This window comes from Mytilus edulis, chromosome 3 (genome assembly GCF_963676685.1).
Source record: "Mytilus edulis chromosome 3, xbMytEdul2.2, whole genome shotgun sequence".
NCBI lineage: Eukaryota > Metazoa > Mollusca > Bivalvia > Mytilida > Mytilidae > Mytilus > Mytilus edulis.
In genome coordinates this window covers 86,260,357-86,332,445 of record NC_092346.1, presented here as the reverse complement: position 1 = coordinate 86,332,445, position 72,089 = coordinate 86,260,357, and the positions used below count along the sequence as shown (strand labels likewise).

Here is a 72,089-nt window from a genome sequence, read left to right as displayed (position 1 = left end):
TCACATGATTTTACTTCCGAAAACAATGTTACCAATTTATAGATAGTACTTTACAAGTAATATTTATACATCTGAAAAATGTCGACGGTAATTTGAAGCGATAACGTCGAAATTGTCTGCCAGCGACGTCGTGCACTTTAGCGCTAACGTTGAGGTTACAAAGGGGTGACGTAATTTTTTAGGATAAATCGTGATTATCATGGAATCCAGCACGGTGGCCTATATTTTTTATTTGAGATTTAGAGAAAGCACGACAAAATGCAGTTTATGCAGAAAAATGATAAAAATGACATTTTCAGAAACAGTTTTTTTCCATTTTTTTAGGTTTAGAAAAATACCACTTTGAGCATCTGGTCCGTAATGTCAAGCAAGACTTGAATAATTTTATAGTTATTCGTATAGTGATTTATTTTTTTCCTTATTGCCACTTATCACAGCTTCAGATTGAACCCGATCTTAATAATTTACGACGAAGAATATCTGCTCCAAAAATTTTATAACATTGCCTAATTTTTTTTACAAAATTGCACAAATCCCCAATTTTCAGCCTCAATTTTCTCGAAAACAAGCACGGTGACCTATGTTTTATTTTGTGTTTTATTTTATAACTCGCCAAGGCCTACAACATATTTCAAAATCTTAAAAATGACATTATATCGAGAAACTGTATCGGATGCCCTTAACAAGCACATACATACTCAACCCTCCAATTATTTAGACTGTTCTGACGTCATCCAATACGTTTAATTTCCGTCCATTTTATTTACCTGTACATATATGATATTTATTTAATTATGGTATGAAGTATAAGTTTACAATGTGATGTAAATATTCTTCCGTCTCAGTAAATGTCTAGCTAAATTATTCGTGATTGTGACGTTGTTTTTTTCATTTAATGTTTGAGTTCAGTGTGTTCATATCTGTTAATTCCTTTTTTTTTAATTATCGGTTTTGTTCATTAACATAAGGTTTCTATTTCAAAGCCAAATCACAAGAGAAAAACATAAGGCAATATTTAATTATCATTGGATGAAAACTTAAACATTCATTTGTACGAGGCATGAAGTAAATTTAATCCAATAACTGTATTCAAATGGATGGAACATCAACATCAAAATTTGATACATCTATACTATTAAACGAGAAGACCTCATTTTTGGTGTTGCTTCTCTTCTTTCCACAATAAATTAATCAACACGCCTCTGTGTCCTATAGGTACAGTGCATAGTAGCATTTGTCATCCATTCATATGATTATTCAGATTGAGTTATTTTAGGAGAAAAACGAGAAAAAAGGCATCCGGGTATTGTCCCGTCATTGTACGAAATTTTAAGTCAGATTAGACTTCCGGTTTGCGTTTTTCTGTATACTTTGAACATACATATACTACGAATAAAGTGTATTTTCAAAATTTTATCTGCTATCATTTTCAAGTTTACTATCCATGGCAGTCACAGAGTTGATTAAATAGAGAGGGTCTGTATACTATATCAATGATCACCATGGATCGATTAGTAAACTTAGAATTGAAAGTAAATACGCTTTATATATATAGACGTAATGAATGTTCATAATATACAGATAAGCGCTAAAATTATTCATGTGCACTTTTGATACTTTTTCTGAAATTCTCCAGTCATTAAATCTTTTACAAAATTCATTGATTACAAAAAAAAAGAAGATGTGGTATGATTGCCATGTTGAGACAACTCTCCACAAGAGACCAAAATGACACAGAAAATAACAATTATAGGTTACCGTACGGCCTTTAACAAAGAGCAAAGCCCATACCGCATACTCAGCTTCAAAAGGCCCCGAAATGACAATGTAAAACAATGCAAACGAGAAAACTAGCGGCCTTATTTATGTACAAAAAATGAACGAAAAACAAATATGTAACACATAAACAAACGAAAACCACTGAATTACAGGCTCCTTACTTAAATAAATGTTCATAACATACTAAATGTATGTTCATATTGAAATTGATAGAAAACCAAAAATTGGGAACTTACGAAATAAAGGTGGAGGGTAAAAAAAAACATTTTCCTGTCCCCAATAACCTATGACTTAAGATACTTTTGCTGAAATTCTCCAGTCATTCTGTATTTAACAAAATTCTTCCAACAACACTTTACATACTGATACTTTAAACTACGCTCGGAATGCCCGCGATTTCGCGGGTGTGTTCTAGTAGTATTTATAAGTTATATTTATCAAATAAAGGACCATAGTACTACAAAAATTCGGTAGAAAATAGCTTAATTAAATGAACAATAGACGTTAACACCGTCTGACCAATATGCATTGGAATCTGCTTGTTGTCTCTCTTCCAGACCTGTCTTGCAAGCCTAGTTGCCTGACGTAAAACCCTTCGGGATCTTTACTTGGAACATATTCATGCACCTGTGACGGAGTTCATATCCGTTTAACACTGAAGAACGTGCAATACACCTAAAGTACAAGAAAATATACGCTATTAGTTCAAGAAACCTTTTACTCTATAATTCCGATATAAATAGCATTAATAATGTAGTGTTATTAAATACAATAATAAATATCAATAGCTTAATGTGTGGTTTTTGACCGGACTATGTGGTAATCATTATTATGGTCCTTCGTTTCAACTTTTGTGGGTGTAGTACATGTAGTTCCTTATTTCAATACAAAAAGAAAGGATGTATTGTTTAGTCATGTTTGTTAAACTAATCATGAACGAATATATATTTATTACAAAAATACCTGCCGAAATCATTTTAAAACATAAATGTAGGCATAATTAAAAAAAAAGTGTATTGAATTTGAAAAAAATGATGAAAAATAACCCTAAATGATTTTACTATAAATAAATTCTTTAAGCGGAATCATTGAAGCTGATTTCGAATGAAACAAGGAAAATGAAACTCTTTATTTTAGAAGGTATAAGTTGGTATATTGGAAATGTCTGTTTCTATGGCCTTTAAAAGTTGTTGATGCCTAATATAGGATTCGTTTGCATCTTATATACGTGGTTACACTCCAATTTTAGAATGGAACTTGGCAAATTTTGTAAACTTTTAAACTAAAGACAAATTAAAAAAAAATAGTAGATTATGGTAAATACATTTGCAGTTTTTTAAACAGCGGTATAAATTCCAATCAATGATTAAAGATTCACTTATGGTTTAATTTGAATCTGCCGCTAGCCATAGTTTTTTTTTTATTTTAGGAGAAAATCCTTAAAAAGGCATCAATCCTATCGAAAAGAGGAAGTTGGGTACATCATACGTTCAAGCCTGTTTGAATTTCCTCGAATAAGACTTATATGTTTTTTTGGTTTTTTATATATTATAAAACCTGTCACTGATGAGCACAATTTCGTACCTTTTGGAAGATATATATCTATACCTTTTCGTACCTCGTGGAAGATGTATATTTGTTTCATTTCTTGTTCATCAACAGTATCATTGTCTTTTTACTGAGCTGTAATCGTCACAAGAAATGACTAAATCCCAAAAAGCACCTTAAATAAATATTGTATAAGAATAAAGTCTATGACAATTTGTTTTAAATCTGTATATCTTTGTATTGAGGATATCTATTACAAATATTTGCTAACGCTTTAGAAAAAAATAAAGTAGAAAAAACACGAACTAATATGAAAACCTCACATTTGTATAACAGTCGCATAAATTTCCATTATATTGTTACAGTTCACAATCTTCACAAGAGTCATCAAGGTTAGAAGTTTAGCTAGCTATAAAACCAGGTTTTATTTACCATTTTTTACATAAAAAAAGCCTGTACCAAGTCAGGAATATGACAGTTGTTATCAATCGTTTCATGTGTTTGAGCTTTTGATATGCCATTTGATTACGGACTTTCCATTTTGAATTTTCCTTGGCGTTCAGAATTATTGTTATTTTACTTTTTTCGATAATATTCTGATCTATTTACTTAGTATAAACATGTAACTAAAGAGACTCGGCTTACTTGCGTGTTGTTTAAATAAGGTAGACTAGTGCTCTATATAATAGAACATAAGTGTTAATTGAATTCATTTATTCATGGCTTCCTTCTTTGGTCAATCATCAGCTTGTGTCCCTTTTTAATGCATTTTCTGATAAAAACAACTGTTTATAAGTATAAAAACCGTTGCAGATAATTATTCCGTTTAATTCGTTGGTTAATTAACCTTATTTTGTGTGAACTACAATACAAAAGTACACCTGTATTTAGTTCATGAGGTGCAAATCGGTAGATGTATTTGGCCCATAGTGTACGAAATGGCTTTTATCGTGGGTACGAAATGATAAATGTTTGGTACGAAATGGTCAAGGTATGAAATGAATTGCTATCACTGTAATACATCTAGCATTCAAAATTCATTATGTTTATACATATGGAATGGTTTTACATAAAGCATGAAAAATCATTATGGTTATATATTTGGCATTTCCAATTTATCATTTGCCATTGTTATCATAACGCGGGTTATTCAGTGTGCACAACATTTTTGATGTTATTTCTTCATCAACAAAAAAAAATATTTCAGTCATTCCTTAAATAAAGATAAATAAACATTAGAAAATAGCTCTAAGACTTTCCGTTTGTCATGCATTTTGGAAAGCACTATAGCATATGAAAAGTTTAACCTACAATGTGAAATGATTTGCAATTTCAATATCAATATTGTATAGTCTTTTTTATACCGAACTACTGTTTCATATTTAAAATAGTTTACATTTATCCCCATTAATCAAATCAATAGAGAAATTTTAGCATTTTGAATTTCAGCTATTTTTGACTTATGATTTAGTGGAGACAGAACTAACGATGTCAGATGCAAATAGAAATAACTTTTAATTGAGATATATTGCTTTAATAGTTGATAGGACGTATTTTTACTGTACCAGCAACTTTAATTCATTTACCAATACAGACATTAAACTGATTGCCATCAAGAAGTTTAATATTCGCTTTCGTTTTTGGCCTGAGAAACTTTATTTTGAAAGTATGCATACATTCAACAAAATCTGGCATGTCTAGCAAAATAAAAAAAAATTACAATACTCCGAAATCGTCAAAATCTCATAAAATCGGTAGTTTTATTTAAAATTATACTTGTATCAAAGTGATATTAAAAGGAAAATTTCAAGTCTGCAAATGATCTTTTTGCGTTTTCTATAAAACATGTTAATATACATATGTCATAATTTTCAACCTTTTTTATTCTTCAATATAATAATAAGATTACATGTAATAGCTGGCTGCTTGAGTTTTGGGAATATTTATTATATGTAATCAAACAATGTAAGCAGTTGCTTGAGATATATACATAATACATAACAAATTAAAAATAAATCAAAATGTCTGACGTCAATCTTAGCTTTTAAGTAGTTTTCTAGTTCCACAGACTTTTTACTCCATCAGTGGAAGTAGATTTATGTGGAGATTGATAACTTGTTTTCCTCAAATTATTAGGTAATTTGTCTGTCATTCTCAGTTCGATTCCATTTGCCGAATATGAACTATAAAACCGTTTGAATATTAAGGAAGGATCCATGTATCATGAACTTTTCAATAAAGTGATAGGTTAATCACTTATATGGGACCTTCCGTGAAATTTTCTGCTGTGCTTGTGTCAACAGCCTGGAAGTTATTTCATTCATAACAAGTAGATATGTAGAAACCAATGCCCATAAATCCGAATACGTGTTTATTATAAATGATTATTATGGAAATAACTGAAAATGTACTGAAGTATTTAGTTTGGAGCGTTATGATATTTACAGTTTATTTACTTCATAGCTTCTCTGAATGCCGTGCAATTTGCTGCTGTGTCAACAACCTGCGAATTACTTGATTCATGACAACTACAGATGTAGAGAATAAAACCTTAATAGGGTCTCAACATATACATATTATTTTTTTCTATTAAATGTTGAACAATGAATCGTTGAAGTCAACTACCTGTCATGTTCTTGATGCTTCATTTTTCGTTAAAGAACTGCTAGTCAATATCAAAATAAAAAAAAGTAATAGAGTCGGCTTTTTTTCTTTGTCTCGCCTGCGACAAACGTCATGGTGAGCGAAACATAGCAATTATTATCTGGCGTCACCGGCTTAGTAAACTTAAGCTTTATATTTTAGAAGGTAGAAGAACTGGATGCTTCACACTTTGTCTGCTGATACCTTATATTCCGAGGTTTCCGTATTGTATATGTCAAGTGTCCTTGACCTAATTTTCATGGATCAGCAACTGCTTACAAAAATATAGTTTTTGTCCTGAGAATTTCTCACTTGATTTTATTTAGTATACGGACCCTTGCAACGTCTACATATACGTCAGACTGGTTTCACCTGATCTTGATCTTATTTCATGGATCAGTCATCAACGTTAACGCTACGTGATTAAGTATTTTCTATGAATAACAGGTCTACTGTATTTGGTGTATGGAATGATTGTATGAGGTACATGTCAGTCTGTCAGGTTTTATCTTGTATTTTCCTCGATTTAATAGTTCATTTGTCGGTTTATCAACATTCTTATTTCCCAGCATCCATAACATTGTGGAACACTTTAGATATTATTATTAGACAGAGTCCTACATTTTCATCATTTAAAAGCAAATTGCACATGTTATACTATAAGAATAAAAAACCTCCGAGGCATTTTTGCTCTGGAGACCGCTTACTATCTGTATTACATGCAAGGTTGCGAAACCATTGCAGCACTCTTTAATCTGATTTGTTTAATGCAAACTTATACAAGATGCCAATTGTGTATGTGGCTTCATCAATGAAGATGCTAAACATTATTTATTATATTGTAACACTTTTTTTATCACAAAGGCTTTTAATGATAAATGAAATCAATGTTTTTGCTGTCAATATTACAATTGAGTTATTGCTCTCTGGTGATGAGTCTTTGAGTTCTGAAGAAAATGATATTGTTTTTCTATCTGTACAAAAGTATATAAAAAGTACCAAGCGTTTTTCTCACATTTGACAACCTTATTCTGTAACAGATCTTACAAGAACATGATCAATGTATGTATGCTCTTTTGGGTACGATAATCAAATTATCTTTATGATTGACTTTTGTATTCTGAAACGTTTCAAAGGATTTAAGTAAAAAACAAAATTGATACTTACAATTACGTGTATATTTATTCCGTTTTTCTGTTTAACTATAAACTATGAGTGTGTAATTTACATTTAAACAAATTCATACACACATGACTTAAGTCACTTGTCATGTACACTAACATATTTAATTTACACAGTTCGGTGTGTTTGCATTTATTTGTTCTGAAAATAGGCGCATTCGATTGGTTATATTAAGTGGTAAATATCCATTGATTCGATTCTTAAACTTAATATGTAATTTATTTTTATATCTTCATGCTTAAATAATAATTGGTTAAAGTCATATTTATGTAATGTTCGTTCATGTGTATATTTATGTATATATTGGAAAAGACGTTACTAAGTTGAAAAACTTGTGTCTAATCCATTTGTCTCTTTTTGGAACAATAAAATATGTTTAAACTAAAAAAAAAACTATTTGTCAATCGCTTTATTGTTTTTTTGTTTTTAAGTATTTTTAAAATACAATAAGCAAAAAGGTCAACAATTTTGATGCATTGAATGACCTTTTTGTGATGTGTCCATATCTGTCTGATAGGTATCAGGTGATCTTGACCTTATTGTCATGGTTTTTGTATTTTGGTCTGTTTTTCGGTTACCATAAGCAATAGGTCAGCTATATTTAATGTATAGAATATTTGGAAGGTGGACATGTTTGTATGACTGCATTTATCTGACCTTGACCTCATTGTCATGGATCTTTAAAATGTTGAGTTGGCTTTAAATCTTTTTCTGTGAGACTTTAAATATAAAATCAATGGCCTGGGAAAATGTGAGACATTTCTCTCTGTTAGTAGTTGGCATTATAAATCAATATTGTTTTATTAAACCATTATAATTATGTGCACCCATCTGTCCCTCTGGTGACAATAGGAATTTTTCTCCTACAAAATACCTCGCATAATTCATCATAAAGATCGTAAATTGCGTATTAATATATATAAAAAAAAAAGGCAAATGTTGTAAAAAAAAAAAAAACCCACTAAAGATGCGAGTGTTCAAAAATCTTTTTCTAAAGAGTAACTTAACATATCCAAGGGTTTGTAAAGTGTTTTTTTTTTTGTGAAGTAGCAAATGAAATCGAATATACATGTTGCAAGCATATTTTACAATCATGTCAGATAGCTTCCTTCGTCATGTTCGTGCATTATTAATCTTTTTACAATGCAACATTAATCAATGTATAATGTCGTACTGTTTGGATGAAATCAATTAACGATATCTTGAACGATGTTATCGTCCTTATAATTACATTCCTGCGTGAAAACATTCTTCATTTCGAAATAATATGGAGCTCTGACATAAAATGTAATGTTAAAATTTCCAGTTTGCTTGTATTTCGAAATAGTTAAACAATTTAAACAGCCTAATTGAATCATAAGATGTTGAGAATGTTAACATAACATTGAAGCGATGAAACACATTGCCAAGGTTAAAACAATGTCACTTAGTTCTGTAAAACCTGTACAACAGTGTCAATGTTCAAACATGCAGCTTTTATATGGATAACTGTTAAAATCATTTCATAACAATTCATATGAAAGATGAAGACAAGTAAGGTGTACTAATGGTACGGCCACTGCTAGCTAGTAATTAGTATTTTAATTTTTTTTTTTAAAAGGGGGGGAAGTGTTGTATAACTTACAATGAGACAACTGAACATGTAGACCAAACGACAACTATGCGAATGAAATACCTAAAGCATAGATGTTTACCCAGAATACAATTGTCAAAGATAGAGTAAACTGATTGATCAAACAAACATCAAATCGCATGTCTTAGTACTAAAATAACGCAATTTATTATCAAATCGAATAAAAAAAACCTCATAAATTTAAATTTGCCTTACTGAAACACCCGTTTAATGCAATTTTTTTTTTTGACATCACTTGCTATTAACATAATGCTTGCCGTGCAATATTCATCTAAAAATTGTTGTGTCATTTATGTTTTCCATCCATTTGTCGATTTTTATTACCTAAGAGAGGTTTTATTGTTAATTTTAGGCGTGTTTGACTGAAACCTAGAATATAACATGTTATTCACCATTACACATTTTGGACGACTATCGACTAACTGAACTGGTTGGTGAACAAACTTAAAGTCCAAAACATGTTATTCTCACAAAAAGTTGAATAAACAATATTAAGTCTTTTCTATTTTTGAATAAACGAAGAAATTATTCTTTCAAAACGTCTGCAAAATAAAAACGGCTAAATCATTGCCACTATGATGTGGATAAACAGTTGGATATCGATGATATCGAGTTGAACAAAAACCAGTTAGATTACATAAAAACGGTTTTTGATAGAATGTAGATGTTTTGAATCTGTATAAAAAGAGACAGTATGGTAATTTCATTCACTATAAGATATGGTATAGAGCAATAATCTCATCATCAATGTGTCAAAAAACTGGTTACCAATAATTAAAGTGTCAAAATCTTGTTCTTTTAATCAGATAAAAATGGCAAATTTGATGGCAGTAATCAAAAAACCTGTTTAAAATTACCATATAATTACTAACTAAATAATCCAATGTACAGGCTATATATCTGACTTACAATTTTCAATTAACTCAGGTTTCTTTATGTTTTAATGAAAATATATAAGACAAGCATGCCAAAAAACATGGTTTATCTTGATTTATTTTCAAGTATATTTTTTCGCAGAAACCTATTCCAATCAATCTGGATAATTTTTTGTTTCAAATTATTATCATGACAACATCTGGTAGTATACTGCCGTATTTCTTGTGGTTTTTTTTTATAATCATAGTTTCAATAACTTCATAACTCATTTGCTTTACATTAGAAATAATATTTATGAATTACAATTTTGTCCATCAACACCCTTCGTTAACTTATCTAATGTGTCTTATCTTCTTTCTCTTCCTCCTTCATCTAAATGCCCATCTAACAAGAATGATTTTCAAAAGTTCCTGTGCAATGGATGCCATTATGTTATATTTGCTTTTAATTAGGCAAAAAAGGTTTGATTAACATTCTGACCCAATAAATATCTATCTACACCACACCATGTTTTTTTTAATTTGGACAAAAACTGATTGACAAAAAAATAATTTAAGTAAGAGGAAATTAAATGCTTTCAAGCTGTCAAGAATAGCATGTTTAAATATTTGAAATCAATTACCGAGTGATTTTTCTAAATTTAGTGCTTGTCAAAACTATTTGAAGTCAATTTTTTTTTCTGTGCTATTTCTTGCTACCAAATTACGAAATTTCTTAGCAAATGATTTTATTTCGCAAAAGCTGACTAAATTCAAGCATCATTTAGAAAATTATAATAGCAAAGATTAGTCTCATCTTAAGGAAAGTATGTCAATAAAAGCTGGTTTGACATCGAAACAAATACAGTCCAGCCGTGAGCGTCAATCACAATAAAAGGAGAAAGTACATATCCGGGCTTATATTGCGAACCATTTGTCTTGTGGGGGTCTTATTTTAGTACGCATATTGTCGAAGGTATAGCTCTATTGTAGATGTCGTATTTATGAGCTACACATGTAGTACAAATAAAGCGTGTTGAGGCTTCGCAGACGTCATTAGGCTAATTCAATGATCCTACTGGTTGAAACATATTAACTCAACATGACATGACATACCTTCGAGTTTGCATGATGAGCGATGACATTTTTACAGTAAATATAATTTTTCAGGCATCAAAATAACATATGAAGATATTTATAATGTTCTCCTGATTGTAATATCATAAATAGAACTTCATTACAAAACATGCATTATTATCGATAAATTTATTTCCGACATCTTTCAATATTAATGTAATGGCCTTATCTTAAAACTTCAAATTGAAGAAAACCAACGACAATTCCAGGTCCCTTGGGCTGATTGTGGACACATAGTGGTATTGTTTCGTGTCGACAACACATATACAAAACAGATGTGGTAAGATTGCCAATGAGACAACCACAAGAGACCAAATGACACAGAAATTAAATACTATAGGTCACCGTAAGGCTTTTAACAATGAACAAATCCCATACCGCATAGTCAGCTTTAAAAGTCCCCGAAATGACAAATGAAAACAGTTCAAACTCGAAAACTAATGGCCTTATTTGTGTACAAAAATGAACGAAAAATAAAAATTTAACACGTCAACAAACAACAAACACTGAATTACAGGCTCCTGGCTTGAGACAGGCACATGTTTTAAAAAAATGTTCATCAGAGATCATAAGCCTCTCACAACAGGTGCTGACATTTAAACAGAAAGTTACGTATACAGTGTGATAAAGTGCATATATGCATTATGCCGTATTAGAGACGTTTATTGGGATTACGGAAACGGACATTTGTGACTGTGCACCGCTTAGCAATAACTTATTTAACTTATTTGTTCTGCAATTTACGTGTCTTTCATTCCAATGAAGTTTAAAGATTCAATCAATGAATTCTTAATGTGCTTTCATTTTAAAAATGAATCTGAAAATAAAATTATAACTACAATTACAACACAATTCAAGTTGACTATGTATGGAGTAGTTAACAATAAATACGCCAATTTATTGTCATGTGATTGCATAACTCTTTTGAAAACCCTACTTAAGACTTTAACAACTAATAGAAGAGCACGTGTATTATATTCTAATGTCAATTTGACCTGAATAAACAAATGAAACTGAGTGCCGAAATGTGGAACACAAAGAAATACACTAGAAAACGCAGTTAAGTATTTCTTTGTTTTTATCTAAACATATCATCTGAAAAGTCTGAACTAGAAATTATAAAGTCATGCTTAGTCGTTCGAGAATTTTAAGCCTGTCGTAAACTCAGTTATGTTCAAACAATTAGCGTGCAGTCAATTCAGTTTAATGTTGAAGAAAAAACAACTACTGAACAGTCGGACCATAGTCTGAACAGATCCTTCTTAACTGCAAGCGAACTATCTGAACATAAATGGATTTATCGCAGTTGGTAAGTCTGAACATAACACGAAAAAAATAAGTGAACTTATGATTTATTGTTCAGTCTTTTAATAGATGATCAATATAACATGACGGTTTCAGATCCAAATTAGTTTACTTGTGATATTTATAATACTATTACAATGTTTTGGAATAAATACAATGACCATTAAAAATATTTTTATTTCAAATTATTAATTAATTACAGCATTAGTTTTATGACTTCATCATTATCATCAGTTTCAATGTTCTTCCCATTCAAAGGAAAAATGTCATCGTCCATTGGTTTTCTGGAATTAAAACAATTTGGCACATGCCTCGGCGACAAACAATTGTTGATTGATTGTTGTTTGGTGCAACTTTCAGCACGATTGTGTTATTTCGTGGCGGTCAGATTTTTTTAGGTGGAGATAGCAACATTGTCCGGAGTGATCCTTCGACCTTTGGCTGGCAAATTAATTAATCCTATATATCAAAAACGATTGACGTCGAGTGCATCTCTAACTGGAAGAGGTCGAACTCACGACCTCATGTAATTCAACTTCTTGGACGACTCGACCACCAACACGCAGGTCAACAAACACAAATGTGGTAACATTATGTTATAACAAATAATATAAAAGCATGCTCACACATTTAAACAGTTTCTACATTTTGGAAATGCCTGAACCCAGTCAGTAATATGACAGTTGTTGTCCATTCGTTGATATGCTTTGTCATTATTTGATTATGTGGACTTTCCGTTTTGAATTTTCCTCGTAGTTCAGTTTTTTGTAATTCTACTTTATAAACAAAATAAACAATCCGATCAAGAAATTAGTATACTGTATAAATGTTTTTATAGCGCTAAACCTCTCAATACAGTGGAGGCAATAATTAACCATTAATAAAAACATGAACTCTAACTATTGAGCACATAAAACCAACCAGAAATCTGATCTCGGATGCTCAGCTTAACTATTAACACCCGTCGAAGTGTTTCTCCTGTTGCAACCTGCAATGTATCCCCCAGTGAGTGATAAGGTACCGGTATGTAACAATAGCGAAAAGGTGAATGTCTCTCCTGTGATCCTCAGATATTTACAATGTATAAGCCATTGACAAATAAATGTATTACTCTAAATAGAAAAATAACAAAACGGGACAAAGCTTTACATAGTAAATATAAGAATCATTTTATCGTTGATATTTTCCCATCAAATAAACTATTTAAGGCATCATTTGACTGCTTGAAAGTGCATTTGCATTTCCATGCACATTAAACGTATCAATTAAAAGTTTAAATCAAGCACGCTTATCAATTACATGTAATTTGTACTTGCTTATTAAAACATTACAAGCATCACAGCATTGACGTCATCTTTAAATTAAGAACTTAACTTTCACTCTCAATTTAAGTAAATTTTGAGATATTTTCGTTGCAATAGATTCAAGTTTAATATTCTGTTACTTTTGTTTGCAGACTAATATTATTATTGTCTTTGTTGCTAAGAATAAGAAAAGTAATTTCATTCCCACGACTCATTTCAAAGACATGATAGAAATGCCAAATAAACACATAAGGCTATTATAACATTGTACTTTAATGCAAGACATGTTTACGTGTGGGTTCAAGAACCTTTCAAATCATCTTCCCCAGAATATGTACACCATGAATAAATGAAATATAAAAAAGCACATACGTTTAAAACTAAGCATCTACTGTTATTCATATTTGCATACAATTATGATCATTTATAGAGAAAATTTGCAAAGTGTGCAATACAAATGATTTGATTTAAGGAGCTGTGATTCTATCATATATTTCTAAAACAGTCAAAGCATAATCGTTATGACAGTTGTGATGAGATTCAAATAAGTTTTTTAATATGAATTATTTAAGATTAAAAGTTATTTTTAAATAATTTGCAATCTTGTACATCTTTTGATTTTCATAAAGATTCACAGGAAACAAAATCAATAGTGTTTTTTTTTTTTTATAGTACCAGTAGTTTGTGGGATACATAAAAAATCTTTGGTATGTCATATTCAGTTTTTTTGCTTTAGAGGAAATAAAGTCGTTTAAATTTCAGCTGTGATATCAGTATTTTTCATGTTATTGCAATGTGTCTATACAATATTACAAGCACGGAAGCGCGCAAAGTCCCGAGACTTTTCAAAAATAATTCAGCAGAGACGATCAAAGATCTGCCAATACTTAGTCTGATAGTTTATAAAAAAAAAATCATTACGAGAACAGCGAGTTATAAAATAAGCGAACATTTACAAGGTTTCGGAATTATGACAAAAGCACATTAACATGAAGCGGTGTTAACTATTTTGGGATCCCTACTAATTACTCCGAGCCTTTCCCTTTACTTAACTAAATTGAAGAAAGGAGAAAGATAATCTCACTGTTAATTATCTTTACAAATGGCTATGTCAGTTACCTATGAAAAAGTATTTTTAGACCGAGAAAACACATAGCGCAAAATCGACAGTGACTAGTTGACATCAAAAGAAGAAAGCAAAATTGATTTAACTGTTTCAGGGAAGAATGTAAAGTATTTGTATGGAACTGATATTTGCATTATTACGTTACCATATTCCATGATATCATCAGTGGGCTAGTAACTGTTTGTAAACTTGTAAAACAGATGATGACGGATATGTTCGAACTATTGTAACTACAATCCAGTCGTCTTTTCCTCGAATGTGACCTATCGAATAAGACTTGAAATATTGTTCGTACTTACAGCTTTACGACGGGTGTCACATGTGGATCTGGATCTGCGTACCATTATGGTTTCTTTGTGGGGTTCGTTGTTCCCATCCATTGTTTTTAATGCTGTATTGTTTGTACTGTAGTTTGACCTTTCGTCGGTTTTTTGTTTTTGGTCAGTTTGTTTTCGACTTATGCATTTGAATATCCCTTCGGTATCTTGTGAATGAACGCAAGAAGGTTTTAAATCAACTAGTGAATCAGTTATTGTAAATTGCATACATAAAATTAGTCAAGATATTTGTAGATAACTAAAGTAAAGAAACGTTTGAATCCGAACATACTGGATGCGAAATGAAACTACAGTTGTCCGATTCAGATGCATTTACTGTTCATTCAATTTGCTTGCAGTCAAATACAATTTAGTCCAGTCTATGTTCAGACAGCTATTTAATCTTGTCTGTAAAACCATTGAAGAGTACTGAATTGACTACAGAACAAATGTCGGAATAGTTATAAACTATTTGGGGAAAAACTCAACAAGACACTCAGTTTTCATGCTTAGATTCACACATTCACATCAGTCCTTTTATAAATGATCAACATAAACAATAATCATAAAGGCTGTAAATTGCAGGTGAATCTCACAGAATATAAAGCAATCGGGGTTTCATGTTTCATAATTGTTTTACTAAATATCCACGTGTTACAAAAAGTATCATTTGACATTGAATTGTCTAAGAATTGCTTAACACAACTAGTTGCTTCATTGTTATTAATTAGTCAAAGGAAAAGAAAACGACCTTTTAATTGACTATAGAGTTATTGCTGTCGATAAGTGTATCAATGGTTTAGTGTTTCAATGATTTTTTTTAATATCAACTTCCGAATGGCCTATGAAATTAATTTACAAAAAAACATTTAACAAAATATCTAAATGATTTTTATTGACATCACGATTGAATTTTACATCATAGATAAACAAAGACAATAAAAGAACATAAAATGTATTATACCGCAGTTCAAAAGTAATAAATCGATTGAGAGAAAACTAATCTGGGTCACAAACTAAAACCGAGGGAATCCATTAACTATAGAAGAAAACAACAAAAACAGTGCTGTGCAACATCAACAAGCATCAACATATATAGAAACTATCTATTTGATAACAACTGCTATAGAACAGTACAGAATATGTTAAGAAAACGTTGTTGGTTGGATAGACCAAATGAAACACGCTAATACAATACAGCTTGTTTAAATTTGGAGCTAATGAAGTGACTTTTTAAGTTTGAAGTAACATGACGAAAACGACGAAAAGGAAAATGAAAATCTTATAGAATGGAAAAAAGTTGACTCGATATAGGTCTTCACTTCTTTCGGTTTTCATACATCAATGCCTTTCAATCATTCGGCGTTGAGCGTTCTTGGTGAAGGTAAATCAAAAATCAGTTGACCAAACGTTAGTGCAAATAAATGAATTAAACGAAACACTGACGGATTTTAATTAAAATTATAAAAGCAGTACAACTAAAATATAAGTCTGTAAACAAAAATAAAGGAGGAACAAAAGGAGAACGTTAACAATATTTCCTTCAAACTAAGAGGAATATACTTAGTATGCAAACGTGTTGGTATATTGCTCTATATAAAAGGCAGTTTCACAATTGGAAAGCCTGGCATATCCCTATTGTCGTTACCTTTTGTTTTAAACCGACCTTCATTACCAATTTCAGATGTTAGTTAAAATGTAAGGCATACTAAAAATTGAATCACAAAAATATTGAACTCCTGAGGAAAATTCAAAACGAAAGGTCCATAATACAATGGTAAAATTAAAGCCCAAACACATCAAACGAATGGATAACTATTGTATCTGTGGTGTTCTTTACTTCAAGTTGGATGGGATAGATTGATCAGAAATCTCCAAACTTGAAATCATTTAGTAACAGAACATTATCTGTATAGCTGAACGTGAAGTTAAATGACAGTGCTAGCTTCTTTTCACCTTCCAGTGACGCTCCTGTATAATTTGTGCCTGATCATATGAATAATAAAGATAAGGTTTCATTCGTCTCATCGGATGATTAAGTCGAGCGTTTGGTTTTGTTAAGGTTCATTGACTTTTCCTTTTTGAATTTACCTTGGTATTTCTTTTTATACTGTGTGTACATGTAGCTTCCTAAAGGAGCAGCTTGTTTGTTGAGAAACATGTCTTTAAAATGTAACAAATGTGTTGTCAATAAAAAGTCAATCCCTAGATGTTGATGATGACAATCCTTTTCAGACTATATCATTTCTGTTATTATTATTATTATTTCCTGTTTGCAATCTTCTTAATAACATAAACGGTAACAGTTTCAATGATCGAGGCAAACGTAGTTGAAAATCAAAACCTAGTACAAACGTTTAGGGGTCGATCAAACCAAACAAGACAAAAGGTGAAGCCAAACCTGGACAATGAATCAAAGATATGCATGGTGGAAATGCATTCCTTTATTTGAAATCAATTTAAAAATTTGCAAATGAAATTGCTGAGTAGTGCGGCCTAATATGACAAGTCATAGATAGTTATCAAACGTACCAAGATTATAATTTAGTACGCCAGACGCTCGTTTCGTCTACATAAGACTCATCAGTGACGATCATGACAAAATATTTATAAAACCAAACAAGTACAAAGTGGAAGAGCATTGAGGATCCACAATTCCAAAAACTTGTGCCAAATACGGCATAGGTAATCTATTCCTGGGATAAGAAAATCCTTAGTTTTTCGAAAAATTCAAAGTTTTGTAAACAGGAAATTTATAAAAATGACCACATATTAATTGATATTCATGTCTCAACACCGAAATGCTGACTACTGGGCTGGTGATAGGTGCTTATTGTAGTAATACGTTTTAATCAAATTATGATTTACCATGCTATATAAAAAAAAAAAAGATGTGGTATGATTGCCAAAAAGACAACTTTCCACAAGAGACCAAAACGACACAGAAATTAACAACAATAAAGAGATATAGTCTGCTCTATGGTCGGGTTGTTGTCGCTTTGGCTCATTCCCAATTTCATTTCCAAATTTTATATAGAGACTATATGTTTTATTGTTGTATTGGAAGAACTCAACACAGATAAATAAGTATTACGAGGCTTACAGCTGAAGACATATTCCCCATGGGCCCTAATCTAAACAGAAAACACCAAAATGACATGGATTTGTGATGATAAAAAATCATTTAGAACTCTTTCTGTTGGTTAAGGGTTTTTTAAATGTTTTTAAAATAAATTTAGATACCTTTTCCAAACTAAATGTTTCAACGAAATTCTTGATAATTTTTAGGTTCATTACATTATCTATCTCTTGCATAACTATTTATGATATTGGTTAATATGTTAGTGAAATAGGCCAGCACTTGTTTAAGTTGAAAATATTGAATTGAAACGAACTTCTACATCAGAACGACTTTTTGTGTTTATTTGATACATATGATGTGGCTCTGTACTTGAACATCCTGCCATTGTGTTAATGCTCTTTTATAATTTTTCATTTTCATGTCTTTCATATTTGCTAATGCTTTGACTATATGCTCTGTTGTGTTTCTTTAATACGCTATGACGTAGCTGTAATTTTTTTTTTTAAAATACACAATAACCATATAGACAGCGGCAATAGGACAAGGTAAACTTCTCATTTACATTCCGCAGATGACAGACTTAAGAGGACTATTGACTATATTATTTTCATACTTTGAACGACAAAATTATTTTATATGTCTACCCGTGGGACGTTTACATTCTGACTTCAAACGCGGGCTTTTACGTCAGAGTTTATGTTTATCTAACCATTCGTTCCCAGTACTTAAAATCATTCAATACCTTTGAGGGTGGATTTAACATACATGAATAAAATTAAAAAAAATAACAAAGCAATGAATGAGATTGTTAAATTTGATATATGCCATTCTTGCTTCTTTGTTAAATGTTTGTTTGTTTTTATTGTGATTAGGATTATAACACAATATTGGCTGCTGTACCCCTAATTTTGACATTTTTACCCATTAGGTATGTTTTTGTTCACGCATCGTTGTCAATAAAATGGAATTTTATGCGACTGTCGTACAAGTGAGAGGTGTTGCGCTCAAAAACCAGGTTCAATCTGCCATTTTCTACAAAAGAAAAAACCTGTACAAAGTCAGGAATATGACAGTTGCTATCCATTCGTTAGATGTGTATAAGCTTTTGATATTGCCATTTGATCAGGGATTTTCCGTTATGAATTTTACTCGGAATTCAGTATTTTTGGGATTTTACTTTTTTCTAGCACAAAATTGCGGAGACGAAAAATAAAATTGTTAATATTGTCAATCCGCAATTATTCGACTCTCTTCCTTACTATCTATTCGATTTAAATAGCTTCATTCTAACTTTCAAGCTAACAATTTTCAAATATACTAAGTGAGATCAAAAATTGGAAATCCTATCAATCTCTTGAGATGTGTTAAAGAGGAGAAAAGGTTAGTTAAATGTATATTAAAGAATCTTTAGATCCCTCGCAACGATTGACATACAAAATATAGACGAAAATGCAAATTTTAAACCAACCTGGTAAAAAAACTGATCCATCGATAAAAATCTGTTTATTTATAATTGCATCGCAATCAAGGCGTACCACGACTGGAACACTATCTATCAATTCATTATAAGATATGAACAAATCAAGATATATTTCCGTTTTTCATTAACCGTGATAGTTTTCAGTAGAATAGTTTAGGCTGACATGATGAAATCGCACGATATCCTAACTGTCAATACAAGTGTCAATAACCCGCAGTGATTTCTTCCTAACAAATCTTGTCTTACTGAAAAAATATACGGACATGTAAATTGCATATATTAATGCTTTAGAGCGATAGATTTTATGACATAGGACAGACGTGTTGAAAGGAATCGTTTTATATTTGTTAAAATATTTTACTCGAGTGCGCAATAAATTTAATCATAGTGTGTTAAGATTCCCAACTAGATATTGAAACCCAACGCCAAAATCCTGATTCTTTGAATAGATTATTATACGAAAGAAGAAAAAAAAACATTTTTAGATATCTTTTGTACTAGCAATCTAACAGTTCATCTAGTGCATAAATCGATTACCGCTTCTATTCTATTAGCAGTATCGATTAATTTTACCTATTAATTTCTCGATTTTATCATAAATGTCGTAAAAGGGAAATGAATATTCATATTTTGATACAAATGTAGCAGTATTTCGCTGTAAAAGGAAGAAATTAATTGTTGTGGATAAAATATATAATACAACTGTTAATAACTGACAAAATTATCTTTATATGACGAACAAGAAGAAACAATTAATTGATTAACAGTATGTATTGTATTCCTGCATGGAAATGAATAGTCTTTATTTTAAGAGTGTCACCCAATCAGTTTTACCTAATCGTACTAAGTGCCCCCATAAAGTAAGTACAATCTGTTATACATTCAAAACAATAAAAACGAATGATTAGTATGTATATATGACTGATTGTCATGTTAATTAAGAAATAATTCATAGAAGCCATAGATTGTTGGAAATTTACACATGGCCTGGGCCGTGATATTCTTTAATTATATCCCTCGCTAACACTCAGGATAAAATTCGAATATCACGGCCCAGGCCATGTGTAAATTTCCAACAATCTTTGGCTTCCATGAATTATTTCGATTCCAATAGGAGAAATACAGTCATTAAAATACTGAAGCGAGGGTTGGTTTGGTGTGTGTGTGTGTGTTGCTGCTCTTTTTTACTCCCTGTTAGATAAAGCTCAAATATCTTTTAAAAATAAATCCATAGCTTGCATGGGTAATTTTGTGAATAACCACTGGGAAGAAACTGTTTAATTCTTCTAATTCTCAAACCCAACGTTTGCCATTTTTAATTTACACGATTTTCTCGTAAGCTTCCGTCAAATCCGAAGTTGACATTTCATAACTAAGGAGCCGCCATGTTGACTTGCTGAAATTAGTAAATTTGCAAAAAATGCAATAGAATAGAAAAAAACAAAACCTACCTCAAAATCAGTTTTAATACAATATCATACGAATTTTGATGGTTCACGTAACAGAAAACTTTCAACTTTAGCGGTTTCATTTGTATGACGTCATGTTTTGAAATGACTTTAACTTAAGAAATTAATAGACTTTCGCGGAATTTTATTTTCTTTTTATTTTGTTGATTTCTCCGAGCTCTTGTGCATTACTTCTTTTTATTATGCATCCGAATAACTGTTATTTTGTCTTTTTTTAATTGCAATTTTTAAAACAATAAAATCGGCAAAGGGTCTGCAAATAGGTTTCAATACATGTAGATTTACGTGGGAAGTATATTGTAACAGCCATTATTCTGTATATATCTGAGTCTGCGCTAAGTATAGATATATCGAGAATTTTATCACAGTGTTGTTTACAAAGCGAAAGAAGCACGTCATATTGGAATTAAAAAATCTATCTCTGTCTGGCTTGACGGAGATATTTGAAGCATTTAGGATTTAAAAATAAACATTACCATGTTGACGTTTTTATGTTCTTTGGTAAGCTATTGCATAGAATTGCAGAGTATTACGTTGTTCTGGAAACATCACTTTTTCAGATAATCAGGAGTTTTATTGTTTAAGATTTTATATATTAGAATATTAAGTTTATGAAATGAAATTCTTTCTCAGATACTTTACCAATTTCAATGCCAAAAAGTTCTTTCGATGGGGCAGATACAATTATTCTCACAAAAAGATCATCCTGTGGCTCCTACACTTAGAATTGAGAAAAGAAAACTGCTTAGTAAATATAGAATGGGATAATGTAGTAGTTGGCAAAATCTATACTAACAGATAATGGACAATCCGAATTCTCAACTTTTTTATAGACTTGTAAATAGGAATCGCAGCAACCAACAAACATCAACAAATTGTGTGAAAATTGATGATGTGAATAATCTGAAATTGATGGTGTGAATAATCTTTTAATCTCTTAGTAGAACTCATTTGGATATCATTTGGGAGACATATAGGTAGGAGCACCAGCCTGTTCAGATAATAAAGCCTTTACCTCAAAAAACGAGTATGAACTATAAATAATGTTGAATGTAATTTACAAATATCCTAAAGAGCAGATTCACTATAAAATCCATCCTACCAAAACAGAATTAATAGATAGCTCAAAACATGAAACAAAAAATTATAGCTCGAGAATGGGAAGCAAAATAGTAAAAACAATTGATTGTAGTGAGTATCTAGGAATAAAGAGAACCGATGGAAAAGAACATAACTTCAACATAAAGAAAGAATACAAACAGCTAGAAGAACAAAGTATGCACTTATTGGTTCTGGTGTTAACTGTACAAATTGACTAACCAAGCAATCTATTACCAAATATACAAGACATATGTAATACTAAGGCTATCATATGGACTAGAAGTATTACCATTGACAAAATCAAATACAGAGGAACTAGAGATAATCCACAGGACTTTCAGTCTCTTCTAAAGATAATATGAAATGCTGCGGTCCTACCATTATTAGGAGCGTTGCCTATAAAAGCTGAAATACATAAGAGACAACAATCACAGTGACTGTTATTCTCCATAATATCATGTGACAAGAGCAAAATTAAAGATGTTATGAATACACAAATTGCCACTTATAATGACGACAAGAAAAGTTTTTTTCAGCAGAATACTGTACATACTCGATTTGTATGATCTTCCTTCCATCAACTATCTACAGAAACACATTCCAAAAAGGGATCATTGGAAAGAAGAAACTAAGAAAAAACCAGTATTGGAAAGCTCAATAAAAATATTAAGCTTGTAAGCAGTCTAAAATATATACATGAAAATAAAAATTAAAAAGCCCAGAAATTGGACAAACTGCACAAATATAGAATCTAAAAAATCAGTCAAGACTTGAGCTAAGAAAAGCTATTGAAAAATATAGAATGATTACTGGATCGTATATCTTACAGTCAGACAAACACAAGCTCACACACGTAAAAGCAGAACCATTATGTCAATTGTGTTGTACAGAAAATGAAGATATAGTGCATATGGTTACTTCACGTCCGGTGGTAAGTACCATAAGAGAGAAATATTATGTAGAGATGAAAAAGGAAATATTGGAAAATATTGTTCCACCTAAATGAAATATTCTCTGTTGTTACAAGATGGAAATAACCCGATTGTTACTGGATTGTAATAATTTGAAAGGAATTTGAACATAAGCACTGAACTCGTAACCAAGATTTTAAAAAAAGAATTAGAAACCTATTATACCTATGTTATGCCAAGAGAATAGTGAGTGAATAGTATGTGATAGTGAATTTATACATAGTGACAGCTATACTAGTGTAAATAAAAACTAATATTTTGTATTCATAAAAAAGTGAAAAATGGACCTAGAATATTATATTTAGATGATATTCTCATGACGAATTGTAAAAGAGGGACGAAAGATAATAAAGGGACAGTCAAACTCATAAATCGAAAACAAACTGACAACTCAATAGCTAAGAATGAAAAAGACAAACAAACAATAGTGCACATGACATAACATAGAAAACTAAAGAATAAGCAACACGAACCCCACCAAAACCTAGGGGTGATCTCAGGTGCTCCGGAAGGGTAAGCAGATCCTGCTCCATATGTGGCAACCGTCGTGTTGCTTATGTGGTAGCAAATCCGGAAAATTCAGTAGATCACATTTATGAAAGGGAAGGGGATTGTAGTTACGACGTAAGGAACATATCCGATATCATTTGTGAAACGGTTATTCCATAACGGTCAACCAACTCGCGATGGCGTCCGTAAAATTCACGAAGGGATGATTTCTACTTCACCATTTTGAACTGTTGGTTTAATAGCTTCCTTGTGAGCATCAACCCTCTATCACGAAAATCATGATAGGAAATGCAAGCACGGGAATATCGTATCAATTGGGAGATTATAACCCGTATGCAGGTGCTGCTGGAATGTTGCTACTTAGAAATGGAAACTTCACAATTAGAACGCTGATATCATCTCTTTTGTCGTAAAGTTTTGTTTTCAACCGACCCTCATTGTCAATTTCTAGATGTAAGTCAAGATATGAGGCTGACTTAACTGTATCTGTAGTATCCTTTATCTCTAGTTCGATGGGATACATGCGTTCCACATAGTCACCAAATTTTGAATAATTTAGTGAAAGAACATCATCTATATAGCGGAAAGTAGAGTTAAAGGATATCGATAACTCTTATCTTTCTTCCTAAGAAGTTCCTGCATGAAGTCAGCCTCATAATAATAAAGAAACAAGTCGGCAAGTAGAGAGGCACAATTTGTTTCCGTTGGATTGCCGACAGTCTGTTGAAAAACATGTACTCCGAACGTAACAAATATGTTGTCAATTAAGAAATCAAGCATTTTGATAAAGTCAGTTTCAGAGAATTTTTTGTTTGAATCAGAGTGATCCTTTACAAAGTAGGATTAATCCCTCCCTAAGACAGGTTACTTACTTGTATCTACGTTGGCCATTCTTTTTTATGAAGCAAAGTAATACCAACTCTTTCTATTTGTCTTTTAGTTTGGAATGTGGAATACGTGTGTAAAGAGTAGAAACGTCAAATGTTTTAATACTATTACAAGATGAAAGAGAGTTAGATTGCATGTATTCTAAAAGATCTTTGGAATTTTTAAGTTTCCACATCTGATTCACGCCACCTCTAGAATAGGCAGTTTCACAATAACTTTGAAACCCGTCTTTGATTGCTGATAAAATATATGTTAATAATTTAGAAAGAGGTTTCGTCGAGCACTTGGAAGACCCAGCAATATACCGTTGTATAAATTATTCGTATACAAGCACGACAACAACAATATATTATCATGATGTTGTATAAGTAAGATGAGTTTCATTAACTTAAATTTTCAAGAGAAACAGATCAAGTCTAAACCATTAATGTTCCCTATTTTATATGATAATAAATTATATTATTGTTTCTTTTCATTTTTAGTTACTTTTAAATTAAATTATGTATTTTTATCTTATTTTCTTTTAACTTGACATGAATATCAGTATAATTTTATCCGTTGTATTTTAAAATAGGACACGTATCTTAAAATATGACACACCATGATTTTTGCATTCGATATATATATTATTTTAATAAAAGAATTATCATATTGAGTATAGTCATTATTGATAGTGATATTCCTAACCAATATTCAGTGAAAGAGATATGTTTAAATTTTAAGCATTTCAAGCATTCATATTTTTTTCTAAATACAACATAAACTCCCCATGTAAATTTAGCATCTATTATGTTTTATAATGTTAGTGTCATTGACATACATAATACACATACACGTAAATAAGATAAACTTGTAATATTAAACTAAATACAGGCAAAATATATATCGCTTTTAGAAGTCACAACAACTAAATATATACTAAAATCCATCTACATATCGTTCTGTACATATTTGTATAAAACAAAACAAAATTAAAAAATAAATCTACACAAATTTACCCTTTAATATACTTATTTAAGAGGTGTTCCTGTCTATAGGAAGCTTATACAAAGAAAAAGAAGCGCTGAAGGACGCCTCAGGGTGTGGAAGTTTTTTCGCTGCATTGAAAACATATTGGTGACCTTCTGCTGTTGTCTGTTCTATGGTCGGGTTGTTGTCTCTTTGACACATTCCCTATTTTCATTCTCAATTTTATAGTAGGTTGTCACTGTGGATTGTTCATTTCCTTTCTGAAATTGTGTTTGCTACTTAGTTTTTTTGTCAAAGATCAATAATACATAAAGTCAATATCATCATGAAAAGAGATAAATACAATTTCAAATTGCTATAAATGTTGCTTTATATCTCTCTTAGGACATAGTATATTGTTATACTGGTACAAAAAAGACATTGTTTGATAGCTTAAAGTGTAGAGCCAGATGATCACGACACGAATTAAAACTGTACGACATATGTTTCTGGAATAACCCAAATCAAGAATGCTAGACAAAATATTTAGAGGCAAACAACCATGTATGACGAAACAGCACGTTAAAATATAACATTGAGCTATTTATTGGCAGATAGTTGTTTGTCTAACTTCAGCAACAAATATTTCTAGCATATTGAGTAGAAAAAGAGTGAGGAAAGATACCAAAGTGACAGTCAAACTCGTAAATCTAAAATAAACTGACAACGCCATGGCTAAAAATGAAAAGACAAACAATAGTACACATGACACAACATAGAAAACTAATGAATAAACAACACGAACCCCACAAAAAACTAGGAGTGATCTCAGGTGCTCCGGAAGGGTAAGCAGATCCTGCTCCACATGTGGCACCCGTCGTGTTGCTTATGTGATAACAAATCCGGTAGTCTAATTCGGTAGGTCACATTCATGAAAGGGAATGGGGATTGTAGTTACGACGTAAGGAACATATCCGATATCATTTGTGAAACAGTTATCCATAACGGTCAACCAACTCGTGATGGCGTCCGTAAAATTTACGAAGGAATGATTTCAACTTCACCATTTGGAACTCTTGGTTTAATAACTTCCTTGTGAGCCGCAACCCTCTATCAAGAAAATCATGATAGGAAATGCAAGCACGTGAATATCGTATCAATTGGGAGATATATACCCCATATGCAGGTGCTGCTGGAATGTTGCTACTTAGAAATGGAAAGTTCACAATTGGAAAGCTGAAATCATCTCTTTTGTCGTAAAGTTTTGCTTTCATCCGACCCTCATTGTCAATTTCTTGATGTACTTAAGTCAAGAAATGAGGCTGACTTAACTGTATCTGTAGTATCCGTTATCTCTAGTTCGATGGGATAGATGCGTTCCATATAGTCACCAAATTTTGAATTATTTAGTGAAAGAACATCATCTATATAGCGGAAAATAGAGTTAAAGGACATTGCCAACATCTTGTCTTTCTTCCTAAGAAGTTTTTGCATGAAGTCAGCCTTATAATAATAAAGAAACAAGTCGGCAAGTAGAGGGGCACAGTTTGTTCCCATTGGAATGCCGACAGTCTGTTGAAAAACACGTCATCCGAACGTAACAAATATGTTGTCAATCAAGAAATCAAGCATTTTGATAAAGTCAGTTTCAGAGAATTTTTTGTTTGAATCAGAGTGATCCTTTACAAAGTAGGATTAATCCCTCCCTAAGACAGGATACTTGTATTTACGTTGGCCATTCTTTTTTATGAAGCAAAGCAATGCCAACTCTTTCAATTTGTCTTTTAGTTTGGAATGTGGAATACTTGTGTAAAGAGTAGAAAAGTCAAATGTTTTAATACTGTTACAAGATGAAAGAGAGTTAGATTGTATGTCCTCGAAAAGATCTTTGGAATTTTTAAGTATCCACATCTGATTCACGCCACCTCTAGAATAGGCAGTTTCACAATAACTTTGAAACCCGTCTTTGATTGCTGATAAAATAAATGTTAATAATTTAGAAAGAGGTTTCGTGGAGCACTTGGAAGACCCAGCAATATACCGTTATTTGTAAGGGCACTTATGTAGTTTAGGTATCCAATACAGTGATGGAAGATCCAGTTCTTCATCTTTGGTTGAAATTCCAAAGGAACATAGAACAGACATATGATTATCCAGGGTTTCCTCTTAGTAAGTGTCGTGAGGGTATATGTTGAGTTTCTAAGTGAATTGTCAATACCTAATTCGTTTATCAAGCAGTTTATGTAATGAGGTTTACACACAAAAACTATGTTGTTAGGGGTTTTATCTGCGGGGACAACAACATATCTGTCATGGAGGTAGGATAGGTGTTTTGCAACATTTGGGTCTTTAAAGATTGACGTAGCATGGGCATTGATAGACCCATTCACTTTCTTAATTCTGATTTGCATCAACGACCTCACTGCCTTAATCCATTCGGAAAAAGTGCCTACGTCTTCCGTCTCGTGCTTAGCCCATTGCCTTGCATATTCCTCGACTGAATCCATCAAAAGTTTAAAGTTGTATTTCCAATTGATGAATTTAGGCTCATGATATTTCGGACCTTTAGATAACACATTTCGTAGAATAGTGTTATTAACAATGTTGTGATCACCGGTAATAACGTGGCCAGCAGGATTATATGTGAATTGGGAACTAGCACAAATGCAATCAGGAGGTTTAGACTTGAAGTCGTCAATATCGAGATCCTGCAAAACGTGTTTGTAATTGAAAATTCTAGTTGCAATAGGTTTGGTATAGGTATAAGAAATGATTGGTACAGACTGGTCTTTGGAATAAGGAGGTATTTTCGATTGAACTAGTTTATGATGAAGAATATTGCCTAAGTTGTAAAATAACTTAAATAATAAAATAAATTATGTAGGTACTTTGGGTCTTCCATAGTTATGAATCATACAGAAAAAAGGTACAGCTTGTTGAGTTGAAGCAAAATTAAATTCTGTATAGGCCATTTATTTCATTCGTGTATAACGTAAGGGTACCTAAATTTAATCCATTTGACCTTTTTTTCGCCTACATTTATTCATAAGGCACACATAAGTTTATGTTCTGTTTATTTTATAGATGTATCATTATTTACAATAAAGTTCCAATCCATTTGAATATTATTCCGTAATGAGCAATGCCAAAATTGAATAAAATTTAGAATGGAAGTGCGGAATGTTTCAAAGAGACAACAACCCGACTAGAGAGCAAAAACAAAACAAAAAACAGCCGAAGACCATTAAAAAGGTTTTCAACACAACAAGGAAGTTCTGCAACCGGAGATTGCCTTCAGCTGGACTCTAAATAAAAAAATGTGTACTTGTTCAGTGAAAATGGACGTCATACTAAACTCCAAAACATATATAATTATGAACTAAAATTAAAAATCATACAAGAATAACAAAGGCGAGAGGCTCCTGACTTGGGACAGGTGCCAAAAGGGGCGGGATTAAACATGTTTAGTGAGATCTCATTCCTTAAACTTGTATTCAATGTAGAAAAACAAACACACAGCAATACACCCAATGCATGTTTATATTCACGTCCATACAACTCAAATAACTTGTGTTTTGTTTTATTTCTTCAAATAATTTTAAAAACAATTTGACAAGGGTCAATGCTTGCTACTCATTCTTTAAGAAATAGATGCCTGTAACATATTAAAAGGTAGATAGGGTGTCTTCCTCCATTTTGGATTTTGAAATACCAGAAAACAAGGTCTAGATTTTTGATAAAATGTGCAAATTTTTAAATTAGTAGGTAATTCATGAGTAAGATTTTTCATTATAATATAGAATATGCTATGTTTTATCATATTTATAATTGTATTTTACCAAAAAACAAATACTTTTGTTTGATTCATTTTTCAATAGAATGTGTTAGGAATTTCCCATTTTATTATGTAGCAAGAAAACGAGTCCGGTGACCCCATTGTTTCTTCTTCTTATCTGATAGAATAATTTTGGAGCTATCTTCTCATATTTTATCTCAAAATTCTATGGTGTAGTTTTCGTTTTATGACCGAAAATTTGCTTTTCCATGCATAATCTATACAAAATTTGACAATTTTGCACAACCTGTAGTGGGAAAATAAGTCCGGTGACGCATTCTTTTTATTAATGTTCTTAAACAAGCAGGATATAAACTACATTTTGGCAAATTATTAAGAAATTCTATGGATTATAATTTAGACACCTCATCTACCTTAAATGCTCATTTTAATGGCGACGTTTTTTTTTTATTTCAATTTTTCAGTTAATACATCACCTGTTGATACATACTGTGACCGTTTTGTGATTATTTAAATATATTTGGAGTGTCTAAGAAAACTTGTAAGATTTCCGCTGCTAAATGGGTGCATTTTGGGTACTGAAATGTAAATCGTACTTTTAAATTTAATTTAGAAGATACACATATAAAATATATGTATGTTAATAGATAAATAACAAGAACGATATCATGTGAAATATTAAACATAATAGAAAATTCCTTGATGTTAATAAAAGTTTTTACTAGAATATCAAAACTTTTTTCTATTCTTTAATCTTTATAAAATAAAGTTAATATAACATTCAAGGATTATTTCTGCACATAAAAAGTAAAATAACAAAAATACCGAACTCCAGGGAAATTTCAAAACGGAAAATCACTTTTATTGAATAAACCAATAGTTTCTGTTAACTTGTTAAATGCCAACTTCAGCTTCGCTGTTGTAACATGGAGCACTATAAAAGAGACTGCGATGAGTATTATTGTATGTAAGGGTGTATCTATATTCAAAGTATTATACATGTAACCAAGCATAAATTCTATTCTGTATCCATAGTGTCCATTAGTTTAATGTATTAATGAATCTATAAGACGTGCGTATATTGCTGAAACTACCGCTTCTAAGACTGCATAAACATTTCTTCTTTACTATTTTATGTATCACTGTTTGGTGGTGTATCCGTATTCAACGTCTTTTCTTGCAAGAAATTTCCGATTTTGTTCGTTTTGATTCTTAAAAAAATGTTTTTTGTTCTTGATTTTATGAATTTGCCTTTTTGCATAAAAAAAACACCCATGTGGTAAAAGTCATAACAAAATGTCCACTTCGTTGCTTATTCGACTTGTGATTCATCCATAACATTTTCTATAACGTAAATATTATTAGTATTTGCGTTCTTGTTTAGGGGCCAGTTGAAGGACGCCTGCGGGTGCGGGAATTTCTCGCTACATTGAAGACCTGATGGTGACCTTCTGCTGTTGTTTTTTTCTATGGTCGGGTTATTGTCTCTTTGGCACATTCCCTATTTCCATTCTCAATTTTATTGTTAATAGATACGGAAAGTCGGAAATCTTTCCAATTCGTATGCGATTCATTCATTTCTCATCCTTTCTCACAATCAATCGTATGATACATACCATGTTCATGGTATCCGATTGGATGTATAAAAGTATCGCTACTCGAAACAATAGACTTGTGCCGAAAAATGAATGTCACTTTCAATTAAACGCATGACAAGTTTTCTGGAGATTGACCAAAGATTAATACGCTGTAGAAAATAACACTGGAATCATCACGTAACACTGTATTTGTTAGTAAGGAATTATATGGGATTTATAATGTTGTATTTACAGTATGTTTCAAGTAAATGATAAATGTACCAACACTTAAAATGTCGTGTGTGGAAGCGCTATATTTTTTATTTATACTTGCATCCGGAACACTTAAACCAAAGAGTTGAAGGCCAGGAACGTATAAATGTATTTCACAAAACATTAAAAGAATTAATCGCCAAATCCAGCAGATGTACACTCTGTCTAAGGAAGTTGAAACCTTACTTTCTTAAAAATTATAGATGTATTTACTAGGAATTTAGAAAATTTTAATATGCATCCTGAACTTAATATAACCTCTGGCACTAGCACTTCTCTGTTGAAGTTGTCTTAACCCAGTGCTAGTAAATAACATTAATACTTATAAACTCTGTGATCGAAGCTATTTGCTACATATTAACATTCACTTGGAGAACTCAATCCTCAACATTGAAAGCCAGGGATGTATAAATACGTCGAAACATTAGGCACTATAAGACCAAACAAAACATAGAAATAATTATAGCCAAATTCAGCTTACATCTTTGACCGTATAGAGATGGCGCCATAGTTTGTTTATTATTTTTTAATTTGTCAAAACGCAGCTGCTATTGTTACTTCAAGTAAGATACAATTGCATGGTAAATACATTTGAAATTCTGCATAACACTTTCCGTTTTGGTGCAAAACACTATCTTGTGTTATAAGGCGTCTGTGTGACATAGGACTTTAATCATTGCAGTCTAGAGGTACTATAAATACAGTGAGGAATTTTTACGATTACAAATAGAAATACTAAAACAATTGCTGTTTACAAATGACCGTGTTTAAAAGGAGAACACTATGACGATACGATACGTTATATAAACCTGGATACATTCATTGATCACCCTTTCTTTTTGTTTTATATCAATTGGAATCTGAAATACATTATCACTTGTAATTCAGACATTAGCGAACAGATCATGAGAAATAACCATACAAATTGTGGTTCATGTGATAATTGTTTTATATCAATAAACTTACAAAGTGGTCATATTAAATGACAAAGGCTAGGAAAATAAATTACATATGAAAAATAGGATTCTTTTTTATCTCTTTTTGACCTACTTTTCAACAACATATGAAATCCTGTTTTTTTAGAAACTATACAAAGTTTATTTTTATATCTTTTCTCTTTTCTTTCAGTGAGAATGTTCTTAAGAATTTGACCGCATATCTTTTTACCGAATATATTAAAGCATATTATTTCCATCAGGTAAAATGCAGTATTTTGTTTAGTTTTAGTATAAAAATGGAATATAGTGTCCGTTAAATCGGTAAAAGTGTTAATTTAACTGGATTTTAGTGTCTTTTTTGTTTTCTACTTATTGAAATTTAAAAACAAGATGCTCTTAAAACTTTGCCGGCCCTTTATAGCTGACTGTGCAGTATGGGTTTTGCGCATTGTTGAAGGCCGTATGGTGACCTATAGTTGTTAACTTCTGTGTCATATAGTCTATTGTGGAGAGTAGTCTCATTGGCAATCATACCACATCTTCTTTTTATATTAACACCTTTTCATATCAGTGTGCTAATATCGTTACTTTGCACAATAGTAATTTTTGCCATTCAAAAGGCACTTATCATTGATTGCTTTAATCGATAAATTCAACCATCACCCAACATGTTTAAACATATTATATTGGATTTATTAGAAACAAAACAAAACATATCTGTTATAACATAGTCAAACATTTGAAACGGTCATATTCCTTTTACTCGAAAGTAATATATGTCTATATTCTGTTTTTTTAACATTATATCGTTGACGAGGAATCACACAGCAGAACAGTTTCCGCAGGCCTTTTCTAAAGTTTTTACTCCACTTTACATAAAATATAAAATTTGAGCAAAATGACATGTATGACACAATTAAGACAATTTGATTTATGATATGATCTTTCAATGTAACGTATGATTCTCCCATCACATTGGACATAATGATAAAGCGGATTTTATTAATGTAACTTGGCATGAAAAGCACCATGTATGAAAGTCCTACTGCTAACAGTACTCGAGTTATGTGCATTAATGACCGATCTTTGTGCCTCAAAGGCTCGGCTTGTCCATATCGATGTAAAGCACTTTGTCGTATGTATTTTAAAATAATTGCACCAATAAGAACAGCTAGAACTGTCGTAGGCAGTATGAGGGTTATCACTGCATCAAGATATGTGTAAATATTAATGACTTCATAGTATTTTTCCGCTTGTGTACACAGAGGCCTACCCGCATATTCAGTCACTGTCGTTGTCCAAATCGAAAAATCAAAAAAAGCAAGCGCAAAAAGTACCAACAATAAAACCACTAGTCTAGCTTTTTGAACTGAGCATATTACTGTTGCCCTTTTCAAATGAAAAGTTACAATGTAGTTCTCAAATGTAATACATACTACAAACCATCCATTCAGGAAACTACAAACATATGTTGTGTATATTATACCGTGACACCACACGTTCTCGTGCACGATTCTCACGTGAAATATCTCCATCCAGACTAGTAAAAGTGCTATAAGAAATAAACAACTGGAAAATGATAAGGCTGCTAGGTAAATATTCGATGAAACGCGTCTCATTTTCTTTGAACAGAATACTATTAAGGACAGAAAGTTCCCAATTAGTCCAAAGATGCATAAAATAGGTTGCAAGTATGTTGTTAGCCATTGTGCAAATGAAAACAGTACTGCTGGGATATACGGCTCCTCTGGTTCATATGTTGTATTCATCATGCTTCAAATTTTATATGTCCTCGCAGAAAATCAAACAGCTATTTCAAATCTGAAAAAAAGAAACATTTTTAATTAAAGAACTGTTTGAGTGCATAAAATAAAATGTCAGAACATTTTTCACAAATATATTTTAACAATGATGTCATGTATGCCTTATATGTAACTATACCGAATCATGGAAGTTTGGTGTTGTGTATGTAATGTACACGTATGGTAACAATTTAAGTGCAAATCAGTCGAGGGCAGAAGTTTACGGAGACATTTTTTCTATGTTTATCTTTGCGAAAAAGAAATTAAAATTTAGCAGTGAACCATGAGACCACAATCCGAGACATTTATGCCACAGTATGTACGTACTTGTAGACAAGCTTCCCTTCAATAATGTAACACTAAATATTTCAAAGAAGTAAATACATTTTTTAAATAGTGTAATACTGTTGGTATATAATTGTATATGAAGCGAAGTATAAATGTACCTGTGAATTAGCTTTAGTACATGCAGATATTGTTATATAATGTTATTGAAGAACACACTGGTATAGATTTAATATAAAAATATTTCATTGAAATTGCATTACACAACACATGGGATTTGAGTAATGCTGTTTTATGTTCATTTCTTTTCCAGCTGATCGAATGTTTACTTTGAAATTCTACGAATAATTATATCACATGTTAATGAAATACAATATTTATTGTGTTAAAGTTAATTTAAAATATCAGCATCTGTTTATTACATTTGTCATTTTGTATTTATTATTATTTGATTTATTTTTATTACCTGTTTATTGATTGAAAATCAACAATATTTTGCAAATTAATATTGACTTTTAAGCAAACAAGTTACTTTATAGAGAGACACACACGTATTCATGCAGAACTGTCATTCTGGTTTCAACAAACATCTTAATAATTGTTTGTAAAACTATTGACACATCATAGACACATGACGGAAGTGTTTTACACATCATGCAAACAAACAGTTAGTGTGAAATTAGTTTGATAGGTTAACAATATAATACAATATAATATGTTTTATCAATTGTTTGTAAAACCGTGTATACCAACGTGAGTTGAACCACACCACATTCTGTATGTGCCTATCCCAAAATCAGTAACTGTAATCCAGTGGTTGTAATTGGTTGCTCTGTTATATGGGGTGTTTTTCGTCGTTGTTTTGTTCCTCTTAACTTGTTTACATTTTGTTATACAGAGAACTTTCATACATGTAGCTTCATCCGTTAGTCCCATTGGCAATGGATTTCCACATGTCTTTAATTTTTATTTAAATTAAGACAGTCACAGTAGGCTGTGGAGGGCTTCATATCACATTGTTACAAATTCCTAAATTTAGGTTATCTGCATGTTGATATCGTAAAATATCAGCTGCGAGACATAATATGAAGCTTTTTGTCGAGTGAGCGTAGCGAACGAGATCAAAAAGCCTTCATATAATGTCAAGCAGCTGATATTTTACAATATCAATATGCAGATAATCTGATAATCGATTTATCGGGCTATATTTGCGTGTTTCAGAAGTGTTTTCTTTGTTTCACCAGCACACAAAAGATGACTTGATAAGTTCGGGTCAAAGTTATTAACGTCGGTTCAAACATTATGACGTCGCTGATATGTCCGGGTCAAAGTTATTAAGGCCGGGTCAACGTATTTGACGTCACAAAGACATGATACGGAATAATATTAAGAGCTGAACAGAGTGATATAGACAGTGGGACGACCGATAAACTTTAATATCTCAGTTATCTCCTTTTAATTTCAGGGATTTTAAAAAGTAAGATGTAGGAAAGTGCATGAAATTCAAAAAAAAAATACACCGGAAAAAAACAGACCTATGTTTTATAAATAAACAAATAAACATAATTAGGTACCCTATGCAGTGAGGCCAAAATAAATAACTCTGCAGTGTATGTAACCTTGCAGTTATACTAAACAACTTATCTAGCCGTGGAATAGACATAAAACTTCAGTTGGGAAGAACATTTACTCTTGCAGTTAGGTAAACTGTATTATCCTACAGCGAAGAAAAATATCTTAACCGACAGCAACAAATATTTCAAATCTTTCTTTCCTTGTATTAATTTTTTTTTTTTAAATAAAAGAGTATCATTAATTTCTTTCTTGGATAATTAATAAAGATCATTGCTACTTACTGTTAGTATCGAAATATATGTTACCCATGCTTTAAAAAATTCCAGTGATTATAAACAACATGTGTGATCTCCCAAACAATCAATGTTAAAACTACAATACATGAATAACGACATATATTTAAATAAACGGCTGCTGTGAAAAACAATATGATTGTCATTATTGATTCTTAGTGACACAAAAAATAAGCAATTTTATTGGTGGCTATATTAGATTGACAGGAAATGTACATCCAATCACATTGTGTCTTTTTTTCTTTACCAATTCCAAACTGATCACGAGATCACAGTATAAGCAAATACTTCAATTCAAAGAAAATGAATTATATTCTGCAAACGCTGCAATACATGTATTAGACATAACAACGGTGTAAAATTACAAGAAAGGAACATAAGGAGAAAAGCATCGTCAGGATGTTAAGTGGACATATGACATAAAATTAAAAGAAATTATGTGTTACTATGTGATATAAGTTATTTTACTGTTGCTGAAGTAAAAAGGTTGCAATCAATTGATACATTTGTAACTTATTGTTTGACATTAGTTATTGCAACGTTAACGTATGTGTCATACTTGTTTTATTTATTGTTCGTATCTGATTTCACATATTGTAGATGCACTAGGCCTAGTTTCATTTTAAAAAAGAAGAAAAATGCTAACTATACACTTAATTTATTATATTACTTTACTTTCCGAAATTCAGACAAGTTAAACTCTAATTTTAAACAAGGGAGTGGATACATCTTGTGCGACACTCAGTATATAGGACTATATATATGATTGAGAATCAGGAAAGTCATTAACTCTGCATACATGTACCTATAGCGAGAACCCCAACGAAGACACCCCTGGCGAATTCTCGAATTAGAGAAGCTTATGAACGAGCGTTTGACTATTTTTAAGAAAATATTTTAATTCGATCAAATTTCTCTATATATACATAGTATATGTATTTATTGAAATCATAGAAATCCATTTGTTTCTCTCATTATTGTAAAATATCATACAAAGCCTGTAGATTTAATGGCATAGTCAATATGAAAGGGTCTCCTGATAGAAAAGATTACTCTCCTGAAATAGGTATTAATAGATTGTATACTAATTTGTGACTGTACTTTTCATCATAAAAAAAATGCTAACAACAAATTTAGATTTGTTAATTCTATTTCAAGCTTGTTCGTTTATCCTTTAGGAGTAGAAGCTTCTCTTTATGTTTTTTGTAACTTTCCAATAATTTCCCAATGCAGTAATTAGTTGCAAAATTCAAACTGTGATAAAAAAAAATACAATCAAGAATCTCGTACATTTTTAAATGTTGTTTTATGGCTTTAACATTTTTATTATCATCTTTAAATATAAAGATAAGAAAATGTGGACTGAGTGCCAATAATGTAACTGAGACAACTATCCCACAAGAGACTTAATGCAGTAGATATAAGCTAGGTCATATTCCGGTGTCCTAAAACAAGGATCCGGCCTATATCAACTAGTAGCACGAGACGCTCATTATCTCATCCCCCTTTATTAAAAATTCCACCGCCTTTGGTCGGGTGGTAACAGTTTTGGAAATGTTTGAAACATATGATTGTTTATATCATCTCTCTTGTTTATCAAATCTTATAAATGTATTAAGTTTTCACGGTGTTTTGCTTTTGAATAGCTCATGACACACTTTGTCTATTTTTTCCCTTTGAATAATATCAGCATTTGCTTGAATAGATGTCTTCCTTTCTAGTCCAACATTCACAAACTCTGAGCACAAACTGTAAATACCGAAATTCTCAGCACCCTTTAGTGAAGAAAAAAAATTGTCTCTTGTTGAAAACAAATATATCACGATTGAATGACGCCATGAAATATAACCATTTAAATTTAAAATAAAATTCAATCTCATCAAAGAGAATTTCGTTTGACATGTCCAATATATCGTATCTTCACAGTTTACCCTGTGTAGAGTATTGTTTTATTGCAACCACGAGGGTCACTGGATAGGTTTGTTAATTGAACTCTTTCGTTATATATGTTCTATTGTCTTCCAATGTCATTGTATTTAATTGTATATTTGTTTGTATCGCTCTCGGTATTGCTTTGACCCTTATGAGTGTATTTTTGCAACAAACATTATCAAATAATAATTTATATACCGATGTCCAATTTTCAGGATGTTAGATAAATGCATTGACGGAAAAGCATATCCTATGTCAATGGGTGGCAATGTTATAAAAAAATATATTATTATATATCAATATGTCAAAATATTTTTATTAATATTAAACCAATTTATTTTTGAGGTGGAAGTGTTAATAAATATTTTCAAAATTTTGCACCTAACATTTTATCATCCATAGTAAATATGAATAAGAAAGCATGTTCATGTCAGCCATACAAATAGGTCGAACTTTTGAACAAAGACAATAAACGAATTGGGTTATGTTTTGGAATGCGAGCGGCACCCCTGTAACAACATGTAGGTGCATCACCCCGACTTCCTGACTACAAACCTTTTAAGTGACACGCGTGTCGACAAAACGAACACATTTATTTTTAACAAACTTTTATTATAGCATTTCAGAATTCAATCATTTCTTTGGAAAATTTGGAAAGTATATGCAATAAAAGACCATTTCATTACAGTAATATAAAATGACATGCATATTATTATTGGGAGAAGTAACTATATGTATACGTAGTGATTCATATTTTCCTTAATGGAAAAATAAAATGCTCCCCCCCCCCCCCCCCCAGGGGTAAGAATGACTCTATAATACCGGCCTTTAACAATGATCAAAACCAAAACCGCATAGTAAAAGAAAGGTATCATAATAGGCCCTGGCATGAGATAATAAAATTCAAACAAGGAAGACCAACGGCCTTATTCATTATTTGAATAAGAAATAATAAAAGAAAAATATATTTGATTTTAAGATAAATGTTCTGTTGAATCTTATTTTCTCGCTTTTATATGGATTAGATCGTTTGAATCGTTTTAGTAATTTTTTTGGCCCTTTATAGCTTGCTGTTCGGTGTGAGCCATTGCTCCGTGTTGAAGGCTGTACCTTGACCTATAATGGTTTACTTTTATAAATTGTTATTTGGAGGGAGAGTTGTTTCATTGGCACTCATACCACATCTTCCTATATCTATATGTGCCAAAAAATTGTCAAAAATGAAACAGGTATAATTGAAAAATTTAAAAAAAACAATAACTTATGAAAATAGTTTCAGCTTAGTTGAATACCTCCACCGTTATATCTATACATATATAACGAAATGTAGTAATGGCAATTTAAAATGCTTTTAAGATAAAATAGATTATTCAAAATAATGTTGATACCTTGCACTGACCTCATTCCTGTTTGACGTTATGAGCGTACACAAGTGCGAGCAATATGTGCTCCGCGCGCTTCATCATATCCACCATTTACACATTTCCTTAATTTGTAAAATTCTAGATTTTAGATAAACTAAAGCTACAAACGATTAAATTCCCCACATTCTATAGCTGCAGATGCAAATACTTATATAATCTGTTTACAAATAAAGTTTGAATGATAAATGTTTGTAACATCTTTTATCGAATAAGTTTATATATGTTGATACACAGCATGCATTTTATATATTGATGACATAACTTGATTTAAATCATATAGACTAGTACGAAGACTGGCTGATATATAATTCTTTAGTTTAGGAATGGCGTAAAGGGACATGTCCTCTATCATAAAACGGGTACAAAATAATGTAAAAATAATATTTATCAAATATTGTCGTACAGACTTACAAAATTGCTTCACACACACATTCAATAGAGAAAGAGAGATTGGGAGAATATGCGTAAGACAAAACATTATTTACCGTAGACAGTGCTGTTTACTGCAGGGGTTCACTCCACGCAGTAAGATGACAACGGTTGTAATATTAACGTATTGCAATATATATTTAGGTTAAGAAAGATATATCATGATACAAGATACAGATGGTTCGAAAAAAACATGCGGTAAACGTTGTAACCATTTAAAAAATTGTCCCCATATTACATTCTACATTGTTATTATTCATACGTTGGTCAAATAATCGTTAGTACAATTGGCAAAGTATTTCAATCTATGATGTAATTGTAGATGGTTATATGCCTTTTGGTGTAACTTCGAAAACTTGTTTGTTGCTTGTCTTTTATATTTGCTATGTGCTTCGTCTGTATGCCTTTTTATGTTTCTTTGTTAAATATATATAATTATACATCCCATCATTGTGTTTTTGTACAATGGTAAATTTGTGTATTCTTGTCTTTAATTTTGCTAATATGCTTGGTTTGTATGCCATTTTGTGCTTCTATGTTATATATTTGTATGTTATTTTAGTAATTAATATTATAATACAATGTTGACTGCTGCATTTGTAATATTATGTCTGTTTGTTTTGTTCACGCAACGTTGTCCTTATAATGAAATTTGATGCGACTGTCATACAAGTGAGATGTTTAGCTAGCTATAAAACTAGGTTCAATCCACCATGTACCAAGTCAGGAATATGACAGCCGTTATCCATTCCTTTGATGTGTTAGAGCTTTTGATTTTGTCATTTGATAAGAGACATTTCGGTTTGAATTTTCCTCGAAGTTCAGTATTTTTGTGATTACTTTATACCTAAATGTAAAATGAAAATTTTTCTGAATCGATAAGCTGTGTTGATGCTTATAATTTGGCATTTTACCAAATCATAGTGTGTGCTTACACATTTACATATGAATGTAGGTTGTATCATTTCTTAAGAAGGTAAGAGAAAAAGCAACATTACGAAAGATAACCCAATGCTAAAAAGGAACCAACTTTAGTATGTAAAATTGAGAATGGAAATGCGGAATGTGCCAAAGAGACAACAACCCGACCATAGAAAAAAACAACAGTAGAAGGTCACAGGTCTTCAATGTAGCGAGAAATTCCCGCATGAGGCGTCCTTCAGCTGGCCCCTAAACAAATATATACTAGTACAGTGATAATGAACGCAATACTAATTTCCAAATTGTACACAAGAAACTAAAATTAAAATAATACAAGACTAACAAAGGCCAGAGGCTCCTGACTTGGGACAGGCGCAAAAATGCGGCGAGGTTAAACATGTTTGTGAGATCTCAACCCTCCCCCTACAATGTATATCTCTAGCCAATGTAGAAAAGTAAACGCATAACAATACGCACATTAAAACTCAGTTCAAGAGAAATCCGAGTCTGGTGTCAGAAGATGTAACCAAAGAAAATAAACAAAATGACAATAGTATATTAATAACAACAGACTACTAGCAGTTAACTGACATGCCAGCTCCAGACTTCAATTAAACTAACTGAAAGATTATGATTTCATCATATGAACATCAGGCACAATCCTTCCCGTTAGGGGTTTAGTATCATACAATCATAACATATATGAGAAGAACATAGCCCGTGTCATGCCAACAACTGGTTTTTGAATAAATGTGTTTAGTTCCGATGCAAAGACCCTATAAGTGAATCAATATTAACGCCAAAATATGCAATCTTCAATGTACGCTTTATCAGTCTTTTGTTCATTTCGTTGTAAAACTCATAAATTAGTGTGACATAGCGCTTCGATTAGGTACATCAGTGGATTTCGTTTTTCTGGTGATTAGCGCTCTTGATGAATGTTAATCCAGAAAAGCACTTCGACATTATTTGAGTATGGCTACAGTGATTTTTAAATTAATGGTTTTTCACTCCGGCTTATGGTGTTGAAGAGTGAAAATACTCCTTATTATCACTTTTGTATGGAATTGAAAATTGTCTCGTACAATCTCGTATAATTGTTCACTATAGTTACTAATATATAGGTATCAAAGGTACCAGGATTATAAATTAGTAGGCCAGACGCGCGTTTCGTCTACATAAGACTCATCAGTGACGCTCATATCAAAATATTTATAAAGCCAAACAAGTACAAAGTTGAAGAGCATTAGGATCCAAAATTCCAAAAAGTTGTGCCAAATAATGCTAAGGTAATCTATGCCTAGGATAAGAAAATCCTTAGTTTTTCCAAAAATTTAAAGTTTTGTAAACAGGAAATTTATAAACATGACCACATTTTTGATATTCATGTCAAATTAGTATTCAATGAGATCCCCACGAATCTACATTTATGATAATACATACAGGTTATAATTCAGCAACATGTATCAACACTTATGATCAAACCGCATAAACTGATGTACAACAAAGAAACACATGCCCCTTTAAGTGGAGGTTCTTACACGACAATCACCAAAATCAAAAGTAAGCTATTTGACCGTAAGGCATACAACTAAAATATTGAGAACAATAAAAAAAGACTTCAAATTTACTTAAAAGCGACATCACTCATTTGAATATGAGAATACCGAAAACAATGGATAATATGTTGCATAGCGTGCATCACCAATTACGATATATCTGATTGACAATGCCAAAATATTTCGAGAAAATATATATTGTTTTTATTCATAAATCATTGTCAAAAAGACTCTTTCAGAACGATGAGGTGCATTTTATACAAAATATTAATAGTTTGACATCATGCGTAGTTTGCTTTTGTCAATAAGCAGGAATTAATATCACCAGATGTAAACTTTTAAAAAAAAGAACAAAAGAACAAAAGAACAACTTTAAAAACATAACCTTTTTATATTTTATAAAACAAAAGAAAGGTCAACATATTGTTGTGGATAAAATGTGTCTTTTTACCGATTCATGTTATATTTTGTCTCGAGTCTAAGAAGATGTGGTATTTAATTAAACAGGAACTATAACAAAAAAATCTATCATCAACACGAAAATTATACCTAACATAACTTAAAGTCATGACAAAAGACAAACTAGGAAGACCCCCCTCTGAGCTTGTCGTATAATATAATTCTAATTATTGTGCCATTGTGATATTATATCTTCAATGGAATCGTTGTTATGATGTGACAGCACCAAGAACATTTTTTTTTAAAGGATTACTTGATTATTTTTTACAACCAATCCTTTTAAATAAATGATTTTGCATTTGTATTTGAAAGTAATAAAACATTTATATGTTCCTAAATGATGTAGACAATTTTTCCCTAAGATGGTTCGGAATTCATGTAAGATTTTTTAAACAATTGTATAATCGGAAACCCTTATACAAAAAATGACAGTTTTTATAACAAAAAAATAAAGAATACTTTTATAAATTGTTATTTGGATGGAGAGGTGTCTCATTGGCACTCACACCGCATCTTCCTATATCTATGTATGTACACGAATGTACACGAATGCGTTAGTACAATGTAACATAGTAAAATGTTCACGAAACCATAAGAGTACTAGTAAAACGTATGATGTTCAATTATAGATAGAGTACAACTGCATATGATATCATAGGCATATAGAAATAGATTAAGAAAAAGCTGGTTGATTTCATGTTGTATTTGAAAGCAATAAAACATTTATTATGTTCCAATTAGATGTAGGCAAACTTTTTCCGAAGTATGGTCCAGAATTCATAAAAGATTTTTTTGAAACATTGTATGATTGGTTAAGGAAGTATAAGGTTTCCTTGAGCATTGTTTCTGGAGAGTTATAGAATACCGTGAGAAACATAATTACATTTGATATCGGGATAAAATGATACTCTTGTATTTCGACACAAACTCGTTATATATAATTTATTCTCTGTTCTTCTCTTCAGATGATTAAATAAAGGTGCAGAAGAAGTGAAATGATATAATATTATAATAAAAGGTTTTTCTTGTAATTAAACCCTCACTAGTACAGCTAGAGTTTATTTTTACTCTCCATTTAAAACTATAATGATAATATGTGAAATAACTGTTATAAATAGTCGGGAATAGTTTTACCATAGAACGATTCTAGGGTAGAACTGTAAAACGGTTCTAATGATGGGACTGTCGGAAATAGTTCTAGGCATGAAGAAGTTCTAGGGTGACACTGTCAGAAACTTTTTAAGAATAGAAACAAATAAGAATAGTAATAATAATAATTATGCATTTAAAGGAAATATATACAACTACATGAGAAGGTTTAGAAACTAAGCTAAATGATACCTTACGAAAGATATAGTACTGGTTGTGATTATAGGTATATATAATGCCTTAATCAAAGGATGACCCGTGACAATAATAACGCCTTTTCCCAATGAGCTCATAATTTACTTTCAACTGTATAGCAATAAATATCATCTATGAATCATAGCTTTAAATATTTGTATACATAAGCAATCTCATTAAATATATAATCGGCATCTGACATTTACTTGACATAACGTATATACACATGGAGATTTGTCCCATTGACAATCATACCACATCTTCTTATCTTTATAGGTGTTATTGACCCTTCAAACTTGATATTTATTTGTAAATTCACCCTTTACACGACCTGACAAAGCGTTCCTAAATGACGTAAATTAAAGATGTAGCTTTAAATATTTGTATACATAAGCAATCTCATTAAATATATAATCGGCATCTGACATTTACTTGACGTTACGTATATACACGTGGAGAGTTGTCCTATTGACAATCATACCACATCTTCTTATCTTTATAGGTGTTATTTACCCTTCAAACTTTAAATTTATTTGTAAATTCACCCTTTACACGACCTGACAATTCGTTCCTTAATGACGTAAATTAAAGATGTAGCTCTCAGGTCGTGGATTAGAACAGTTACCTAGATATTCCTTGTAAGTTATAACTTAAAGGGGGAAAGAATTATAAAACAAACTTCTTTCACTCTTAAATTTAGTGTCTGATGCATGATTTTTTTATTATTATTAATTGTTTTTGTAGCTTTTAACTTGCTTTTAGTAGCTGCGAGTACTCTCAAATCGTACTTTCTTGTTACTTTGATTTGTTGACACAATTTGATATTCAGTTTTGTTATTAAATATTTACATATTTTGTGTTATATCTCGTTTCACTATTTCAAATATGTACCACCTTTATTAAGTCACGATAAATTTTCAATTCTGTTCTCGTACAATGAACACCAAAGTTATTGATTTGTTAAAAAAAAAAGAACACATCCGTACACCACTCTTTTCTTTACCTCTGTAGTAAGATCCGCCTGACAGTCCAATATGGCTGCATCAAATGTCCAATCAAGAAAAATCATTCGTGTGAACTCTCGCAACACTATACAAATCACAAATCCGATATACAAAGAATATATGCTAGACAGAAATAAGGCCATTCACAGAACATTATGCCTGCTCACAATCGCACATCCAACCCATTAGGACGCATGGCAACAATTTGGAATTAGAATTGAGCACAGCAGCATCAAAGCTTGCCATACTCAGTAAAATATTAGATAATTCCACAAAATATTGTGGTGCAAATGTTGATTCAAGTGTTAAGTTTAACTGCCAAAATGACGATAAAAATCTAAAATTCGTTATAAATCTCAATCATACCAGCTCAAGAATTTTTATTAATAGCTTAAGAGTAGATCTTTATTTGGCTGAAATCCATGAAAATTTATGCAGTGCTGTTCACTACAATTAGTACTCACCCCACGTAGTCAGATATATACGATTTTAGTTGTATTGTTTTGAAATACATATTTAGTAGATATAAGAAGATGTGATATGAATGCCAATGAGACAACTCTCCATCCAAGTACCAATTTTTAAAAGTAAACCATTTTAGGTCAACGTACGGTCTTCAACACGGAGACTTGGCTCATACCGAACAACAAGCTATCAAGGGCCCGACACATGAGGTTAAAATTGATATACCTCGAAATAAGATACAGATGATTCGAAAAAAAAACATATGCTTAACGTTGTAAACATTTCAATAATGGGCCGCATTGTAATTATTTATACATTGGTCACATAATTAAGTATGTGATGCAATCGTTACTCTTAAGAACAATTGTCTAAGTATGTCAGTCTATACTGTTATTGTTGATGATTATACTTTAATGTAAAATGAATATTTGATTGAATTTCCTAGTACTAATAAGCTCAAAACTTGCCATTTTAGCAAAGCGTATTCTGTGCTTACGCATATACATATAAATGTAGGTTTGTATTTGACGAAAGACAATCCAATTTTTAACAGGCACCAACTTCAGTATATGTTCATTTAATCAGGCTTATTAATTTACGTTTTTTGATTGAGTTAAGCCTGCCAATTGATATTTTATCGTATGTTTTTCTATGTTGTGATGTTATGCTATCGTTTCAGAAAAAGGGAGAAGGTTTGGTACCATTGAAACGTTTAATCCCGCTGCAAATGTTTGCCCCTGTCCTAAGTCAGGAATCTGATGGACAGTAGTTGTCGTTTGTTAATGTAATTTATACGATTTTCTCGGTTTTTTTATATAGATTAGACCGTTGGTTTTCCCGTTTGAATGGTTTTACACGTCTAGTAATTTTGGGCCCTTCATAGCTTGTTATTCGGTGTGAGTCAAGGCTCCGTGTTGAAGGCCGTACATTGACCTATAATGGTTTACTTTTTATTAAATTGTTATTTGGATGGAGGGTTGTCTCATTGGCACTCACACCACATCTTCCTATATCTATTAGGTTTATTTTGTTGTATAACTAGCACTTTAGGGTGAATAGCTGTTCCATTGGGTACATTGTACATCATTGGATTTTAATTTTCGGCGTGAATATCGTTTCTGATGAATGGTAATACAGAAAAGCTCCTTGTCCGCCACACATTTAGTGAGTATGACTTTATTTTTGTTGGTTATTTTTTCGTATAGTGATCTTTAAAATCGTTTTTTTCACATTGTCTTATAGCGTTGAAGAGTGAAAATACTCCTAAACATCACTTCTGTATAGAATTGATAATTGTTTCGTACATATAAACACATGAAAATTCTTAAAATTATAATTGTTCACAACAGTAATTATGCACTGAGAAACCCACGAATCTACATAGATATAGGACGATGTGGTGTGAGTGCCAATGAGACAACTCTCCATCCAAATAACAATTTAAAAAAAGTAAACCATTATAGGTCAATGTACGGCCTTCAACACGGAGCCTTGGCTCAAACCGAACAACAAGCTGTAAAGGACCCAAAATTACTATTGTAAAACCATTCAAACGGGAAAACCAACGGTCTAATCTATATAAAAAAAAGAGAAACGAGAAACACGTAAAAATAACATAAACAAACGACAACTACTGTACATCAGATACCTGTATGTATGATTAGACATACAGGTTCAGATGTGGATACTTAAAAATTCCAAAGATCTTTTAGAGTACATACAATCTAACTCTCTTTCATCTTGTAATAGTATTAAAAGATTTGACTTTTCTACACTTTATACAAGTATTCTACATCCTAACTAAAAGACAAATTTAAAGAGTTGGTATTGCCTTGCTTCATAAAAAAGAATGGCCAACGAAGAAACAAGTATCTTGTCTTGGGAAGGGATAAATCCTACTTTGTAAAGGATCACTCTGATTCAAATAAAAAATTCTCTGAACTGACATTATCAAGATGCTTGATTTCTTGATTGACAACATATTTGTTACGTTCGGAGGACGTGTTTTTCAACAGACTATCGGCATTCCAATGGGAACGAATTGTGCCCCTCTTCTTGCCGACTTGTTTCTTTATTATTTTGAGGCTGACTTCATACAGGAACTTCTTAGGAAGAAAGATAAGAAGTTAGAAATATCCTTTAACTCTACTTTACACTTTGTAGATGATGTAATTTCACTAAATTATTCAAAACTTGGTGACTATGTCGAATGCATCTATCCCATTGAACTAGAGATAAAGGATACAACAGATACAGTTAAGTCGGCCTCATATCTTGACTTACATCTAGAAATTGACAATAAGGGTCGGTTGAAAACAAAACTTTACGACAAAAGAGATGAATTTTGAACTTTCCATTTCTAAGTACCAACATTCCAGCAGCACCTGCATACGGTGTATATATCTCCCAATTGATACGATATTCCCGTGCTTGCATTTCCTATCATGATTTTTTTATAGAGGATTGTTGCTCACAAGGAACCTATTAAATCAAGAGTTCCAAATGGTAAAGTTGAAATCATCTCTTCGTAAATTTTAAGGACGCCATCACGAGTTGGTTGACCGTTATGGAATAAACGTTTCACAAATGATATCGGATATGTTCCTCACGTCGTAACTACAATCCCCTCCCCTTTCATAAATGTGACCTACCGAATTAGACTATTTACCGGATTTGATATCTCATAAGCAACACGACGGGTGCCACATGTGGAGCAGAATCTGCTTACCCTTTCGGAGCACCTGAGACCATCCATAGTTTTTGGTAGGGTTCGTGTTGTTTATTCTTTAGTTTTCTGTGTTGTGTCATGTGCACTATTGTTTGTCTGTTTGTCCTTATCGTTTTTAGCCATGGCGTTGTCAGTTTATTTTCGATTTTGACTGTCCCTCTGGTATCTTTCGTCCCTCTTTTATAATTCAGCAAGATAAAACAACATCTATAGTCATACCTAATAAACTGATGAACAACAAAGCAAAACAAGACGATTTAATAGGCGAGTGACATTCAGACCTAAAAATAAGTTTAATGCACCTATCTAACACACAGCTATATTATATATCATTCGAAAGGAAAAAATGTGTAGATTCCATTTTTTCCGGTCGTAAAAGTGAAATATGGTGCAATTTTTTTTAAATTGGGGTCAAAGGTCATTCATAAAAAATTGAAAGAATAACACTTTTTTAGTATTATTGTCTTATTTGAAGCAGCTGGTAATATAGCTAATTAAAATTTTACTTTACACGATACTATGATAACGTCTCTCTGATTCTAAGTTGCATATCGTTCATGGTTTGACGATAATTGACGTCATTTTGACGTTTTCACTCTGCCGTATAGGTAAAACGGTACTTTCTACAAAAACGACGTATAATAACAAATATTTAGCCTTAAATGTGTTAATATTTACTATAATTGATGGTGTGCCATGCAAAATAAAAAAAAACATGATGAAATATTTGTAAGTTGGACGAGTAAAAGGGAGAGAAAACAACGCAATAAAGAGGGTAAAAAGTAGACATCTTTGTCACATCAACAGTGACAATAGTCTCCTGTTTGTTAACAGCCTACCAACCGTGTCAAGATCGGAAATCACTATCTTACATGTTTAATACAACCACAAGCAAAGTTAAAGAGGATATATAAATCACATTTTAAGTCTGTCCGTCCGTCAGTCCCCACTTGTTTGCGGCCCGTGTCGAATTAAATCAGGTAACTTATACAGATATACAGTTCATACAAAAACCAATGATTTCAAATATAAAAGCATTGCCTTGAACTATAGAACTGATGTTAAACACACTTAGTTCAGAGATGTATTATGGGATGGCAAGTGGTTCCTCATAAATTAAATCAGTTCATTTTGACATTGGCATTGACATTTGAGCCGTCAAGTTTTCAAACATTGTTTGATTCGTTCTTGTCTGGTTTGTATCCGGTCCATATCTTTTGAACCGTTGAACCTGGGTTTTCCAAACTAAGTATGCATATACATCATATATTAGGGGATGGTCATAAACTAAAATCAGGTCACTATGATATGGATCCAATCATAATGGAATCCTGTCCGCGACATATACATAGTTGCAAAACTACGGTATAAACTTCAGATACAGAAGTCGGTTTCCAACAAAAACTTAAGACAAGATTAATCGTAAGTAAACTGATCTATTCATGACTTACGACCAACTTTAGTCGTAAGATGTGTTGTGAAACTGACCCCAGATGCAAAATTAGAATGCGGTGATTTACAAACTGAAATTAGGTACCACGGTGACCTTTATTTTGACATTTGGGATTATATTCTTTACAAACACTGTAATTTCTTAACGTGTTTTTTTATTACGACTGCATTTATTTTCACTCACGTTTGTGCAGTCAAAACGTTTGCAGTTAAAAATGCAAGCTTTAATGTCTTACCAGTATTCAAAACTTAGATTTATATATAAATATTTATCAACTAATATGAATTTGCGGGATATAGTTCGGCTAAACCTGTAGATAGTTTTTTTGTCATTCTGGAGGAGTTTCTGTGAATAATTTATTTCTTTAAAAGAAACGAAATAAATCTAATTTATAACAAATAATGCAATTTTCTATTTTGTGATTTTTAACAATATAAGACAGTCGAAATTCATATTTTAAAACTGAGCATGTGAGGCTTTTGCTTTACTGGAACAATTCCTGATACTTTGCTGTTACTGACACAATTCTGTGTAACAGATGCTTACAATGATTTCAGTACATGTACAAGTTCCCTAATGCATATATTTTTCGTTCACAAGAACAAATTTATCAAATCCTGAAGAAAGTATGACGTATTTAGACCATTTTTGTCATTCTTACTCATACTTGGGTAAACCTACTGCCGTATTTGTTTGTTATGACGCCATGTCTTTGTTTGCCAGCTTTCAGAACATGTAGTTGGAATGATGATGCACTTGGTGGTAGGCGTGACACGATGGCAATCGTTTTGGTTGGAAGTCTGGCCTCACGGTCATAAAACTTTCGAGCATGATTTTTGTACTCAGACTCGAAAATAAACCAATCAAATTGCTGGATTTCATGTTTCGAGCATGATTTATGTGCTCCGAGCACTGAGCAAAGTTTCATGCCTTCAAGGCCTGATATTATGTAGCTTGCTCAAATCGTATTTTTGGTTTCGGACACTTTAGAGATTTCTTGCAGCGCCGATCTGCGTGCCAATATGAATTTTGTTTAATTTGTGATAGACCCGTCATCTATTGATGATTTCGAAAGCGTTAAAAGAGAGTTTTCTTAGGAACAAAGATAGATGATGAGCTATAGAACCTGTAAGAGCATGAACCGCTGGTAAAGGTACATATATTTAATAAAAGAAACTATACATGCACAATAAACATGGTGCATCGCCAACCATAATTTCCACTGGTTATAGAACTCGTAAACAGCACACAGGTGTTTCATGTCTAGAATACAACGAAGTGTCAGGTCATCGTTGACCCTCTGACATTACTCCTCTTTAATTGTTAATCCGTATTTAGAATAAGAAGCCTGATGATATCACATTATAAGCCCGGTACCTTTGATAAGTATGAATAAAAGTACACTATGATCTCTGTATACCAAAGACTAAATGCTTTGAGGTAAACAACTATAGCTTATCGAATGGCCTAAACAAGATGCAAGAGATAACACTGTATAATAAAGGTTCTAAAACAATTTTAATTAGATACCCAAAAGCTTGATTCATGCTCAAAACTACAAACAAAAGCAAAAATCATAAAAAGCAACTAACGACAACCATAATGAATAAAAAATCAATTTGAAAGATATCAGGCATATGATCGATTGTTTACGTTAGACACGGGTTTCGTCGACATAAGACTCATCGGTGACGCTCGAACCAAGTAAAACTTTGAAGAATATTTAAAAACCCGTAATCCTATTAAAAATACGGCTTTAAATTAGGTAATATATACCCCCTGAGGTAGAACATTTATTGTATTTCAAATATCTACGAAGAATTCAAAATTGTCAACTAAATTAATATAGATATCCCCATATATTAAAGTATTTATAGCATGTCAACATACAGGCTCTTGACGTGGCCCTGGCACATACGCTAATCTTCCTCTAAAATACTGACCAAATTTGCACCATCAATAATTCTACCGTATGCGATGGTTAAAACGATAGGAAAGTTAAAAAGTGGACATATCTCACGTTCAAGTTCATGGGGAAAATATCAGATTTGACACATTTTTGCGTACTTTTAGTTGCAAAACTAAAATGTGCATTGATACAATTGAGAAAGAAGTATTTTTCATTAGTTATTCATAATCTCTGCTTTTTGTAAGTGCAAATTGACTAAGAACAATAATATATTGGTTTTCTACCAAGAAAAAAACGTTGACATCTCAGCTTCTATGGTCCTTTTTGTTTATATTTTGCGTAAATTTTGTACCAAAAAAAATACCTTCATCGTTATTCATACTCTTTTTTGAAGCGTTTAGGTCCGTTAACTTGAGGGAAATTAACAGACAAAGCGATTTCGGAAATTTGATTGAAAAGGGGGAGTGTGTAAAAATGTATAAAATCCAGAATAATACAGTGATAACGATATGTATTAAACAAGTAATGAACTTTTGAATAATACGAACATCCTTTATTTAGGTTGCAATGGAAAAAAAATATGAAAATTGGCACCATTTTTATAAAAAAATCCAAAATTGTTACAAAAATCTTTTTTTTCTCGCAAAAATCACTTCTTTTATTTTTGAAAATTATTTTTTTATACATTGACATGTTAAACGTAGATAATCTTTGCATTGTGACAACAGAAAAATGAAGCTTCATGTTAATTTTTCACGCTTCAACACTGTTGGTCATTTTTCAATTTGGAATTATTTCTCGATATCTAAGAAATGAAAAAAAAGTATGAAAATTGGCACCATTTTTATAAAAAAAAATCCAAAATTGTTACAAAAATTTTTTTTTTCTCGCAAAAATCACTTCTTTTATTTTTGAAAAGTATTTTTTTATACATTGACATGTTAAATTTAGATTATCTTTGCATTGTGACAACAGAAAAATGAAGCTAAATGTTAATTTTTCAAGCTTCAACACTGTTGGTCATTTTTCAATTTGGAATTATTTCTCGATTTTAATTCAATTTTTACAAAAATTGCACCGTACGATTTTGTTACGACCGACCAAAAAAGAAAGTTCAGATATCATTCTATAACCTATAAAAAATTCAGCTGTGTGTTAGGTGGGTGCATTAAAGTCACTAACTAAGCGTCTTTTCTGAAAATGTCACTCGCCTATTAAGTGGTAGTTCTAACAAAAGAAAAAATCTTAAAATTTACACAAAATCCACCAAAACATCACTCATCTAAATATAAGAATACCGAAAGCCATGATTAATATGTTGCAGAGTCTGCATCACATTACGATATATCTGCTTGCCAATGCCAAAATATCTGGAAAAAATATAGATTCTCTATATTCACAAATCGTTGTTAAAAAAGACTGTTTCAGAACGATTAGGTGCATTTTATATCAAATATAGTTTGACAACATGTGTAGTTTGATTTTATTAGTCAGGAGTAGAATTATTGATATTGCCCAATGAAAACTGTTAAAAAAGGAAAGACAGAACAACGTCAAAAACATAACCTTTTTATATTCTATAAAACAAAACAAATAGTCAGCATATTGTTTTTAAAAAACGACAAGTGTTTATTTACTGTTTCATGTTTTTTCGTCTCGCGTCTACTAAGTTATTTGATTTAAAAGAAACTCTAACAAAACATTCTATCATCAATACGAAATGTCTACCTAAAATAACTTTAAATCATGATGAAAGACCTCTCTGTGAACTTTTCGTATACTAGTATCAAACAATACATTATTTAAAGTGTACATGTACTACTTGGTCGGTTACACAACCAATCCACTACACGATCCTTATCATTCAAAATAATACAGTTTTCGTTTAGGAAAAAAAAAGAATAATACATTTTCAAGAATACGTTAGTGCAATAGTAAAACGTGCATGAATGCTTTAGTACAATAGTAAAATGTACATGAAATCGTAAGTACAATGGTAATAACGTACATGAAATCGTAAGTGAAAACAATTGAATATGTTCCTACAATATGTAGGCAATTCTTTTTCTCCAGTATGGTCCAGGATTCCTAAAAGATTTTTTGAACAGTGGCATAATCGGAGATCCTTATACAAAATATGACAGTGTTTATTAAGAAGAAAGAATACATGTATTTGTACTATAGTTTAACATACACGAAATCGTAGGTACAATAGTAAAATGGACACGAAATCGTAAGTACAATAATATATCATAACTTGACATTTAGAAATAGATTCGGAAAAGGTTATCAACTGGTTGATTTGAATAAATGATCTTGTATGTTCTATTTGAAATTAATAAAACATTTAGTATGTTCCTGAAATATGTAGGCACTTTTTTTTCTCGAGGATGGTACAGAAGTCATAGAAGCATTTTTTGAATAATAGTTTAATCGGTTAAGGAAGTATAAGTTTTCCTCAAACATCGTTCCTAAAGAGTTTACTGTGAGAAACATACTTCCATTTGATATCGAGATATAATGATACACTTGTATTTATCACAAATTCATTATATTTAATTTAATCTCTGTTCTTCTTTTCAGATGCTTAAATAAGGGTGCAGAAGAGGTGAAACGATCTAATATTATTATTATGTTAGCTTTCTTCTGCAATTTTTACAGCTACAGTTTATTTTTACTCTCTATTTAAAACTTTAATGAATAATTATAATATGTAAAAAACACCTGTTATAAACAGTCGAGATTAGTTCTACCAAAGAACGATTCTAGGGTAGAACTGTTAAACGGTAGGACTGTCGGGAGTAGTTCTAGGCACGAATACGTACGTGTTATAGGGTATAGAACTGCCAGAAGGTGTTTTATGATAGAAACAGGTAAAGTGAATACTTAAATATTTATATTTTATAGCGTGTCTTTCTTTGTTGTGATGTTTAACTATTGTTTCAAATAAGGGTGAAGATTGGTACTTATTTAAACGTTTAAACCCGCTTTAATTGTTTGCACCTGTTCTAAGGCAGGAATCTGCTGTTCAGTAGATTGTTGATGTGGTTCATAAGTGTTTCTCGTTTCTCGTTTTTATTTTATATAGATTATACCTTTGCTTTTCCCGTTTCAATGGGTTTTACACTAGTAATTTTTGGGGCCATTTACAACTTGCTGTTCTGTGTGAGCCAAGGCTTCGTGACCTATAATGGTTTACTTTTATAAACAGTGACTTTGATGGAGAGTTGACTCCTTGGCACTCATACCACAGAGTCTTATATCTATATAATAAGATTTTGAAAAAGTACGGTTACCTATAGTTGTTAATGTCTGTGTCATTTTGGTCTTTAGTGGATAGTTGTCTCATTGGCAATCATACCACATCTTTTTTTTTATAAGTTATAGTAATGGTTATAATTATAAATATATTGTATACCTTAATCAAAGGAGGAACCATGACAACAAAAACGCTTATTTCCAATGTGCTCATTTAAGTGTGAATCCTTACATAAATATCTTATTAATCATAGCTTAAAATATTTGTATACATAAGCAATCTTATTAAATATAAAATTGGCATCTGACATTTACTTGACATTACTTATATACACATGGAGATTTGTCCCATTGGCAATCATACCACATCTTATATTTACATATGTTTAATTGCCTTACAAAATTTAATTATTTTTTTTAACTCAAATTGTTACTCTTAACATGACCTGTGGAAGAGTACCTTAACGTAACTTAGAGATGTAGCACTCTGATTGTCATTTAGAACAAGAAAGGTTAGCTATATTTTCCCTGTAAGTCATATCTTAGAGATGGAAAAGATTACAAAGCAAATGTATGCATGTTTTAATAGCTGTGTTATTTCTTCATTTTTATAAATTATTTTAAGCAACCATATGCAACAATTATGAACTAGTGCATGTACGTGATGAATATAACCGTAACAGAATAATTTTCTACAGTTAAAATCTTTTAATTATCAAGTGACGATGAATCGAACATCCGTCAGAGCCTACAAAAGCTTGAGTCAACTGGTCATCCTGAGTAAACTTCCCTTCTTTTGAGTGTCCAATTTTACCATTCCATATTTTCACAGCCCCTTGTTTATGAAGAAATGAGAACATTTAGGCAAATCGTGGTGTATATGAAATTGTGGAACAAATCAAACTAACTGGGTTTGTCTTGTTTAATGAAAGGCTCACGAGATATAATAAGATATAAGAGACTTTCACATGGAGTAAATATTTCGCTTTCAATATAATGTAGCATTGCATTTTGCGTTCTCGCAAGAATCATAAAATTTGGCTTTATATATATCAATAAATATAGATGACCATTCATTTTTCACTATTCGTCAACACATCGGAAATCTTCTTGTACTTCTGACAGTATTGTATGATTGACAGACAGAATAAAGTTGAGAAATTATCCTATTAGTCATTGCAGCTATTTGTCATAAATGTATAACATAACGGTGACCAGATTAGGCCCATGAATAAAGTCTGAGGAATACAAAACTTAATGTAAACAAAAATCAGGACATACAGGTTATAATTCAGCAACATATATTTAACACCTATGATCATACCTACTAAAATGATGTACAACAATACAAAACAAGACCATTTAAGTGGAAGTTCTAACACGATAATCATCAAAATCAATATGTTATTTGACTGTCATGCTATCAACTATATCAATAATGGGACCATAGATTTTTTTTTAATTTACACAAAAGCGACAAAAACATCACCCATTTGAATATGAGAATACCGAAAACCATAAATAATAAGTTGTAGAGCGTGCATTACATAACTATATAGCTGCTTGCCAATGTCATAATATCTGGAGAAGATATGTCTTTATTCATAAATCATTGCCAAACAGACTGTTTCAGAACGATCATGTGCATTTTATATCAAATATAGTTTTGACAACATGCGTAGTTTGCTTTGATAACTATATATTGCTTTTGTCAATAAGCTAGAAGTAGAAGTGGCAATGTACTTATTGATATTACCAGATGTAAACTGTTAAAAAAAAATTAAAGAAGTTTGTAGCCAACTGAATGAAAAGTTGGAAAGCGTCGATGACCAGAAACTCAGAACGGTTTTGTCAAAAGCAGATACTTTTAACACAAATAGAGTTGTGTGATTTTAATGAGACAACTTCCCATCAAAGTTCAAATGAAGTAGATGTAACCATATGGCCCTCCACAATGAGAAAAACAATACCGTGTAGTCGGTCGTAAAAGGCTTCATATGAAAAATATGAAACAACTCAATTGATAATGCCAAAGATCCTGATATTGATGCAGTGATAAATGGAGCACTAAATTTAAACATTTTCGGTTCTTTATTTTATCAGTACAAATGGATTTATCCATGACTAAATATAGAAAGATGTGGTATGAGTGCCTATGAGACAACTCTCCATCCAAGTCACAATGTATAAAAGCAAACCATTATAGTCACGGTACGGTCTTCAACACGGAGTCTATGCTCACACCGAACAGCAAGCTATGAAGGACCCCCCCCCCCCAAAGTACTATTGTAAAACCATTCAAACGGGAAAACCAACGGTCTAATCTATAATATAAAAAAGAGAAACGAGAAACACTTATGAACCACATAAACATACGCCAAGCAGTGAACATCAGATTTTTGACTTAGGACAGATGCAAACAATTGCAGCGGGATTAAGCGTTTTAATGGTACCAAACCTTCTTCCTTTTCTGAAACTATAGTATAACATCACAACATAGAAAAACACACTATAAAATATCAATTGAAATGGCTGAACTCAATCAAAAACCTAGTTTAAAAGTTTAATGAAATGCTTTATTTATTGGGACTGGTCGTATTAAAAATTTCATGATAAGGTCGTATTGAAAGTTTTAGTTTTTCTGAAATCGGACAAATATATTTAATCATGAGTATTGCTCAAATCCACCAGTTAAGCTCTAGTTGTTAAAATATTTCAATTTTGTAAGTGCCTTTTAATGGTACAAATATAGACCCATTCCCCTAATAAAAAAAAGATTTGAAAAGTATGCAACTGTATTAGTAAAATATATGTAATATTTCATCTAATCTTTAAACCAGACCTAAAACTTTGTCATTGTTGAATCAAAAATGTAAGGAACTTTGTAAGAAAAATAAACACTGTCCTTCATTCAATTTTAGAAGAGCTCATTTATATCACATTTCGTGCTTTTTAAAATGAATGTATGTATAAATTAGATTAAATTTTACCTGAAGCAGAAGAAATCTCTATCTCTTATCCATTTTGTTATCACAAAATTATCTCATTGCTATTTCATTCCATCTGTTGAAATGATCATTGAATGATTAACATCCTTTTTACTAAATATGTAAAAACTGAAAGTGAGCTTATATCAAAGTTTGATTATTACATAGATGGGCTAATGTTGTTTTGTCACTGAGATATATTTCTAAATTGGACAGACAATACTTGGTCATATTTTATGCACATTAAAAACCCTCGGCTATGCCTTGAGCTTTAACTATTCATAAAAAATGACTAAGTATTATCTAACCTATACCTAAAGTTTTGCAATTGTACGAAAATCAGACGTATTGTCTGTGTGCTATTCACGATAGCATGTCCTTTGAGTATTGAGTAATAGATACTTCTCCATACCTATGTATAGGGTTTTTTGAGAATAAAGATAAAAAAAAAAACAACAGAATCGGTCAATTAATTCGTAGTGGTGATAATGTAATCATGTAATATCGATTTGAGTCGTACTTCCTAATAACCTGTACTTTTGCGTAGCGGACACTTGAGACGCAATGGAAAAGCATTAGTTCGGTAAAAAGGTACCATTAGTCCGAACTAATTTATCAGTAACACATAATGTTACTGAAAATAAAATATTTAAAATTTACTGCTCGTTTTACCTTATTTATAGTTTACGAATATGTCAAATTTCTAAATATACAGTGTAACAGATGAAATTGTCATGAACATTAAATAGCATTGTTCTTATTTTCTCACTAATTTCATTGACTGTCAATAGTAATCAAATATAACAAATAATGATAACACTGAGAATGAAAAAGGGGAATACATGTATGTTAAAGAGACAAATTAACAATCCGACCAAAGAGCAGATCACAGCCAAAATATCAATAGTTACTCAACAAATCAGAAAAAAAAGATGTTCGAACAATGTCTTCAAGTTTTGCTCTAATCTTTTATTCTTGAACTCATCCTTACATTACGGCAACCAATGTACACCATCTAAACCTCGTTTAACAAATTTATAAAAGCGCAAGCCCTGTGTTTGTATTTTACCGTATTGCATGTATCTATGTTAAATCTATTTAAAGTGAAACTGATCTGTATACGATAATAATAGAGAGGTGGCGTATATATCAATGAGACAGCAACCCGACATAATAAATAACACGAGACATCTGGAGGTCATCTAGCTGGCATCGTCTATATGCAAGTGCTCTTACAAGATGTTAAAAATCTAGATCGCGTTAAGGTTTAAATAGGGGTTGATAAATGAAGACTTATCGAAAAATATAGATTCCACAACTGCAACAAGTGTATTACTTTATTTCTTAATTCGAGACTATTGAATTTTAATATTTAAAGCGCGAGGCTTGCCGAATTTTTAAAATGATAAAAATTAAACTGTTGAAGGTTGAGAAATATCGTAATACACGAATTATAGAGGTGGAATCTTTTTCTTTAATGATATTTTTATTTCTTCCTTTTAAAGGATTTGAAAAAAAGTTGTAAATTTTGTATGTGACGCCAGAAGCCATGGTCGCCTTTTTCATGACGTCACAATAGGAAAACACAGAAAAAATCAAGAAAAGTTAACGTCACAATTAAAATTCGACCAATCATTTGCCAAGAACAGAATTTTCACTAGTAGGGAGAAACTATTTTGCTCACACCTAACTAGAAATGTTAAAAGAGCCTAAACATAACAGAATATGTCTTTAATACCCGAATGCAGATGTACATGTATATTTCGTTTCATTTTTGGGTTGTTGTCTCAGTGGTATGTTCCCAGTTCCTACTGTCATTATCAGTATGTTTTCTTGACAACAATAAATATCAGATAACTAATTACATTATTTTACACTACCAAAAATTCTTTGATGAATTTACACATATAGTCGCAAACCGGAACTAGTATCAAAATATATATATTGATCAGCAAATATACGAATAATTTCACACTGAAAGTCGTGATATAGAATAACAGAAGCTTAACATAAAAGCTTATCAAAATAAATAAAAGATATAAATATTTCTGACTATAAATAACAGATTTTATAGAGACGTAGAACATGTGGAATAATGTTACAATGTTGAAAAAACATTTTATCATACAAAAAGCGACAGTTCACCGTTATCAAAACAGTTAAAAAAACAAACTGTTATATTTTAAGGTTAAGTTGGAAAATAGCATAACAAACAGAACTTAGCATACATCATACAATCTTGGAGGTGCATATATTTGAAATTGTATCATTTGAAACTGTGAAATCATTATCGCTATCTTGTAATATTCTATACCGTTTCGGAGTAAGGCAGGTGGCCGTACCGGTGCTTGATATCAAAACTTGTATTTATTTCAGTTTGGGCATTTTGTTTTTCTCACTTTCGCTAAAACAAATCGTAACTGTTCATCAACATAATATAATTGACGTCTGTTTTTATAGACTACTTTCGAAATCGTTTATTTACGAGATACGGGACTAGTTTATACTTTGTGACAGGCGAAATTTGTTTTCAAAGTTAGTTTTTTATTTAAATTCTGTCTGGTATGGTTCATCTGTTGTGGTTTTAGTTTTCATAGAACTTTGATGATATCAAATCTATGAATTAGTCATACTATGATTCATTTAAAGGAAAAAGTAAAACATTCATCTTACAGACTTATTTCAACACCAATTCCATTATATGTAAAACGGGCGAATTATTTCATCGTGTGCATTTTTGTTTTAAGTAGAAAAAGATGCTACCAAAATATTTGTTTTATAGAAAACAATATCGGATCACCTCAAAGATAAACTATACTTGACATATCACATACCTATATCAAATCTATTGCAGACAAGATTTTCAACCAAAAATGCCTTTACTCTCAAATATATAAAATCCAAACCATCCAATTGCTCTTGTTCGTCGTACCATCAACAAGGAACACTTTATACATTTGTAGGCCAAATGTTCCTAAAATATATGTATATTCGGAGATACTTACTCGGTCGAGGCACCCATTCTCGCTTCTTTTGACATCGTGCGATTCTCTCAGTATTTGTTTTTTACCTTGGTTTGCCTTTCTGATTGCGTTGTATATATACGTAAAATGTAATACTAGCGTCACTGGTGAGTCTTTTGTAGACGAAACGCGCGTCTGGCGTATATAAAAAATTTAGTCCTGGTATCTATGATGAATTTAACTAGTATATATTTGAACATCGGCAAACTACTGATGTCAAAATCTAACAACTTTAAGACACTTTACTTGATGAAGCAAATATCTACGATGGTGAATATCAAAGCTAATACGTCGAAAATCTTCCCAACAATTCTCCAAAGAAACTAAAAATGTTTTTAAAAAAAATACATCAAATCTTTTCAACCATTCTCCAAAGAAACTACAAATGTTAAAAAAAAAGAAAAAAAAAAAATTATAATAATAATAATCATATCAACTCTTTTCAACCATTCTCAAAAGAAACATAAACAAATAAAAAGGAAAACAACAAACATCTTATCCCAAAACTGCTTATTTAATTGATACTTTGTACAACATGTACAAATCTGGTTTGCTCCGTTCGTTTCAGTATTGTCGTCCGCCTGAAGTTGGACTAAACCACGGATATATCGTAAATATATACCAAACAGTAAAATAATTCTCATTAGCGACATGCAAACTCTTGTTGAAGAAAAAGAAAAACCAATGTTATGTAAAATATCACAGCTTCACAATACCCTTAGCTAAAGATTTATTTTTCAGGAGAGCATTAAAATGTCTCTAAAGGTGGTGAAATCGACGATAACTTGAAACAAGATAACGTATTGCAAATTTGAAGAACTATATCACCACAGATTCATATAGTTGGAGTTCTAACCTCTGTCGGAGACTCTACTAACCCGATAAAATATTACACACTGCGCGCCAAATGAGTGTTCAAATTTCGTCGAGTGTTAAAAGTGTAAGCCAATACACCGGAAAATCGCACAAAATCCCTAGTTTGTTCAAACTAGTAAACCTAATAAAAGCAAATAGGATGTGCTGTCGTATCAAACAACTAAGAACTAACCAAGCTCAGAAGCACAATTCAATATCACAAAAAGGCATTTGTACGTGACAAGAAACTAAAGACTACATCGGTTGCTGAAGAGAAAATATTATTCATAGACACAAAAAAAACCACATCTTCATGTACTGTGTATGATTTGAAGACTCCATGGAGTTTGACCACCAAAATCATCAGTCCGAAGCGACAAACGAACCTACAGGTGACGAAAGAGATAAACCAACAATGAGTAATAAGTGTACCATGCCTGTAAATAACAGGGATTTTGTTTACAATGGATTTTTCTCGTAATGTTAATAACATAATTAGCTTTTTTGTTTTTTTAATTCAGTGACTTTTTTGTATATATATTTGGTGAATTCAAATTATCATTTGTTTTGTCATATAATGCAACTATAACTATTAAGATTCATATTTTAATAAAATATTACTTTACTTTCGATGTCTTCAGTTAATAGAAACATGGGTATGTAAAAGATATATTAACCAGATCAATGGTTTCATACATAAAACCACTCATCAAGATGATGACAATAAAGAATTCTACTATAAATTTAAACGTTTTCCTTATTATCGTTTTTGAAATAAATTGGTATGTGCTGCTACGGTATTGAACGTTACCCTGGTTTTAAATGTTCCTTTACAAAACAAAGTTGAAAAGAAATTAGAGCGGGACATTTTTATACCCAATATTGTTAAAAAGCTATTTTATTCAACATTCGTTAACACAAAAGTGCTACTATTTTCAAATGATTTTTAGCATTTTCTACAAAGCTTTGAGCCCTCAACGCTTGATCCCATTATTTTCAATGTGAGTGTTAATGACAGTTTTGTTCCCTATATTGTTATTATATCATTTTACTCAACATCATTTAACACAAAAAAATATGTTAGCTTCAAATCATTTTTAGTATTTTCTACAAATATATAAGCCCTCAACGATTGACCCCTTTACTTTCAATGCGAATGCCAATGACGTAGCATGATCTTCATATCATTGTTTCTTGTGAATGTTTCATGAAAAAACACCTGCTATTGATATCTTAGCATCTTAGCATATACAAAAAGCAAAAGTTCAACAAAATAACAACGAAATAATAGTTATCAAAAGTACCAGGATTATAATTTAGTACGCCAGACGCGCGTTTCGTCTACATAAGACTCATCAGTGACGCTCATATCAAAATAGTTATAAAGCCAAACAATACAAAGTTGAAGAGCATAGAGGATCCAAAATTCCAAAAAGTTGTGCCAAATACGGCTAAGGGTAATCTATTCCTGGGACAAGAAAATCCTTAGTTTTTCGAAAAATTCAAAGTTTTGTATCAGGAAATTTATAAAAATGATCACATTATTGATATTCATGTCAACACCGAAGTGCTGACTACTGGGCTGGTGATACCCTCGGGGACGAAACGTCCACCAGCAGTGGCATCGACCCAGTGGTGTAAATAGTTATCAAAAGTACCAGGATTATAATTTAGTACGCCAGACGCGCGTTTCGTCTACATAACAAAGATGAAAAATAAACCTTTTAAGGTTAATGTTGAAAATAGTGCAACAAACACAACTTATTACCAAGTAAAACAACCTGGGAGATGAATACTTGTATTCATATCATTTAAAACTGTGAAATCATTATTATTATCATGTATAGATTGCAGGCGATGTACTTTTCTTAATTATTATTATTATTATAAGAAAGCCTGTTATCTATTCGTCAAATCTTCTTTAGTTTCTTGCTTTAAATAAAATTCACTCTTACCTCTTCCTGCAATATGTAGGCAATTCTTTTTCTCCAGTATGGTCCATGATTCATAAAAGGTCTTTTGAACAATGGCATTATCGGAGATCCTTATACAAAATATTTAATTTTTAAAGAAGGAAAAATACATGTATTTGTACTATATTAAAACATACACGAAATCGTAAGTACAATAGTAAAATGGACACGAAATCGTAAGTCCAATAAAATATCATAAACATTTAGAAATAGATTCGGAAAAGGTTATCGAGGATGGTACAGAATTCATATAAGAACTTCTTGAACAATTGTTAAATTGGTAGAGGAAGTATAAGTTTTCCTTAAACATCGTTCCTGGCGAGTTATAGATTACTGTCAGAAACATACTTGCATTATGTATCGAAATATAATGATACACTTGTATTCAACACAAACTAATTATATTTAATTTAATCTCTGTTCTTCTTTTCAGATGCTTAAATAAGGGTGCAGAAGAGGTGAAACGATCTAATATTATTATCATAAAAGCTTTCTTTTGCAATTTTTAACCCTCACTAGTACAGCTACAGTTTATTTTTACTCTCTATTTAAAACTTTAATGAATAATTATAATATGTAAAAAAAACTGTTATAAACAGTCGAGATTAGTTCTACCAAAGAACGATTCTAGGGTAGAACTGTTAAACAGTAGGACTGTCGGTATTAGTTCTAGGCACGAATACGTACGTGTTATAGGGTATAGAACTGCCAGAAGGTTTTTAATAATAGAAACAGGTAAAGGAAATACATAAATATTTATATTTTATAGTGTGTCTCTCTTTGTTGAAATGTTTAACTATTGTTTCAAATAAGGTTGAAGGTTGATAACCATATGAAAAGATTAAACCCGCTTCAATTGTTTGCACCTGTTCTAAGTCAAGAATCTGATGTTCAGTAGATTGTTGATGTGGTTCATAAGTGTTTCTCGTTTCTAGTTTTTTATATAGATTATACCGTTTGCTTTTCCCGTTTCAATGGGTTTTTTTACTAGTCATTTTTGGGGCACTTAACAACTTGCTGTTCGATGTAAGCCAAGGCTTCGTGACTAATGATGGTTTACTTTTATAAAAAGTGACTTTGAAGGAGAGTTGACTCATAGGCACTGACACCAAAGCGTCTTATATATATATAAAAAGATTTTGAAACTTAACTTAATCTGAAGTTATAGTAATGGTCATAATTATATGTATATTGTATACCTTAATCAAAGGTAGAACCATGACAACAAAAACGCTTATTTCCAATATGCTCTTTTTAGTGTAAATCTTTATATAAACATCTTATTAATCAGATCTTAAAATATTTGTATACATAAGCAATCTTATTAAATATTAAAAACCAATTGTTCAAAGAACAATTGAAGGTCTTTCAACTAGTAAAGATTTATTTTTATATTGAAATATGAAAAATCAGTTTAAAATGTTAGTTCCTATGGCTTTGTGATGTATTAATATGAATTTAAAGCAAAGGTCAAAGTCTAGAACGTCCTATTAACCTACGACCTTGATCTCAATTTCAAGGTCACAAACCAAGGACCTTAAATCCCTAGGTCTTTAATATGTTTGGTTAATGAGTAATATCACTTTACGCGTAATTCTAAATGTAATATGGGCAAAACTTCCCATTTATTGTCTGCGCACCCTTTCAATCAAAATATACAAGTAAGGACATGTCGCAACTAGCAATTTATGAAAAATTATTTGTCGAAATGTCATACGGTATTTGAAAATAAGTGAAAATAAGCCAAAATCAAAATTTAGAATATGACCTTGACCTTTGACCTTGACCTTATTTCATTTTTTATGGGACCAAGGACCTCAAATCTAAAGACCCTAGCTCTCTATCACTTATGGTTTACCATTTAGAAATGCATATCACTTAATTTAATGGAAAGGGGGGAATAACTCTCATATGGAGTTTCCGTAAAGCTTCAGTCCAAATGAATATCATAATCCTGAATATGTTACGAGCAAATAAACTTGTCGTTATCTTTTACGGTTGCGAAGGAGTAGTGGCAACAAGAAAAACAGTGTTTGGGGAGATAACTCTTACAACGTAAAGTATTTTGTTACGCAGTTGTAAATTTATAAAGCGTATAAACTATACGATACCATATTCTAAATATCGAAGCGACATCTTTTGAAACGTTAATACTACGCAAGAAAAGAAATTAGGCGGAAGAAAAATAAATGATAATCAGAACAAATTCAGTAGGTCTTTCCACGGAAAGGTGGAAAGACCTAATAAAATAGGCATCAGACATTTACTTGACATTACTTATATACACGTGGATATTTGTCCCATTGGCAGTCATACCACATCTTATATTTACATATGTTTATTTGCCTTACAAACTTTAATTTATTTTTTTATAACTCAAATTGATACTCTTTACATGACCTGTGAAAGTGTTGTTCCTTAATGACGTAAATTAGAGATGCAGCACTCTGATTGTCATTTAGAACAAGGACAGTTAGCTATATTTTCCCTGTAAGTCATATCTTAGAGATGGAAAAGATTACAAAACAAATGTATGCATGTTTTTATAGCTGTGTTATTTCTTCATGTTTTTAAATTATCTTAAGCAACCATATGCAACAACTATAAACTCGTGCATGTACGTGATAAATATAACCGTTAAATAATCATTTTCTACAGATAAAATCTTTTAACTATTAATTGACGATGAAGCGTACATTCATCAGATAAAATTGAAAAAGGAAATGGGGAATGTGTCAAGGAGACAACAACCCCACCACAGAACAGACAACAACAGAAGTTCACCAATAGAGCCTACAAAAGCTTGAGTCAACTGGTCATCCTGAGTAAACTTCTCTTCTTTTAAGTGTCCAATTTTACCATTCCATATTTTCACAGCTTTTTGTTAAGAAATGAGAAAATTTTGGCAAATCGTGGTGTATATGAAATTGTGGAAAAAATTAAACTAACAGGGTTTGTCTAGTTTAATGAAAGGCTCACGAGATATAATAAAATAGGAGACTTTCACATGGAGTAAATATTTCGCGTTCATTGTAACGTAGAATTGCATTTTGCGTTGTCGCAAGAATCATATGTTTTGGCTTTATATGTATAAATAAATATAGATGACCATTCTTTTGTCACTATTCTTCAACACAATGGAAATCTTCTTGTTCTTCTGACAGTATTGTATAATAAACAGACAGAATAAAGTTGAGTTATTATCCTATTAGTCATTGCAGCTATTTGCCATACAAATTGGAGGGTCATAAATATATAACATAATGGTAACCGGATAAGGCCTAATGTAAACAACAATTAGGACATACAGGTTATAATTCAACAACATATATCAACACCTATGATCATGCCTACTAAAATGATGTACAACAATACAAAACAAGACCATTTAATTGGTTCTAAGACGATAATCATCAAAATCAATATGTTATTTGACAGTCATGCTTTCAACTAGAATATTGGGAACAAACAAAATCTTAAAATTTACACAAAAGCGACAAAAACATCACCCATATCAATATGTGAATACCGAAAATTATGTATCTGGAGAAGATATGTATCCTCTTTATTCATAAATCATTGCCTGTTTCAGAACGATCAGGTGCATTTTATACTAAATATAGTTTTAACAACATGCGTAGTTTGCTTTGACAACTATATATTGCTTTTGTCAATAAGCTAGAAGTAGACGTGGCAATGTACTTATTGATATTACCAGATGTAAATAAAGTCAACAGTAGTATACCGATGTTCAATTTCATAAATCCATGGACAAAAAACAAAATCGGGGTAACAAACTAAAACTGAGGGAAACGCATTAAATATAAGAGTAGAACAACGACACAACAAACTGTTAAAAAGAAAAGAATAACGTCAAAAATATAACCTTTTTATATTTTGTAAAACAGTACAAATGGTCAGCATATGGTTTTAAAACGAACGGGTGTCTTTTTCAAATTTCATGAGTTTATTTTCGTCTCGCGTCTAAGAAGTTGTTTAATTAAAAGTAAACTCTTTAACAAATATGTCATCAACATGAAATGTCTACATAGAATAACTTTAAGTCATGATGAAAAACAACATAGAAAAACCTCCATGTGAGCTTGTCGTATTTAAGAATCAAACAATACTTTATTTAAAGTATTTAAAGTTGATTACTTTGTTGGTTATACAACCAATCCTCTACGAGATCCTTATCATACAAAATAAGACATTTTTTTAAAGAAATAAAAGATAATACTTGTACACAAATACGTTAGTACAATAGTAAAACGTTATCAAAGGTACCAGGATTATAATTTAGTACGCCAGACGCGCGTTTCGTCTACATAAGACTCATCAGTGATGATCATATCAAAATATTTATAAAGCCAAACAAATAAAAAAGCTGAAGAGCATTGAGGATCCAAAATTCCAAAAAGTTGTGCCAAATACGGCTAAGGTAATCTTATGCCTAAGAAATTTATAAAAATGACCACATTATTGATATTCATGTCAACACCGAAGTGTTGACTACTGGGCTGGTGATACCCTCGGGGACGAAACGTCCACCAGCAGGAAGTACACCACTAATTCATGGTCCCATTACTTTCTATGTTAAATTCCTCCATTTCAACCAGGCACACCTCTTTCATTTTAAGTTCAAATAAAGTGGCAATCATTGCATGTCAAAGCAACACTTTATGGCGTCTTCTACTGAAAAAATCAACATACCTTACATGGCATATAAGAAAGAACTGGTTCCCAGAACTTCGGATGTACCAAAACAGGTACTTCAGATCTGACAAACAGACCAAATGTACCCTCTTTTCAAAATTTGCTGCAGTTTTTTAAATATTTAAAATTAAAAGTCCAAAAGTGTTCTACAATGATCACCAGTCCTTCAGCTTTCATTTGATGTCAAAACTACCTAAATATCCTACATATTTTGAAAGTTACACTCATGCGTAGGAACTATTTTGCGTTAAATATGTACTACTTTCTGGTATGTGCTTTCTGGCCGGGCCCGAATTAGTGGTGTCACACCTATAACAGAACCAAACTTGCTATATTGACTTGAGCATTACTTTATTTCATTCTATGACCTATTTCAAGCAATAAAAAACACATAAAGCTTTAGTCCAAATAGTATTTTACTAATTTAAAGCTCAAATTGGACTGGTAGTAATATTTGGGTTATTCAAAGAAAACTGCATGTGGATATTAGATTTTGGTCAATATACTTTTTTATTCTCAATACTTTGTTTTATCTATTAATATCTTTTAGGAAGGCTATGTGCTTACCAATAGTCATATTCTTATCACAAGTTCTTCATTAAATAAAAATATATTAGTCCAAAGTTCAGACATAATTGAGAATATTGTCCCCCCTTTTTTCTTTAATTTGGAAAAAGGCATTTTTTTTGTATAAACCATACTTATGTGGTTAAACATAGATTATTAAGAGCAATTTATATATCCCTCAGCTAGATAACTTGCTTAACTGGTTCAAAATAGCATGTACAGTAAGATTTTGGAATTCTAATATGAGTATATACCATTTGCTTAGATTGTAAAAGGCTACCATAAGAAAAACAATAAAACTTAAAAATTCATAGGATTATTTGATCAAGAGCCTTTTTTGTACCATATACAAGTCATAATATACATGTTTTATTGATTTCAATCACAAATAATGCTAAAATATGAACTTGGAGTCAAGTCTTAACTGCATGCATGTTGTATGACCATAAAAGGCTAAACTACCTTAGTATGCCAATTTAAGAGCTGAAATTTCCCTTAAATAAAATTGTTAACCAAAAAAAGATGACTGAGCATGATTACTAACATCCAATTTGACTTGTTTTCATTGGAATAGGTACAACTTCTTAAATTTGGATTTCTGATGATTCTCTGTAATAGGAAGTACACCACTAATTCATGGTCCCATTACTTTCTATGTTAAATTCCTCCATTTCAACCAGGCACACCTCTTTCATTTTAAGTTCAAATAAAGTGGCAATCATTGCATGTCAAAGCAACACTTTATGGCGTCTTCTACTGAAAAAATCAACATACCTTACATGGCATATAAGAAAGAACTGGTTCCCAGAACTTCGGATGTACCAAAACAGGTACTTCAGATCTGACAAACAGACCAAATGTACCCTCTTTTCAAAATTTGCTGCAGTTTTTTAAATATTTAAAATTAAAAGTCCAAAAGTGTTCTACAATGATCACCAGTCCTTCAGCTTTCATTTGATGTCAAAACTACCTAAATATCCTACATATTTTGAAAGTTACACTCATGCGTAGGAACTATTTTGCGTTAAATATGTACTACTTTCTGGTATGTGCTTTCTGGCCGGGCCCGAATTAGTGGTGTTACACCAGCAGTGGCATCAAACGTACACGAATACGTCAGTACAATAGTAAAACGTAAACGAATACGTTAGTACAATACTAAAACGTATATGAATGCGTTTGTACAATAGTAAAATATATAAAAGAAATCGTAAGAGCGATAGTAAAATGTACACAAACTCGTTTAACGTATGATGTCAAATTATATATAGAGTACAACTGCATAAAATATCATAAACATTTATAAATAGATTAACTGGATGCTTTTAATAAATGACCTTGTATGTTGTGTTTGAAAGTGATAAAACATATATTATGTTCTCTCAATATCTAGGCGAGGTTTTTCCCAAGCATGGTCCAGAAATCATAAAAGATCTTTTGATCAATGTCATAATCAAGACCCTTATACACAATATGATAGGTTTCAATTAATGAAAGAAAAAAATACATGTATGTAACCGAATGCGTTTATACAATAGTAAAACGTACACGAATATGTTAGTACAATACTAAAACGTACACGAATGCGTTTGTACGATACTAAAACGTACACGACATCGTAAGTACAATAGTAAATCGTAAGCTAAAACGTAAGTGCAATAGTAAAATGTGCACGAAATATTAAGTACAATAGTAAAACGTATGATGTCCAATTATATAAAGAGTGCAACTGCATTAAATATCATAAACATTTAGAAAAAGATTTAGAAAGTTTTGTCAACCTATTGATTCAAATAAATGTAAGTTGTATTTGACAGTAATAAAACATTTATTACGTTCCTAAAAGATGTAGGCACATTATTTCTTAAGGATGGTCCAGAATTCATAAAAGATTTTTTGAACAAATGTATATAATTAGTTAAGGAAGTATTAGTTTTCCTCCAGTATTGTTCCTCAAGGGTTATAGATTACCATAAGAAACATAATTGCATTTGATATCGAGATATAATAATACACTTCTATTTCGACACAAATTCGTTATATTTAATTTAATCTCTGTTCTTCTCTTCAGATGCTTAAATAAGGGTGCAGAAGAATTGATACGATCTAAAATAATTCTGTAATTCTTTAGATTCTGCTTAAACCATCACTATTACAGCTACAGGTTTGTTTTATTGATATACAAAAAATTTCTTAGTATTCCTTAAACGGAAGATTATACAGACAAAAGAAAAAGTATTATTTTTCATTTACCTGTAAATAATTCGACGAAGTGTTTTTCAAAGTTGATTGTTTGAAATTGTCTAACATTTCACAGCGGTATAATTCTTTTACCTTAATTTTTCATCCCTTACTGTTATTAACTTTGTATTTACATTGTATTATATATCAAATTTATTCGTTCATTGTTTGTTAATTTGTATTACTACTTTTTGTTTTAGTTTAGCCATTTCAATTGATATTTTTTATTGTTTGTCTTTCTGTGTTGTGATGTTACACTATTGTTTCAGATAAGGGAGAATGTTTGGTACCATTAAAACGTTTAATCACGTTGCAATTGTTTGTACCTGTCCTTATTTAGGAATCTAATGTTCAGTAGTTGTCGATTGTTGATGTGGTTCATAAGTGTTTCTCGTTTTTGTATAGATTAGACCTTTGGTTTTTTCCCGTTTGAAAGGTTTTACACTCCGTGTTGAAGGTCGTACATTGACCTTAAATGGTTTACTTTTATAGATTGTTATTTGAATGGAGAGTTGTCTCATTGGCACTCACACCACATCTTCCTATATCTAATATCAAAATTTGATTTTTACATAGATGGACTAATGTAGTTATATCACTGTGATATCTTCTAAATTGGACAGATAATACTTGGTCATGTTTTATGCACATTCAAAACCCTCGGCTACGCTTCGAGCTTTAACTATTCATAAAAAATGACTAAGTATTATCTAACCTATACCTAAAGATTTGCAATTGTAGCAACATCAGACGTATCGACTTTTTGTTATTCACGATAACATGTCCTTCGAGTATTGAGTAATAGATACTTCTCAATATCTATGTATAGGGTTTATTGAGAATAAAGTTTAAAAAAAAGAAAAGAATCGGTCAATTAAATTAAGTTGCAGTGGTGATAATGTTATCATATAATATCGATTTGAGTCGTACTTCCTAATAACCTGTAGTTTTGCGGAGCGAACACTTGAGACGCAATGGAAAAGCATTATTTCGGTAAAAAGGTGCCATGAGTCCGAAGTAATTTAA

At 31.5% G+C, this 72,089-nt stretch overlaps 1 long non-coding RNA gene across 1 annotated transcript; it reads right to left on the bottom strand.

The window, feature by feature from the left end:
* Positions 1-32,485: 32,485 nt before the first annotated feature.
* On the bottom strand, positions 32,486-35,914 carry LOC139517672 (uncharacterized). Its single transcript, XR_011663184.1, has 2 exons — positions 35,805-35,914; positions 32,486-33,682 (listed from the first exon to the last, which is right to left on the bottom strand). It is a non-coding gene; the product is annotated as an uncharacterized lncRNA (long non-coding RNA).
* Between the last annotated feature and the right edge of the window lie 36,175 nt (positions 35,915-72,089).